A 72,089-nucleotide genomic window follows, 5' to 3' on the forward strand; every position below is an offset into this window, starting at 1 on the left:
TAATAAACGTAAATCAGATTAAAAAGGATGATTACTACAAAAAGCATATACAACGACGTCACCGTTACTACAGTCCTTCGAAGGATCGTGGTGATATCTCTAAATTCAGACGCCTATATATTTTTTTTAATTAAACATTGTTAACTTATTACTATGAGTTTTTAAAACAACTGTAGTCATATCAGTTGACGTTTCATGAGTTTGATTCTCAGCTACTGCTAATTCGTGATTTCTTCAGTATTTTAGCACCATCTTTCATTTTTATTTTTAAAAAAAGAAAGTTATATCACTACAGTTCTTTAAACTAACCATTGTGATATATTTTTTAAAATTTTAATTATTTAAAACCTCGCACTTTTTTTTTATAAAATACCATTAATGTAAATTTTATATCATTAGGTTCTTTAAACTAACCGTTGTGATATATTTTTTAATTTCTTTTTTAATTTTTAATTACTTAAAATCTGACGTATTTTTTATAAAATATCATTAATATAAATCTTATATTCCAGCGGTTAGTTAGGATTTGACCACAACCTTTTCATGAGATGAACAAACATTTGTACCTTTGAGACATAGCCTGTAATCTTTTCTTATTCTCCCCTATGCAATTTGACGACTTTAACCTTCTCACCTCCTTCGTAATACTTGACAAGAATATCTCATGCCTCATTCGTTGATTCAACATGAAAAATCTGAACGTCGCTTCTACCGCCGATTAAAAATAAAATAAAACATTGCAGTCTTTCATCTTGGCCTTTTTGTTCGTGATTCTCTAAGCATCAATTGTGTTCTCAGCAAGCTCAGAGACGTCATTAGTAACCACTTTTGTGGTTTCATGAAAACCAAACAGAGATTGCATTTGTTTTTTTCATCGGGTCCAATTCTTATCGTCAAGAATTTGAAGAGAACTCAGAATGTCGGTGTTACCATCTTTGTAGCAAACGTGATTAACAATCCACGATCCCGAAAACACGATCATCAACGTGTGATTCTTGAAAACACAACCAAGAAGCTAACTGAAGCTCTAGATACCAATTTGTTAGTGCGTTATGCACTTTTAGTGAGGAGCGAAAAATAGAGAGAATGAAGAATAAGGATTGTTATTATTGAATGTTATATAAAACGGAATTATAATTATATATATATATATATATATATATATATATATATATATTACTTGTATTCTAAGTAACTAATATAACAAACTCTAACCCTAATTAATTTGGATTTGGGCTACAACTTAGATTATATCACAACAATGATGTGTGTTTGATTATAGAACCCCAAAACTTATAGTTTGATGCATTCTCGAATTCTATGGTCCGTATAATATGAGCAACCTATATAAAACATGTGCAATATATCATATAATCAAGTAGATATGTTCTTACATGTTAAATAGTTGAATGCATGCTGATTTGAGCAAGATTTGGCTATAAAATGAATCAATGCAAAGATTTGAGATTTGGAGATTTAAAAATTTAGATATGAAAAGAGAAAATGCAAAAGTGAGATGGAGTGAGAGATGTTTCGTGGTTTATATGGGCCGTTTAGATTCTAGAATCCAAACACTTGAAAAAACGCTTAAGATTATAAAATTCAAATGGTATTAATTGGACTTTCGAGTGGCTTTTGATAGACAGAAGAAAGAAACAAAAAAGAAAAAGTCTTCAAATAATATTACCAGAATTATTTGCAAGCTTTAATGTGAAATAGATTTTAAAATAAATTTAGAGTTAAATATATTTTAATCCTCTGTGAGTGAATTTCAGTTTATCCTCTATAAAAATTATTTTTTGATTTCTCTTATAATGTTTAGATTTTATTTCTTTGTCTTCTTTGGTGACATGTCAACTAGGAAATCTTCATAGTTGTTGACTTGGCAGATCATGTGGCTATTTAAATTTTTTCATAGGTATAGTAGTTGTTAATTATTTTTTATGCGCATGAATGTCGTTATTTATTTATTTTAAATTTATATGTATTTGTATATTTTATTTTAAATTTATATTTTTAAATTAATTTTTATCATTTATTTTAAATTTATAATTTTAAATTAGTTTATACATTTTCTTAATCACCGTTTCTTTAGATAATTAGGATTATTTTAATCCTTTGACAAATTTTCTTTCAATATTGTGTATGCATTAACTAATATTTGTTGTCAACATCATTTATTTTTTTAATAACTTTATTTTAATCTTGTTATAAATTTTCTATCAATATTATATTTGCAGGTATTATTCAATGTATGGACATGTGGAGAGACTAGCGAAAGGTAGAAGTCCATATGGTTCAGGAACATATGTTGGTGGTGATGGATCAAGACAACCAACTAAGCTTGAGTTGGAGCAAGCATTTTACCAAAGGAATATATATTGCAACCATCACAAAGAAACTCAACGAAGTTGAATTTCAAAGTCACTAGTAACTTTTTAGTCCTAGTTTGTTGAGTTGTGCAATTTTATTTAATATGATTGTAAGTAACATATTCTGATATTTCAGAAATAATATTTTTTGTTTTGTATGGAGTGTTATTTTCCAATTGCAAGGAGCGTGATTATTCTTATGAAAAAAATGAAAACAAAAAAGGTATGAACAAATCTCAACCATTCATTATCGCTACCATTCTATGATTCATATTAAAAAGAAAATAAAATTTAAAATAAATTTAAATCATTTTCTAAAACATTGACAAGTGTGTATTCTTGTTTTTTTCGTTTTCAAAGCATTATTCTTTATTTTATATATGTATATTTTGTTTTAAATTATTTTTATGTTTTTCTCTTATATTAAAGAAATATAAAATATAAATAGTAAAAATTAATTTTAAAATATAAATTTTAAATAAAATATACAAATACACATAAATTTAAAATAAATAAATATCAACATTCATACACTTAAAAACAATCAACAATTACTATACTTTAAAAAAAAGTAAAAAAAAATAAAAAAAAATCACATGGATTTAAAAAAAAATCACATTATCTACCAAATAAACAATTATGAAGATTCTATAATTATTACGTCATCCAATAAATCAAAAAAAATATAATCTAAGAAAATAAAATAAATTTATTAACACATAAATTTATCAGTCAAATCAGATTTATAAAATAGCCTATAAAAAGAAGAAAAAAAACATAGGATAGACTTCAGGCAAGACTTAGACATTTTTTTAAGTCTTGTCTAAACTTATCGTTTATAATCTCTAATACTTTTTCCATTTCATAAAAACTATCTTATTTGAATTATGTGCGATTTTTAAAAAAATAATTCAATATCTTAATTTTAATAATAAATTTAGTATTATTTACTAAAATATCTTTATTAATAAAGTTGTTGAGCAAAATAAAAGTTAAAAATAAAGATATAGTAGAAGAAAAGAATAATAAATGTTATATTTATATTATAAAAGAATAATTATTTTAAATTTTTTTTTTACAAATAAGACACTTTTATAAGATGGAAAGGGAAATAAGTAATGAAAGGAAATGTAACTTATACCTTAATTTTAACTGATTCAAATAATAAAATTTTATACTATTTCATCCCATTTTATACCACTTCATTTCATCACTTCTATAGACCCAAATCTTAAAAAAGGAAAATGGATGACGTGCCTAATGTGTTAGATGAATGTCTTAGAGTGTAATCTTGCATTTCTCAACAAAGTAATTTTAAACAGGGACCATGATAAAAGAATTTAATATAATAAGCTCTAGGGGACAAGAGAAGATAAAATAATAAGTTATAAGATTACATAGCTATATGCTTTAGCTCCCAATTTTCAGTTCAAAATTTCACAAGTTACTGTGAATAAATATGCTTAGCTTATTGCTCCAAAACTAATCTATGATCATCAAAGACAACTAGACTTTGTCAAATACTAACTGGTTTTATTTAAATATAGCCTCTCCAGTTTAATATAAGAACACATTTAATTTAATACATTACTCTCTAGCACATAAAACATTCATAGTTCAGAAAACTGATCAATTCAATCACTATCTTCTTCTTTTGGCCTCAAGAGAAGGTGGAACAAGCCTTCTGTCAAAGCTTCTTTAGAAGAAACCAAAGAAGCTCCCAACAGGTTCAATGCCTAGCATCATAACAGATAATTAAAATCATTCTTCATGATATAATCATTATTTGCACTATTTGCATGATAAGATGAAATCATTATTTTAAATTGCGGTTCAAAATCGCAATTGCAAACACAACATCGCTGATGCAGTAGTCTCTATAATTGCATCATACCACAATTGCGGTATTATTTAAAAACATGCATTCTTCGATACTAGAAACTGCATCAGATAAATTTGTCTAATTTTTTAAAAATATTTTCGTAAAAAAATTCAAATTTTAAAACTCAAAACTCAATTTATTTATGAAAAATATACGTTTGTGTTCTATTAGTCTTGTTTTACGTTGTATTTCAAATCTTAATCAAAATTCACGCTGCAATGGAACAATGTTCATCACAGCAACCCTAATGACCTAATCGCAACACCTACGTCTACATCTATAAGCGCAATTTAAAACCATTGATAAAATAAAATAATAATGATTCTTACCTCGGTTTCTCCGATGCTCACTACATGCTCCTCCAAATCATCCAAAGAAACATTCATCTTATGCAAAAATGAAATACTTGAACTATTTGCCAATGGTGTAACTTGCAAATCATCCCACACAACAAAAAGTGATGGCCTCTTCACAAATCCCAAAGCAGATTCAGTTCTACCATAAGCTGATCTTGGATCAAAAAGCTTCATTGCTTCTGGATTTTTCACACCACTTTTTTTCTTTGAAATCACTCCATTCACATTAGAATAACATATATGATTTTTAACCACACCTTTACCATACCAATAACTTGGAGTTTTCTCTTCATAAATATTTATTAGTGGTTGCTTCTTACAACCAAATTGAGAAGCCACTTTTGGATTTGGTAATGGATTACCTAGTAGAGGCTTTATGAGCCATGATGGATTGAACTCTTTCACACTTTTGTGCAAATTTTCCATGCTTCGTAGAGAAAAATCTCCATCCAATTGTTCTAGAATAGATCCAATTGGTGTTGTGAGGAAACTCAAGAGAAAATCAACAAAATCTCCCTCAGCTTCAGCATAGAGTATCTTCTTCTTTGATTTTCTCACCATTAGTTTGAGTTTTATGTTAGTCCATTTTTCAACTTTTGGTCCTTGTTTTGGTGAGAATCTGTGCATCTTTTTACATTCTTTATTTGCCAAAAATATGTCAGTGAGAGGAGAGTTTGAGATTAATGATTGCTTTAGCAAGTCCAAAATCTGAAATGTTAAAAATAACATATAAGTATATTATCGATAACACAGACACAGACACAGTAGGTAGCAGACATGACACCAAAACTGATACATCGACATCAGTAACAATTTAAAAAATGAATAAATCGAATATAACCACATATATTAGTATCGGACACCAGACACGTTTTTGTTCAAAAGTGTCGAGGTTACTGAGTATGTTAATAATTCATCGAAGAAATATTACCTCTTTCAAGCCAACATTCAAGGAAATTTGTTTAAACTTGTTCAAATTCTTGTAACCAAGTTGGAGGAGTTGTTGAACCGAGTTACCAGGAGAGTTTTGCAACACTTTCAAATCATCAAAAATCAAATACAAACTTCCCTTCTTAACAAAAACACCATCACCCAACCCCTCTTCACCAAAATCTCCATGCAACTTCATTTCTTTGTCCATCAATTTCCCACAATAGCAACAACTAGCACCAACAAAAGTACTCAAAAACCAATCACTCCCTCTATTACACCTTCCACACATGAAGTACTTAGTGGATTCTGAATCATCTAAATTCAACTTCAACTTCTTGCAAAGAGCCTCGCAAGGGTTGCGCGGACGAAGCAACATTGTCTTGCAAATATTGTTCCAGAAAACACCATCACTAAAATTTTCAACACTCTTGTAAAGATTGTGGATGCAACCAAATGTATCTTGTGGTTGATCATTAATTTCATGTATATGATCGTGTTGATTATTGGACACAAGCCTAATGATAGTTCCTAATGGAAGTGTGAGAAAACTAAACAAAATGTCTACTAAGTCACTTTTTGATTCTGCTACAACTACACGGTTTTTTTCTTTGTCAACCAAAAGTCTCAAAGGGAATTTTGGTTCTTGAATGGAAGCCATAAAAAAAAAGTAAACAAGGTTAAGTGAGAATTTTGATTATCTCTTGTGGTGTTGTTTTTGTTTTTCACATGTCATTTAATTGATTCATAGCATGTTGTTGTTATTAATGATGTTGTGTTTGGAGTTAAATAGTGAAAATAAAATGAGAAATTTCCTTCAAGATTGGACAGTGTCATTGTTTTTGTTTTTTATGGGAGAAAAGACAAAGGGTTTATTTGTTTTTTTGCGTAAGTGTTGGAATAGTGAATTTCACACAATTTTCGGATTTGTTTTTGTCGAAAAGCACTTGGAAACTTACATGACATTTCCTATTTTAACATTTCTTTTATAAACTTATCATGAAATTTAACATTGTTGCATTTCCCTTTTCTATTGTAACACATGATTAAGTGTAGTTTTGTAAAATTACTTTTTATTAAAAATAAATTGAATGTTAAGAGATTTAAATATTTAAATATATTAATTTAGAATTTCGTTGAACAACAAATATGAGTTTATAAACAATTGTAAAGATAAAAACTCCATATATTAAGTTAGAGGAAATTCTTAATATGAAATTGATTTTAGTTGTGAATATTTAAACATATTGAATCAATTCTACACTTCTAAATTAAATTTTTACTTTTTTATAAAATAAATTTATGACAACATTGGAAACTATATCCTCTTTATTACAACTTTTTTTAAAATAACTTTTGATAATTTTTTTTTTTTAAAGTATTATGGCTTCAGGATAATAGACGATTACTATGACATTGTGATAAGAGGCAATTACTATAGTTTTATGATAGTAGACGATTTCACAAAATTTATTTGGACTATATTTTTAGCTCACAATGGAGAAACTTTTAAAAAAATTGTCCGATTTTCCAAGCTGGACCAAAACCAATCAAATTTTAAAATAATTTTTGTATGAAGTGATCATGGTGGTGAATTTGTTAATCACCACTTTAAATATTTTTGCTATGAAAAAGGTATAACCCGCAACTTCTCATGTTCTCACACTCCATAATAGAATGGTGTTGTAGAACGTAAAAATCGTAATTTAGAAGAATCAACACAAACTATGATAAGTCAGATGAGTTTATCTAAATACTTTTGGACAGCTGCGGTTAACACTACATGACACGTCTTAAACAGGGTGGTCATTAACCATATCATAAAGAAGACTCCATATAATGGTAAAGACAAGTATGGTAAGTTATATGTCAAATCTGATGAGAAAATATTCTTGGGTATTCTTCATCTAGTAAAGCATGTATGGCTTTCAATAATGGAAACTCTATTGCTGAAGAGTATGTGCATGTAACTTTTGATGAAACCAAATCCAAAGAGACAGGAAGAGGTATTTCTTCTATTTTTGATGTTTTAGGTAAAATCATGGAAGATTTAGTTAAAGATGTCATTTCAAAAGTGGATTCTCCTAAAAATGAGGACATTAAAGATGATAACGATGAAAGAAAACAAGAGGATGACAAACAAAACACCTCAATTAAATTTCCTCAAGATTGAGTTGTTGTGAAAGACCATTTGTTGGATAATATTCTAAGAGACATAAAAATGGGTGTAAGCATGTGTTCTCAAGTTAATAATTTATGAAATTATTAGGTTTTCATTTCATTGATTGAACCCAAAAAAATATCATTGATGCTTTGAGTGATGAATGTTGGTTCTTTGCTATGTAAGAAGAGTTCAATCAATTTAAAAGAGATGATGTATGTGATCCCATTCCACGTCCTTAAAATAAAACAATCTTAGGCACTAGATGAGTTTTTTTTAACAAGTTTGATGAGAGTGACATAATTACATGAAAAAAAGCATGAGTGATGGAAAAAGTATATAGTCAAGCTGAAGGGATGGCTATGAGGAAACATATGATCTTGTAGCTCGTCTAGAAGCGATTTGATTTCTTTTGGTATTTGCATGCTCCCTTGATTTTAAATTATATTAGATGGAAGTTAATTTCACATTTCTAAATGGTTTTATAAATGAAGATGTATATGTCTCTCAACCTCCCAAATATGAGGATCACGAAAATGTTGACCTAGTTTTTAAACTAAAAATGATTATTTATGGTCTCTAACAAACTCCTAAAGCTTGGTATGAGCACTTTAGTGACTTATTACTAAAGAAAGAATTAATGGAGGTAACTTAGACACTATTTTGTTTATAAAGTGTAAAAGATTGCATATTCTTTTAGTTCAGATTTTTAGACGATATTATTTTTGGTTATACTAATGAGTCTTTATGAAAAAAAATTGTGTCATGCAGGGAGAATTTGAGATAGAACTCAAATATTTCTAGGGCTTAAAAATCAAGCAAACAGAAAAAGGCATATTCATTAGCCAAACAAAGTATTGTTCGGGGATACTCAAAAAGTATGACATGAAAGATTCCAAATCCATATCTACACCAATGGCTTCGAATATTTGAATTGATAAAGATGAAAAAGTATTGGAGATCGAGATCACCCAATATAGAGGAATATAAGGATACCTTCTTTATTTATAGTCAAGCCTACCTAATATTATGTTTAATGTGTGTATATGTGCTAGATTTCAAGCTTCCCCACAGGAATCCCACTTTAAGAACGTTAAAAGTATTTTAAGGTTTCTAAATGGAACCTCAAACCATGTTTTATTGTTTCCCAAAGGAAGTGAACATAACTTAATAGGCTTATCTGATTTTGATTTTGCGAGGTGCAAATCAGATAGGAAAAGTATTATAGTACTTGTCACCTATTTGGAAAAAAAATTCTTTCTTGGCACAGCAAGAAGCAACAATATAATGTTGAGGCTGAATATGTAGCTGTTGGCAACTGTTGTGCACAAGTCCCTATGATTTCAAACTTGGTTGTGTTTCAATTAAGTGCAATAACACTAGTATGATTAGTCTTACTACGAATCCAGCTTTACACTCCCGCACAAAGCATATGTAGATTAGGCACAATTTTTTTAGGGATCAAGTTGAAAAGGGTGATGTAATTTTTGAATATGTGGACACCTGTCGCGTCGCAAAAAATACAGAGTCGCCACTAGATTTTATTTATTCCAAAGGAAAGGGAAAATAGCGATAAAACCCCAAAAGAATAATCTTCGTAACCAAGAGAGGATTCAGAAGTCGGTTATGCAAGGGCAAGATATTAGCACCCCTCACATCAGTTATACTCAACAGGAACCACTATGATTGTTCTTCATGCGTATGGATGTTGTTATCTTAAGGTTACTTGCTATCAATTAATGCAGAGAAATATAAGTTTTATATTAGTGTGAAAAAGAAAATAATTATTAATGTGTTCGCCAATGATTCAATCTCTTGTACCTCTGTATCCTCATTCGTGCAATAAGGAATAAGAAAGTCAGATCTTCGTAGTTCCGATCATAAAATGAAGCATTTGTTATTTGTTTTTATTGGACAATGTTAATGTTAACGTTCACGTTCTAGCGGTCAACTTTGCTTGTATGCTCACGCATGAGAGGCTTAAGTGTTTGTTTGTTTATGGTAGAATGGATGCGCTTGGATCATATTCTAGCAGTTAAAAATTACTTGTTCGTACCACGGTTAATGGAGGCTAAAACTTTGTTTGTACCACGGTAGAATGGAAGTAACATATTCTTTCTGAAAAGGTTTTGAAATTCCTAAAGCGGAAAATTGGATTTGATTGGTAGTTGTTGATTTTAGTACGGAGACAAGTATTATACCACAAGCTAAGTACGATCGACAATCTGAATACTTTGGAGCTGAGAGGAGAGTTCCATCCTAACCCCATTTTTTCATCCAAAAGAGTTTTGATTATGAAATGGTTTGGAGAGTTTAATCATTAGTACTTAGAGGGAGACGAGTATCTAATCATTGGCTAAGTACGACCAATAATTAGAGTACTCGAGAGTTGAGGGGACAGTGGCATCTTAACTACTATGTTTCTCTCTCAGAACATCATATTGAACTTATTTTACTATCAAGTGATTTGAGGAGGAGGTCAAGTAATCGGGCCACAGGCTAGGTACGGTCGACAATCCAAGTACTTGAGTTGTGCACAAGTACATACACCTCACTTTTACCTTCCAGTTTATTGAGAAAATATTTTGAAAAGACATTTGACATTGGATCAAACGTTTGGATTTTTTAATCAAAAAGTGTGTGAAGAAATAGATAAAGATGGGTGTAGAAGTAGAAAAGAATGGAAGAATGGAATGGATAATTATGGTGAGATACTTGACGTTGGATCAAGAATTCGCGTTGCTTTGAAGTGAGTTTGATTTGGAAAAAACACTTGACATTGGATCAAGTGTATTTTTTGTCTTTTGAAAAAGATATTTTTATCATTTTATTTTATCTTTTTTAATTAGCATGTAATGGGAAGCATTAAAGGAAAATAAACCTAAGCTATTATACTTTCATGGGAGTATGGGGCATATGACCCACAATGGGGGAACGATACCAAACAATACAAGGAATGGGAAATGGAATCATACAAGTTTACAAATCAATACCATGCCTAAAACCAAAATCAAGGCCAAAAGTTATTTACCAAAATTATTCTACATTTACCATTCATTCTACCTTTAGACAAGGTAAATTGGAAAAGAAAGTGATTTGAAATATTTGGTTTGGATCAACAAGTACATGTCATAGTTATTTGTTATAGTAAAAATAAAAAGGAAAACACATTGCAAAAAAATTGATACTGTAGTAAAAAGAGATACAGATCAAACATAATGCAATAGAAAAGGAAAGAATTCAAATTCACTACCAAACAAGATGCATAATGGAGCAGTGCAGTATTTCACCAAATTGCAAAAACACAATAGACACAAATTTGATTCCACAACATTTTTTCATTTGTATCAACACAACTCATATCCCTTGACCTAATCCTAACAAACCTTACACCATTCCCACTATAAATATATGCTCATATTAGAAGAGAAGAGGCAAAGAGAAACCCTAACAGCCACTAACTGGGAATACACCAAGCAACTTACTGTAAATTAAGAACAGAGAAAATCCACAGTGAGATCATAAAGAAACTCTAACCGCCAACTCTACACACTACCTAATACAAAAAAAAAGTTTTAAACAATAGAGAAACTTGTGGAGGAATCCGCACAACATATCAGGAAAAACAGCATCAGGAACATATAGTTTTCACACGAAAAGAAACATCCATGATTCATCACAAATCTTGACAAAAAAAGTGGATTTTGCAATGTCGTCCCCGTCGATTAGAGGTAGTTACCTCCGTTTCCATTTCTTTTTGTTTCACTTTGACATCATAGATTTGCATCCCCTTGCTTGTTTCTCTATGTTTGCTTGCTGATTGATGAACGATTAAATATGAGTAGGCCATTGTGTAGGAGTATAGTTGTTTTTGTGATGTCTTCCGATCGGTTTTCTCTGGCTGATGGGTTTGGATGTCACGTTTGAGATGAGAGAGATGAAGGGAGCGTCTCACTCAATCTCATTTTGCTCTTTCACGTGTTAACCTTTTTCAGATTTGTTTTTTTAATAAAAAAGAATAATATCGTGATGGTAATAGTGTGTGACAAGCCTGCCACTTGTCTTGGCCTGATTTGGCAGTTTTTGAGCCTGTGTTACTCAAGGAGGCATCCACCCATTTTCTCTTCCTTTGCAATCTAGGGTTTCCTCTTAGGCTTAGTTAGGCCTTCACCCAAGTCCAACAGTAACCCACTGTTTTTTTAACACCACCGTCTGTTTGTTTTTTGTCTTTTATTACTACTATTTCTTTGCTTTTCTAAATAAATAGGATATGTCATCTTTAATTAAAAATCCAGTTTTAAAAAAGAGAGATGTTTATTTGTTTATTTTTTATTTTTTAGGTTTAGATATGTATACTTAATTTTTTATAATATTCAAAAAAAAAAAGTTTCTAATGTCTAAAATCATTAATAATAATTTTACCCTGGATATATTAACAAATATTTAAAAAAAATTGTCTTTTATTTTGTGATTTATTTTATTTTATTTTGTTCATATTTATTCATGTTGATTGTTTAACTTTTATATTTATTATTATTTATTTATTTGCATTATTTTCCATTGACGAAATGTACCCCCCCCCCCCCCATCCCTTTGATTGTAATTTGTATTTATTTATTTTTATCTTCTTGCCATTAGTTAGACCAATTAACCATCTAAACAAAATAAAATGAAATCAACATTTCAAAAACGATAAAAAATACTTGATCAACATCAACTTCACCATTCTACTCAAAACATTTTCAAACCCTAAAACCAATTCAAACCATTTTCATAACTAAATTGGAAGGAAAAGACTACATGGGTGAAAGGTTCAATCGTAGTCCTGAATGTTAGGCCCAAGTTTTAAGAGCTTGCAAGCCATAAGTGTTCGCATTCTCTTCAAGATAATTGTAAATATTCAAACCCCTTTCTTAACAAAATTGAAAGAAAAAGACTACCTAGGTGAAAGGTCCAGTCGTAGTCTGGAATACTAGGCCAAAGTTGTAAGAGCTTGCAAGCCCTAAGTGTTCGTCTTTCAAACCAAAAAACATCAAACACATTTAAACCTTTTTTGACAAAATATTCAAAACCTTTTCACAAACGAAAGATATTTCATCTCGAGATGATGCAAAATAATGTTTCGTCCACAACTGTTGAGTTGAGATAAGTGACGTTTTACCGTGAATGTTGATAAGTAGAAATCCATTCAATGTGATGGAAACGCCCGCTCCTCACCTGTTTTTCGTAAAATAATATTTTCCATCGGCTAATACAAGATAGCTTTCGCTAAAATCGACCAACAAACAAACGTTTTCTACCCCAAACTACGTAAGTCTTGAGTTCTCTATTGCACTCGGAGATACGTAAGAGCGAGATTCAGAATCTCTTCAGGAACCCTAATAAAAAAATATACTTTTTTATCCTATTCCTTTCCTTTTAATAACTCGAGAAGCATAACATCTCAAAAGCTAACACTAACGTGCATAACTAACTAAACAGTTCCCGTTGAGTACAACGGACGTGTGGGGTGCTAATATCTTCCCCTTGCATAATCGACTCCCGAACCTTGATTTGGTTACGACGACTATAATCGTTATCGTTCTTTTAGGGATTTTATCGAAATTTTCCCTTTCTCTCTTTAGGAACAAATAAAATCTAGTGGTGACTCTGTTAACTCCATCCCGTGAGCATGCGATTATGTTTTGTGAGTGTCATGTTCTTATTTTTTGAGGTAAGATATTGTTTACATCAAATGAGGATATCCATTGAAAGGATGTGTCCAAGAGAAGCTTTGACATTTAAAGAGGATGTTCAACTGCTGAAGGAAGTCATTGTGAAATACAATTAAAATCTTGAGAGATCTCCATGTTTGTTGATGACATGTCAAACAATATGGTGGAGTATGTTGTTCATCGCATACAGTCTGATTTTGAGTTGAGCATGGCATAAGGTGTTACCTACCTGTCTTATTTCATGTAAAGCAAATGAAGGATCATACTTTTGATTCCCAAGGTTTCATACTAGAAGTTGCACTCGACTATTTTAGAGTAACCAAATTCTCAATAAGGCTGCCAAAGATGGTAGTGGGGATGTCAACGAGGACATGACTGACAACATGGATGACATTGGTGACTGAGTTTCTAACTCAATGGAAGGATGAGCAGGTTGGATGATCACTGCATTTTGATGCACCTTCTTCTACTATTGTTCTTTTTTTTGGATTTTTTTGAGAATATAAAAATAGAAAATAAATAAAATAAAATAGAAAAATAAGGAATTTGCGATTTTGAGGGTCAAAATCCCTTAGAAATATCTTCAAAGGGAGTACTATTTCTTGAATTTTTTCTGATTTTATAGAGAGAAAAAATTGAAGCAATTAAGAATAGTAGCTTACAGAGTCACCTGATAGGCTGTTGGGATAGTTACACCATTATACTGACCCCCTAAAAATCAACAAACAAACAAACAAAAAACAAAACAAAACAATATGCTAACAAGACTCTAATCTAGGATTCTAAAATTAGTTAATATTATCAAAGAGTCTCTGGCAACGGCGTCAATTTGATCCACTGTCGCACACGGGTCAAAAACGAGTTTAAAAGTTTAGTAAAACGGAAGCGACACTCGAATGTCGTATCACAAGGACTCTTGATTGTTGTAACCAAATGAATGAAAAGGGGGGGGGGGGTTAAGGTTCAAAACTTAAATCGAAGATGATTAAAGCAAAATTGATAAATAAGTTAATCTACTTTATCGATTTTTGACTTATCATCGATTCTTATAATTTCAATTCCCTAGCGGATTCGATCCCATTCGATTACAATATCCACAGATAAGCGCAATTGACATTATATGATGTATGTTCCTAATTTCTGAATTAAGTAAACAATTTAAGCAGACGCGAATTAAGCAAACATGACTTAATCAAACACGATAACGAAAAAGCTACACTATCGTGATTATAGTTAAGGATCATACAAACAATCAAATTTAATCAACTTTATCCTATAAGAAACAATCGAATTAAGTAAACGGAAGTAATCGAATTAAGTAAACGAGTTTATAGGAAGAATTGAAAAGAAATCAAAATTAAACTGAAATTAATAAAAACCTCAAAGTGGAATTCGAATACAACAGATAAACTCTTTGGGAATTAGCTCTCCATGATATTCATATGCCTTATTCTCTATTTCATGAATGTTGGATCTCTCAATCCTAAAACTACTAAGTTGTTTAAATAGAGTAGGGGAATTCGAGTCTAATAGCAACCGACCCGAAAAAATACAAAATTGGCCCAAAAACTAAGTATTTTCTTAAGTCTGAAACTAAAACAAATTATTCGACCCTTCTTAACTCCGATTTAGCTTCTGACTTCAACATGAAACGTTTAGCTTAACCTCTCATCTTTTCAACACCTATTAGAACGCATTAATTTGATTCTCGTAGCTCAAGTTATGATCTTCATAGTGATAAGGTATCAAATAACTATTTATGCTAAAAATAAAGTACGAAAATAAAATAAAGCCAAAAATAAACTTAAATATAAAAACACACTAAAATAGTAAAAATAATAGAATAAAGTATAGATTTGCCTAATTACAATAATAGACGAAGATGCATCAAAATACATTTATCAAATTCCCCCACACTTGAACTTTTGCACTCCGAGCAAAATTATAAATTCAAAACTCAAAATAGAAAAAATAAGAACAAACAAAATATACAATTCCAAAGGTTATCAAGATACAAGGTGCAGACAAAATTCTAAGTCTATGCTTCAAGAAAATGACATTAGTAAGTAACTTTTTTGTGACATTCAAAGCAAATATGAAAAACAGATTACCAAAGAGTACATCAAAAACAGCAAGATCCTCACAAGATAAAATTCACTCAACTCTCAAGTGTTTAGGTAGACTATTTACACTCAAAGCACATCATAAAATAAAGTACTATCATAAGCTTGAAAAAACTCTAACATCCATAATTGAATTACATGCACATAAAGATCAAAAGAACTTTTATTCGGTTGTAATTTGGCCAGGGTATGGGTGAGATAAATCCTAAGGGGTACTAGGCTAAGATTCAAAGGGAGAAAAGAGACATGAAAGAACTTGCGGGAGTTGAACTATATTCATCCACTTTCAAACAACAATTTTTCCACTATTTTTCTTCTCTTTTATCTTTTTATTCTCTTTTTTTCCAAAAGGAAAATGTAATGACATCCTTTTTTTCTTTTTCCACCTTTTTTTAAATATTTTTCTTCTTCTTTTTCTACTATTTTTTTTTCTTGTTCTGCCAATTTTTGAATGAAATATCACAACTATAGTTATTCAACCTCACACAACTCCTACAAGACTCTTTCAACCCTATGAATGGGTGATAACATTGTTTTTCACTTTCAGGCTTGTAATGAGTTTAAACAAAGAATGAGATGATATGCTCAATGGGATTTTCAAACAAGGGATGATATTATTCAAGGTTGAATTTTTGGCTACTGGCTAAAAAATAAACAAAACAAAAACAAATTGCATTTATCATATCAATATGCATACGCACACAAAAAGTTTCAACAAGAGTCAATTCAAGTTCTAGATACTAACAAATGTGAGTGAAACACACAAGAAAGAAAGAGATAGATTTTTGAATATTATCCACTAAAATGCTCAGAATCTCACAAGGTTAATTGATCAACCATAAATGATGTACAATTTAGAGTTTAGTCATACATATCATACTAAGAATGCACAAAAAGAATCAATCACATCACACCATAATTCTTTAATCAAGAGAACAAAGAAAATACTCACAATTGTAACTCAAAAATCACAGGAAAAAAACATGCATTTTTAAAATAAAATAAAACAAGTAAGTAACTGAAAAAAAAAGAAAACACACAAGTAAATGATTCTCTCCCCTACACTTAAGGCACACATTGTCCTCAATGAAAGAACATAAGTATAAAATAAGAGAGAATAGAGATAGGAAAGAACACACCCGATAAGTCAAGGTGGACAGATGACCGTATAAATAGCTTTTCTCAAAGAGAGCTCTTTTATAGTATCTTCTTTCAAAGTGGGACTCTCATGGAGTAGCTTAAGGCGATGTCCATTGACTTTGAAATTTTTATCAGTGTTTTCATTTTTTATTCTTGGGTCAAAAAACATTCTTCTTTAGGTGAAAGTATCGAATGGAAAAATGAAAGTAGTCTTCTTTTTATCCTCTGGTACAATATATATCTCATTTTTTACAACATCCAAGATCAAGGGGTTAAACCTCCTTTGGGGACGCCTCACTACTTTTGTTCCATCTTCAAGTAAGACCTAATTCATACACATTGATGACCTATACCAGAAATGTCAACCAAGGTCCATTCAATTGCCTTCTTATGTTCCCTCAATACTTGTAATAACTTTTGTTCCTGTTCAGATTCAAACTTAAATGAAATTATTATAGGAAAATTTCCATTAAATTCTAAAAATACGGAGAGTGATTTTAGCTCTAAAATAGATGGTTGCTCAATGGATGATAAAATTTTGGCAGCAGGAACTACATTTAGATCTACAACATCAACTTTGTCGGTAGAAATCTCATAATAAATATCAAAAGAAATATCAACATGTAAAGCAGCTTCAATTTCAACACAAACTGAACATAAGTGAGTATCACTACAAATATCACAAGTATAAGTGTCATCAAAATTAGACAAAGAAGGGAAATCGGCAAAAAGTGAATCAGTTGTAGCAAGTTCTCTTAAAATTCTATTTTGATCAATCATTATATGATTATTAAATTCAAAATTAGAATCAATAAAATCATGATCAAATATGACATAAAATCAATAAAAAAATCAAAATTATAGTAAAATCAACACATAATCAAATCACTATCAAATCAAACTAATAAAATCTAATGAAAAAAATGATTAAAATAAAATCTAAAAATTATGAAAATTTGACTAAAAATCAAATCAAATCAAATAATAAATTACAAATTTTCTTGAGAATATAAAAACAAAAAATAAATAAAATAGAATAGAAAAATAAGGAATTTGCGATTTTGAGGGTCAATATCCCTTAGAAGTGTCTTCAAAGGGAGTACTATTTCTTGAATTTTTTCTGATTTTATAGAAAAAAATTGTAGCAATTCAGAATAGTAGCTTACAAAGTCACCTAATAGGCTGTTGGGATAGTTACACCATTATACTCACCCCCTGAAAATCAACAAACAAACAAAAAACAAAACAAAACAAAACAAAATGTTAACAAGACTCTAATATAGGATTCTAAAATTAGTTAATATTATCAAAGAGTCCCCGGCAACGACGTCAATTTAATTCATTGTCGTACACAGGTAAAAAACGAATTTAAAAGTATAGTAAAACGGAAGCGACACTGACCTTGTTACTTTTGAAGTGAATGATAAGCTTTTTCAAATAAGTGTATCTGAGATAGGTGATGTAACAAATTTCCAAGACATTGTGTCCACCTTAAGGAGAAAGGTTGGAGGGAAGATAATTCACATGAATTTCTCCTTTGCTCACATGGACAATGTGTCTTTTCATCCTGAAAAAAGTGTTCAGAAGTGGAAGTATGTTCTTGAAATAAGGATTACATGTGAGAGAGCTAGGTGAAGAAGCTCTTGATTGTAAATAAATAAAGTTGTCAGGCAAATGGAGATTGTTATTGAAGATGGTCCTAGCTATGAAAAGTTGGTCAAGGAGCTTAGAAAAGTGTATGATTGAGGAAAGTGTGTGAAGCTTTCACCTTCAACTTTTAATTGATTGGGCAAAATTAATATCCCTCTATTTATAAGATTATGACCTAGGAAAAAGGAGTTGAGGAAGAAGAAGAAAGTGCAAATAAGGATGCAAAAGAACTTTTGTTAAAACACTGGTGTATAATGGAATTACGGAGCTTTATATTGATGAACAATTGATAAAGACAATGATGAATACTTAAGGATGTTATCCTAGGCTGGTGAAGAAGGTTGAGGAGGATGGTATTCCTCATGAGTTGTTAATATCTGTTACAAGTTGGGGAAAATGTATCAGACATTGCACCCAACATCTGCATACCAATTAATAAATATGATATGGTGTTTATGGAGAAGTGTTGGAGTTGATTCACCTTAACCTGTTGTATCTTCCACTGCTTCTTTAGTGTATAGGATCATATGTTCTAACTATTTCCAATATTGTCTGTGTAGTTGAATGGTGTAACTACTGACTTGACTACTGAACTTGAGATATATGAGGATTTTCTGTTGACCTGATACATCCGGATGTACTTAGTACCGAATGGTATAATTAGTATTGATTATGGTGTGGAACTAATTTCTGCTGTTGACTCTGGTGTGAATGGTTCTTCCAGGTGTATTGGATACTAATTATTCTGATTTTATGTTTGCACACATGTTGAAGCATCGAGCTAGGCATCTGGACCTCAATTATGTGTGTTAATCTTTGTGTTAGTAGTTTCTGCTATTGATTCTGACTCAACTACTAATTGTGTATTAATGCATGAATGACATTGAGAGTACATCATTAGCTGCTTTGGAGCATTATCTATTGTGTGTAGCAACTTGTGTCTTTTGACTTTATGCTACTGTTTTATGCTACTTCTATTTTGAATGTTGATCTGGGTTGGTCGTTGTTCTAAAATTTGAAGCTTGATGTTCTTTCCATGCCTTTACCAAATTATGGAAAAAAGGGGGAGTAATAATGGATTTGATAACTTAATATGTAGAAATCACCTGACTTATGTGGTGCTTGTGTTGTTGATGTTTGCTTTATTGATTATATTGGGTGATATGATGTGTTACTTGTGCTACTTCACGAAGAACACGTCTTGTAGTTGTTTTAGCCACACAAAAATCCAAATGGGGAGATTGTTGTTCCTTTTGGATTGGATGCATTAGCTAAAACAACATATGAACAAGATGTATTTTAGGAAACATCTAGAACAAGATGTGCCAACATGTGTTCCAGCATCTGAGTTTGTTGCCAAAAAGAGTTGTTCAGCTAAAGTATTTGACAAATAGTTAAGAAATGGGCTTAAGGTTTGGGTTCTTACTATCTCCAGATGTCCTTCAGAAGTGTTGAGGTGTTGACTTCTTCAAAATTCATAGTTTTTCTTTTGGAAAGAAGTATGTTTGGTTAATCCAAAATGAAGTTGAAAGATGTTGGATTTGATTCAGTCAAAGAAGATTTGATTGGATGTACCTTTAAGGAATTTTTTTCCCAAGAATGACTCTACAAAGAAGACATGAAGAGGAGTTAATTTGGATGTACTTTTGTAACATATGGAACACGATGTTCTAACATGTATGCTACAACAACTGGTCTCTATCAATAGACATATGTTAGTGCAGTTCTAATGAAGAAGGGTATGTTGCAACATCTGGTCTTTATCAGCAGATATATGTTATTATCATTGGAGTGAAGAAGGGATACATGTGGAACTCGATATTCCAACATATGTGTAACATTTGGAACTGGTTCAGCAGGCCAATGTTGTTACGTTTTTTGAGTGAAAATCTGGTCAAGATTCGATCAGATTTGTTATTGTATTTGTGCAATGTGTTTGTGTGATTTGTTTGATAGTCGTTGAAGATCAAATCAATTTTGTTGGAGAGTTTTATGGAGCAAATAAAATCCAACAATATCTATTATTATTCTAGACGAAATTAAATCCTAAATCCAAAGAGAAAAATCCATAACACATTGCTATTTAAGAAGACTCAAACCTCACTTTTTAGGTGTGCATGTTTTGAATATAGCTAGTGTTAGGGTTTATCTTTTGAGTCTTTGTTTGTGCACCACTCTAATGCCTCTTTTCATACCTTAAGGCATGGAGTTTGGTTTGTTAATTGATTTGTAAACCTTGTTCCAAGATGTTAAGTATAAGCTTTAGAACATAGTGTTTCTTGTATTCCATGCTAATGCCATAGCCGAATTAGGATTGAATTTTTGTGTATACCCCACAATGTTTCAGTAACTTGGCATAGTTGTTGGTTTGTTTTAGTTGAGTTGTAAATTCAATAATCATTGTGTTAATGGTTAAGTTGATCACTAGGGTTTAGTTATAGAAGAAAGTGAGAGGTATTCTCATATTTGTCATACCCCGATTTTGCTCCTGAATTTTTTATGTTTGTTTAGCGTGCTTGGCCTAACCTTACTTTGGTTTTTACATGAGGATTGGTCTTGGTCCAAAGTCATGGTGTTTGTTCATGTGCATTATCAGTCATGTTCTTTTCAAAGTCAAATATTCAAGTCATAAGGCAAAACAAGTTGGAAACCAACTTCAAACCATTTGTTAATCCATTTCAATCTATTTCATCCATGTTTAAACCAGTACATATGATTCCATACAAGAAAAATACAAAAATTGACACTTTTGACCAATTGTTGACTTTGGTCAACAGTTGACTTTTTGGTCAACTTTGACCAAAGTCGACCCAAATCCGAAAACCCTAAAATAAACCCATGTCCATATCCAAATTACACCAAAGGTACTGTTACATGTGGTAAAACAACACTGAAGAGCTTCTTCTCTCTCTCTCTCTCTCTAAACATACTCTCTTATTCACAAAATTCCATAACAAATCTCTCTGATTTTCTTTCATTCATTTTTCAGAAACCAATCACACATACCAAAAAAAAAACTGTAATAATATAACCATGACCCTTTAGCGTTGAAGAAAAAAATCTCTAATCATCTTCCTTTGCCATTGGTCAAAATTCAGTTTTTGGTTTTGACACAAATAAAAAGGTTTCATTTTTATTCTTACACTGATGGCACCAAATTCAGTTACAATTTCAACTGACAAAGCCAATGAATTTTATGATTCTTCTCAGATTAGTAGTACAAGGAATCCTTTTGCAACAGTTTCCGGTAAAGATGGTGATATACAACAATCTAATCCATTAATTGTTGACTTTGCTTCTCTTAATACATGTAACACGTGTAAAGAAAAGTGTCCCGAGTCTTCCTTGTCCAAGGCAGTCTTTTTTGCAAAAGGCACAATGGTGTCGAATGTTTTTGTGATAATGATGAAAGTGGTCCTAGAAATGAGGTTGGAGCTTCTTTGAATAACATTGAACTTGGGACTGATTCAGTCATTCAAATGAACGAGACAGTTGATGGAGATTGTATACTACATGATGATGGGAAAAGCAAACAAATAAATTCCTACAACCTGCAAAACAATAGCACCCACACACACAGAGGCAAGCCGCAACAGTAACTAACATGTTGGAGAATTCAGTACAGAGTTTATTTCATAACTTTGAGAAAGTTGCAAATTTTGTTCAACATTACGTATCTAATTTCATAGGCCATCATATCCAGTCATCAGGATCCTCTAGTATAGGTTCTGCCAATGCCTCCATCAAAGCTCCATCCGCGAACTGTAGTGCGTAACTGGTTGGGCTCCGGTGTCCGCCCGCAGGTTGTAGCAAAACGCATGAGGAGTTTCTTTTGGACCCTGCAGTAGACATTGGTTCAGAGCATCATTAAACAAAAAAAAATGAATGGAAGCCACAACAATTTTTGCAAAAAAACCTGCTGGATACCATTGCCCTGTTTGAGCCAACCAAGAACCGTAATGCAACCCATAACAAACCCTGCAGTGACCAAGTTATGAGCCTGTTACGTAACCAGCAGGAAATCATCTAACAATTCCATATCAGGGATTCACTTCAGGTCATACATTAGACCTGCCATGATGGTTTAGCAACAATATGTCAAATCCTGCAATGCAAAATATTGAGCAAGGAACCATCCTGCACAACAACATGATCTTACTGAAAAAAAAATTCATACAAGGATTGTGAGAAGATTGCAAAAGATCTGAATCTTACCTTTAGAGCAACAACAGGAATTAGCAGCAAACCATGACATTTATGGCATCCTAAGTCGGTCTTCCATGCTGGCTAGCCTTGTAAGTTTGTACACAGGGATTTAAACCCTTGATAAAGGCCAATGCGAACTCATTGCAATCATTTCTTCATATCACATAACAAAGATGCATGGCAGCATTTGGTTCTTTCAAACAATCATAACAGTGCAAAACAAGTTAACTTACCGCAGTACCAAAATCCCACAACACTGAGCCAATACAGGTTATTGACACATTTGCAGACAGTGTGATGTCTGTCTGTTTAACAAAAACTGAAATTATTGGAGGAAGTGTTGATGGAACTGTTCGGATATTTGGCATTCGTATTGGCAGAGAAATATCTTTTAGCTTTGGGCAATCTGTCAACTGTATATCATTGTCAAATGATGGCAACTGCATCCTAGCCGGTTGCCTAGACTCTACTGTGCGTCTTTTGGACAGAACCACAGGTGAACTGTTACAAGAATATAAGGGCCACACTAATAAGTCATACAAATTGGATTGCTGCCTTACCAATACGCGATGCTCATGTAACTGGGTGGCTCTGAGGATGGCTTCGTCTATTGCCGGGATCTTGTAGATGCATCTGTTGTATCAAAATTCAGGGCTCATGCCTCAGTGGTAACAAGTGCACAGACCAGTCTCAGCAAGAAGGTTAAACAACATGGAAGGGTCAATTTCAGGCAGAAACCTAACCGTTTTGTGATTAAAGCCGCCGCTAAAGATATCGCCTTTGACCAACATTCACGCTCCGCTATGCAAGCCGGAATTGATAAACTTGCCGATGCTGTTGGCCTCACTCTTGGACCCAGAGGGAGGAATGTTGTGTTGGATGAGTTTGGAAGTCCTAAGGTAGTTAATGATGGTGTGACAATTGCAAGAGCTATTGAGCTTCCTGATCCCATGGAAAATGCTGGTGCAGCTCTTATAAGGGAGGTTGCAAGTAAAACTAATGACTCTGCTGGTGATGGGACTACAACGGCTTCGATTCTGGCTAGGGAAATTATTAAGCTTGGACTTCTCAATGTAACATCGGGTGCTAATCCTGTGTCGATCAAGAAAGGAATTGATAAAACTGTGGCGGCTTTGGTGGAAGAGCTTGAGAAGTTGGCTAGGCCTGTTAAAGGTGGAGATGATATAAAAGCTGTTGCTACTATTTCTGCTGGAAATGATGAGTTGATTGGAAAAATGATTGCTGAAGCGATTGACAAGGTTGGACCCGATGGTGTTTTATCCATTGAGTCTTCTTCCTCGTTTGACACGACAGTTGAAGTTGAAGAAGGAATGGAGATTGATAGAGGATATATCTCCCCTCAGTTTGTAACAAATCCAGAGAAATCAATTGTTGAATTTGAGAACGCTAGAGTCTTGATTACCGACCAGAAGATTTCAGCAATCAAAGATATCATTCCTCTGCTGGAGAAAACCACTCAATTGAGAGCCCCCTTGCTTATCATTTCTGAAGATATCACTGGTGGAGCTTTGGCGACCCTTGTTGTCAATAAGCTGCGTGGTATCCTTAATGTCGCTGCCATCAAAGCTCCAGGATTTGGTGAAAGAAGAAAGGCCCTTCTTCAAGACATTGCTATATTGACAGGTGCTGAGTTCCAAGCCAGTGATCTGGGCCTTCTCGTTGAAAACACCACAATTGAACAACTTGGTTTGGCCCGGAAGGTGACCATCTCCAAGGATTCTACCACTATTATTGTCGATGCTGCATCAAAGGATGAGTTGCAATCCAGGGTTGCACAACTAAAGAAAGAGTTGTCTGAGACAGACTCAATTTATGATTCTGAGAAACTCGCCGAGAGAATTGCTAAGTTGTCTGGTGGAGTTGCTGTCATCAAGGTCGGTGCTGCCACAGAGACCGAACTGGAGGATCCATCTCCAGAGTTTCCTTCAGGTAGAACAGCTGCAGATCTCGCCTCTAGCAATGGGCACAAAGGACTCTCTGGTTTTTTTTTTTTTTTAGCAGAGTCTTCATTAACAAGCCACCTTGAAACCCTCACAGTGGATGATCAACAAAAAGGTGGTAAGCAAGAAGTTCCAGGAATGAAAACAGTACAGACAGTTTTGGAGCGAACTGCAACACCTGTGGTCTATAATGATATGCCTGATGCCCTCTGTCTTAAGGATTCTCCAACCGCTGTCCGCAATGCTACACAAGCTGCCGATCGCATACATCGAGTATTCAGAATGCAGTCCTTTCAGAGGAAGCAGTTAACTCAGTATGAGGATGATGAGTTTGGTTTGTTAGATCAGAGGGTTCTTTCCCTACTAACTTCTAAGTCGTGCAAATCAGGACAAGGAGATGGTTTATTCAATACTGCTGCAACAACAACACACAAAAATCAGTCCAATTCCAAAAAAAGGGAAAACATATATTCAAGTGAGTTACAGCGGTGAATTTGTTTCTTACCAACAGTGAAGTTTTCACATGGAGAAACAAGCTACTCTTGCAAGGTTGAGTGTTGTTAACAGAAGCCTCAAAGTTGCAAGAAAATTCACTGCAGTAAAATCACAACAACTCAATAAGATGGTAAAAATTCACAAGCAACAAAATGAAACATTTTCACAGAAGAAGTACAAGGTACATGTTACCTTTTTCAGAGCAAACACCAAAATGGGATAGACAACAGAGCAGCACAAAAAAAGAAAGCAATTCCAATTCCATGCTTTTTTGATCTCATCCAAACCCTAGCAATGGGATTATAAAAAGGGAGGAATCAGTAAGAAAAAAAACCCTAGAGAACATTAGCGGCCACTGTTCACAGAGAAACCTGGAAGCAAAAATCTCAAGCAAAGAAAACCCTAAAAATCCCAAGATTGATTACCTGGAGGCCAGCTTCGCATCCTTCACCACCACCGCAGTGACACTTTGTAAGGACCTCTCTTTCTCTCTCTTTGTCTTTCTCTTTACGCTTGTTGTCTGAAAATATTTGTGAGAGTTTTTGTTGAGCTGCCATTGAGCGATTTTGAGAGAGAGAGGGTTGGTTGCGTTTGAGAGACTTTGAGAGTAAAGGTTGAGGGATAGCGTTTGAGAGAGAGAGAGAGAAATTTTGAGGTTTGAGCGATGAGGAAGGAGAGTCGTAGCTCGTAAGGTGAGAGAGAGTGAGGGAGACGATAGCAGTAGGGAAGAGCTTCTGCTGTTTCCATTTTCTTTTTTTCCTTTTCTTAATTATTTCTTTTATTATTTTATTTATTTCATTTTTAACACAAAAATCAGAAAAATGTATATGCTTTTATTTTCTTTTATTATTATTATTTACTTTTTATTTATTTAGCTTATTTTGTTTTTTAACAGAGATGATAAAAAACCCATAAAAATGTTTTGTTGTTTTTTTTTTTTTTATTTTAAATCTGTTAGCCCAGTTCATATATTTATGGTAGTATCTCAATAGCAAATAGTATTGAGTGGCCTAGTGGAGAGAGTTTAGTTGCATAATATTAGGTGGAGAGGGTTTGATACTCATGTGTGACACTTTTTGCTTTTTATTTGATTTTATTTTCCTTTAGCATTTTTTATTCTTTTAGTATTTTGTTAATATCTCTTTTTATGCTTATTATAATTTCATGTGTTAATAATGCATAGTTATTGTATTTGAATTTAGTTCAAAAACCATTTTTCTCAAACTATAAAAATCATACTTTTCTCGATTTAATATCGAGCCCATTTTTTACACCCTTGTAAGTCGATTGCTTTTTAAGCATCGCCATCAACCTCACATAGCTTACTCTTGGGCTTTCTTACAATGAGCCGGTTTCCTTTGCACTTACACTCATACAATGTTTAATGCTTTATTATTTCATTCTTTGATTATTTGATTCGATTATATACTTGTTTATATCTTACTTGTTTGATTAACTGTGGCCTACTTGTATGGTGTTTGAGGCATATATTTATATTGCTTGATTGCCATGTCAATCCCCATTCATAACAAATGTATCCCTCTCCTATGAAATGTATAATATTTATTCTTTCATTCTTTATTCATCTGTTAATACAAGAATTAAAATGAACACCCGATAACCATTTCAAAACAAGATCAAAACCTCGATCCAACGTCGAGTAATCATTTTTCAAAACCTAACAGAACCAGCACGTATTCATCCACCCTTTTGTAAGTCGATTGCTTCTTGCATCGCCATCAACCTTGTAAGTCGATTGCTTCATGCATCGCCATCTACCCTTATCCCTAACACTTCTCCTTGCTCCATTCGTCGATTCTTGTTCCGATTAGGTAGCACCCATTAGATAGAACCCTTTGTATGATAACATAAGTAGGATTCCCATATCCTTTTGTATGATAACATAGGTAGAATTCCCATATTCTTTGCATGCTAACATTAGGTAGATATTCCCATTTGTAAATCCTAAACACTTAAGTACACATTGCATGACAACTTTAGGGCAGAGCTTCCCCATTTCTTTTAGACCTTTCCGAGCGTCTCCGATCTTGTGGCATGTAGTCCGTTCTATTGCAAAGAGGTAACTGCCTAAGACTCGATTCAGCGAGCTGCGACACCTACTGCTAGGATGTGAACACATTGCCCACTCTCTTGACACAACTGGTGTCCTCCTTTTCTAGGTCCATATTCAGATGGCAACCCCTATGTAGGGGAACTACATCGCCCTGATCCTTGTTCCAGACGAGGTATGTAGGCAGGTGGTCGTGCGAGACCACTCCGGGCACCTTTTTTTTTTTTTCTTTTGTGTGTGTGCTTGACAGTTATAGACTCGAGTTCCCGACTCCCTATTAACTTGTTTGGTTGTTTCGGTTCGGATGCTGATGTAAGTCCAGTGATTGGCAGTCGGGCTCCACGTTTGCCCTTTTGTGTGTGTGTTTCGGTTCGGATGCTGATGTAAGTCCAGTGATTGGCAGTCGGGCTCCACGTTTGCCCTTTGTGTGTGTTTTGGTTCGGATGCTGATGTAAGTCCAGTAATTGGCAGTCGGGGCTCCACGTTTGCCCTTTTGTGTGTGTTTTGGTTCAGATGTTGATGTAAGTCCAGTGATTGGCAGTCGGGTTCCATGTTTGCCTGTGTGTGTCTTGTTTTTTTGGCGTGCGTGTAGCCGAACTACGGCAACTCTGATTCTCATGTTCAGATGAGATACGTAGGCACAAGATGCGATGTCTTGCCGAGTTTGACTAACGACTAACAACTAATCCTTGTTTCCTTTCGCCCTCGTTGCGATCCTTTCTCTCGCCCTCGTTGCGATCGAGACCTTTCCCTTTCTCTTGCCCTAGTTGCAATCGAGACCCTTTGTTCCCGTAGTTAGTTTGAACTACGTTTTTGCTCTGATTCTCATTCCCGATGAGATACGTAGGCATAAGACACGATGTCTTATCGAGCACACTTATCCTTAACCCCTAGGTAGCCGAGCTACGAAGACTCTGATTCTCATATTCAGAAGAGATACGTATGCAGTGGATGCGACATCCGTGCGAGTCATTTTCTTTGACCCTTTCTTTTAGTAAATAGTACATTAGATAAACACACACCCTTCAGACAAGAAACAACAAGAGTGGATCCCGTAGAGTACTACGGATGCGTAGGGGTGCTAATACCTTCCCTTCGCATAATCGACTCCCGAACCCAAGATTTGGTTGCGAGACCTTGTCTTTTCCTTTCCTTTCTCCAGGTTTACTTCGAGCGTTTCCTTTCCCTCCTTTGGGATAAATAACGCACGGTGGCGACTCTTCTGTCATTTTCTTTCTTCGCCGGTTGTTTTTTCGCACCACCGTATTTTTCGGGTTGCGACAGCTGGCGACTCTGCTGGGGATCTAGTTTCCCTAAGCGAGTCCCTCCTAGCTTTTGTAGGTTTCTTGTTTATTGGGTGTTTATTCTTTTGTATAGTTATTTATTTTCAGCATTTACCTGCTTTACCTTATTGCATTCATGTACATATGTTTGCTGTATCTGCTGCCGTTTATCTGTTTGTTGGGGTGGGGTGTTCTATGAGAGGTAAGCCCATTACCCAGGCTTGAGTGTACACACAGATTTTAGAGTGGATGTTCATGAGGCTTGCGTGGCATGTTGCTACGTTAAGTCGTTCGTGAAGAACCACACCCAGACGAGGTTTCTCTTGGATATATTATGTCCTACGGATGTTCCGTAACGACATGATGTTCCTCTAGAAATTGTCGACTCTGGTGACCATTTTCCGAGGACTCAGTCGAGGCCTCTCCTCCGAGACGTGATTATGTTAGCTCTGGTGGGCGCATTCTCGCTGATCAATCCGAGGACCCCGAGACTGGGAACTTGCTTTAGGATATCCTGTTGAGGGGAGTCAGTAGAGGTCTTTTATCCCGTAATAATGCCAAACCTTCAGTGGTAAACGTATTATTCTCGACTGAAGGGCTGAAGCTGACAAACTTCTGTTCTTAGAACCTACCTGTGAGGGGAGGGTTTGATCTCTACAGATACGGTTTCTGCCAGTGGTGCTGTGATGGTGACTTTGGTTCAGCCAAATTTATGGACGTTTATTTCTGGGACGCCGGAGTTTTGTCCGTGGTTTATCAGCGGGTTCCGTTTATTTCGGATCCCTGGGCTGAATCTGTGGGTGCTCACTCAGATGGTGACTCAGTTCTCCAGACATGGGTTCAGATGCCAGTTGATCAGATTGACTTTGGGTTTCAGATGGTTGTGATCAGAGTTCAAGCCGAAGCTTCGGATCCTGTGTGCCGAGATGCACAGCCTCCCAGTCTTGGCTCCATCATTTGCATCATAGCATGTTTATTTTCCAAAAAATAATAATGTATGAAAAAAGTTAACTCGCATGTGCATATCCTTTTCAGGATCATTCATGATAAAATAGCATCCGCATCATATGCATATCATGCGTGTATCATCCTTGCATTGCAGACATGCTTGGGAGAGACTTCTCACTCTGGGTTTTGACTGAGACGGGATTGTTGATCATCGTCCGCACCGCAACCAGATTGAATCATCAGAGGAGTATGGATCAAGTCCAAGCTGAGTTGGCTGAGATGAGGGCAGAACATGGCCCAGTTCATGACCATGATGCAAGGAGTTGTTCAGGGGCAAGAGGAGCTGCGTGCCTTAGCCCAGAGACAGGAAGTTGTGATTCTGCCGCCCAGTCGTGCTTCACCAGAGAGGGTCCCTGTCAATTATCAAATTACTGCTGTCACTATTCCCGTCAACAACTATGCCGTGGGTGAAGATTTGAGGGGTATTATAATCAGTGGACAGCCCCTTGCTACAGAGACTGTTAATGTCAGAGCAACCCTTGCTCCGGTTCGCCATCCTGGCTCTTCAAATCCTTCAAGTTCTAAAAAGCCATCCTCTGGGGCACCCAGAAGGGGAGAGGGTGAAACAAATGTTGTGCACCGTCGGAGGAGCGTGAACAAAGGACAGCATCGGCAAGTTGCTGCTGTGACTATTCCAGCCACTCAAACTCAACAACAATAGAGAAGACCAACTCAGCAATATCAGCATCAACAACATCATCCTCAGCAGCAGACTTACCGGCCTCCCAATGGTAATCAAGCCAGTACGAGTAATGAGAGGAAGAAGATCATTTTTGATCCGATCCCTATGTCCTATGCAGAGTTGTATCCCTCTTTGATAGAGCGGAACTTGATTACTCCCAGAGACCCGCCGGCTATACCCGTCAACCCTCGGTGGTGGTATAGGCCTGAACAGCATTGTGTGTATCATTCGGGTGCTCCTGGTCATGATGTGGATAGTTGTTTCCAGCTGAAGATGAAGGTTCAAGACCTTGTGAGGTCAGGGATTCTGAGCTTTGAAGACTTAGGTCCCCGTGTTAATCAAGCTTGAAGACGGCAAGTCCCGGGTTGGCGATGGTTGTTCTTCTGAGGTCTTCAACAAAGAGGTTTGTTCAAAAGCAGAAGTTGCTGATGCAAAGGATACTGACAGTTGTTATCCCTGGTGGGATCTATCACAATTGGGTCACTGTGGGCTTTCCTACAGTTGTTCATAAGCCAGAGCAATAATCACTTTGTTTAAAAACCCTTCTCCCATGCCAAAAGGAGAAGTGATGACATTGTTGGCAACATTTTGTGCAATGATATTTTCATTCAAATAAATGCATGTTAAACATTTGTTTTTTCCAATTGTTTTCCTTTTTCACTTTTTACATGAAATTGGTGATCACAAAAAACCCTAAAAACAGGAATAAAAACAATCTTTTCATCTGCATAACGATTGTCTTGTTTGATTTCCAAAAAGCTTTTCATATCAAAATCATTATGCAGGTTGTTTCTTAAACCCATTGAACACAATGATCTGACGTCATCTCCCAATTGTGAATTCCCTGTATTCGAAGCGGAAGAAGATGATGTTGAAGGGATTCCTGACGAGATTTCCCGACTTCTTGAGCAAGAAAAGAAGATCACCACTGCATCTCGAGAATCAGCAGAACAGCCAACTGGGGCACATAAAAAAAAAAAAAGTGGAGGGTGCAAAATCAAAAGAAATCCAAATCAAAAGAAAGAAAAAGAAAGAAAGAAACAAAAGAGAAATAGCACCCTCAAAGTCCCAAGTTGACTGATGCTGAATGGATTCAGAGTCACTACGACCAAGTGAATCCGATCGAAAGGAAGAGATCAACTGCCATGTGTCATGGTCAGTCATATCAGCAGAGAGTGATGAAAGCATTCGACAAGAAGGTCAAGCCTCGTGTGTTCCGAGGGACCTTGTGCTCAAGAAAGTCTTGTCTTTCGTACCCGATTCCAGGGGCAAGTGAACCCTAAGCTATGAACGCCCATAGGTTGTCAAGAGAGTCTTTTCAGGCGGTGCTCTGAGACTTACAGCAATGGATGAAGAAGTTCACTCGTCCTGTGAATTCCCGATGCAGTCAAGAAATACTTCGCAAAAAAAAAAAGAACAAAAAGCTCGCTAAGTCGAACACCCCAAAGGGCGACTTAGGCAAAAAGGAGCGTCTCGGTGGATTGAAAACCCGAAAGGGCGATCCAGGCAAAAGTTAGAGACATTGAAAAAAAAATTCGCATCCCGCTAGATTGAGCACCTCACACTGGGGCAATCTAGGCAAAAATTAGGGATTTGGCAAGTAACTGCATCCTGACAAGACTGTGCCGTACATCTGTCATCCGTCAGGAATCCTCGATGCGTCGTCGACTGAAGCTCTGAATACATCGAAAATTCAGAATGGTAGAGGAAGGGTCATTATGTTCAATGTAGCCCTCTCCAATATATATCACCGATTTCAAACTTGTACAGATCTATGGAGTCTCGCCCTTTGCAGACTACCATTCCATCGCATCAATTTGAGCTTTTATCCAATTATTTGCACTCTTATTTGTTTCAACTCAACAAACATTTTGCATGTTTTAATTGATAAAGTATCATTGTTTTTCAAAATAAATAATTTTTTCAAAATTGTTCTCAAACTAAGTGAATATTCACAATGATGGAAGGATACTTAGGAGACCCACAGTGCTCTCCCAAGGGCGGTATGATTACCAACAGGTAAGACAATTGTTCGTATCTCGAGCATGACTGTATCTTTTCCCTGTAGAACCTCTCATGGTTTCTCCTCAGCGAGATTGCCCAGTGTAGTGTTGGTTGAAGTTGTTCATCTTCATGTCCCCGGCATTGCAGTTTTTTTCTTCCAAGTCCCTATTAGCACCTATAGTGGGGCATCCCCAGTAGAGTGCTGTTTGAGCCCTATTGTGGGGCATCCCTAGCAAGTTTGCTGTTTGGACGCTTTTTGTGGGGCAGTCCTAGGCAGAGCATTTATTGAAGACTTCAACTTTCCTCTCTCCAGCAGAGCAGTCTTCCTCCCTCCCCCAGCATGGGTGCTATTCTTGGAAGATTCAGTATTTGGTGGATTGACATCCAGTACTCCATCATGTCCTCAGATAGATCCCCAGCGGAGTTGTTAGCATGAGGAGCTTTATTAAGGCCTATCTATCCTTATCAGAGATCTGGTTGCTTCATGGTATCTCTGATCTCCAGCACGAGTGGTCATGGCGCGTCCGCCTGTATGCTGAGCTCTGTTTTCGGTTGTGACCGACGATCCCTCCAGAAGCCTCTGGTGGCCTTCCTCCCCTGCAGGATGGTGTTGCTCCCTGATATCCCAGTCTCCAGTGGATTTTCTCGTCTCTCTGGTGACTTTGGTTTTCCCTCCGGAAGAGTGGTACCGGATGGTTGATTCCTGGACCTGTGTGTTGAGCACGTCTATTTGTCAGCATTCATCATACATTTTTAGGTATCATGCATACATGCATAATCATAGCGTTCAGATACTCATGATGCAGCTGTTGTCGTGTATCTGTTGATGGTTGTCTCCTGCTATTTGTTGATACAGATCTCTCCAGTAGATCCTCCCTAACAGATTTGAGATCAGTGTCTCCTCAGCGAGCCTGAAGGTTACTGCCTTCCCAGTAGGGTTTGTGTTGATGTTTTTCCCTCAGTGAGATCCCCAAGCGGATCGGGTTCGGAGAAAATCATCCCCAGTAGAGATAAGAATGGGTTGCCTCCCCTAGTAGGGCAATCTCCAAGCAGTTCGGGTTCGATGGAGTGCATCCCCAGCAAGGTTTGTCTTTCCCCAGTAGGATGGAAGTTGGCATGGTTATAGGATCCTCAGCACAGTTCCTGGAGTTCCCCGGTGTTGTCTCTGGAGGAGACGTGTGTTTATGCATTCATCATTTAGATAAGCATAGCATATTGCATCATTAGTGCATAGCATTTCCAGGATCATGGGGCATTGTGTAAAACAAAAAAACTCGTGCATCAACATTGCAAACATATCCATTAGCCCTAGGCCGTGGCGACCAGCCGAGATTGGTTTGTTGGAAAGAGTTTAGCATCGCGCCATTGGATCGGCTTCAGAATTGGGTTCATCAGCATGGTTGAGAGGTTGGTGCTTTCCCAACAGGTGGCTCCTTAGTTGAGTGGGTATCCCCAGCAGTGTTACTCCCCGAAGTTGGCAGCATCTTGCAAAGCTTGGGTCCATTCCCTTAGCAGAATTGGGTGTGTCTGATCTCTCCATGTAGAGTCTACCCCTTAAGCAGAAAGTGTCTACCATTTCCTTCTGCGCTCCCCACTGAGTTATATCCTCGTGGATGACGGTTGTTTTTGTTCCCTCCCTAACGGGATGGGTTTTCCCTATTGAGTTCTTTCCTCATTAGGATGAGTCTTGATTCAGTTTGCCTTTTTGGATCGATCCTAAGTTGGCTTCTTGTTCGCTGTCTCTTGTACTTCTCTGGGGCATAAATGAATGGTTGCTCACTAACCGGCACTCATTCATCTCATCCTCAGCGGAATTTTTGGCTTCTACCTACAAACCGGTAGTTGTAAGTCCTATCTTTGTGGTTTTCTACCTACTAGCTGGTAGTTGTAAAATCCCACTTTCATCCCCTAGCAGAGTTAACCCTTTGTGCTCATCCTGGTCGATGACTGGTTACTTTTCCGTGGTTTTCTGCCTACTAACCGGTAGATGTAATCCCCTCTTTGCGGTTATCAGTACCCAGTTGGCGGTATTGATACTCTTTTCCCCTCTGGATACTTGCCCTGATCAAGCAGTATTGTCCCCAGTGGGTCTTCCCCTTTCTTTTGGGTATTTGCTCCGAGTTAGCAACTTTATCCTCTTTTGATTGGTCATCCTTTTGCATGCCTGGTCCTGGTACCCTAATGCCTTTCTTTTCGGTCGATTATCCATTTAACAACCTACAACCCGGTTATGGATAATCTTCCATGCGAGTGTATTATCTACATTTTGACGGCTACAGATAATATATCTAATGCACTCTTTGGTCAATCTTTCGATTGTTACCCCCAGCTTGGGTCTTTGGCATGCGTGCCGGCTCACGTATCACTGTTTTGTTATCTTCGCCGATGATGATAGACATGAAGAGTTTTCCCGGTATCCAGACCGAAGTGGCATTCAGGCCAGTTTTCCCGGTATCCAGACCGAAGTGGCATTCAGGCCAGTTTTCCCGGTATCCAGACCGAAGTGGCATTCAGGCCAGTTTTCCCGGTATCCAGACCGAAGTGGCATTCAGGCCAGTTCCCGATTTCCAGATCGAAGAAGTTCTCAACAGTCAGGACGAAGAACTTGTGGCATTCAGGCCAGTTTTCCCGGTATCCAGACCGAAGTGGCATTCAGGCCAGTTTTCCCGGTATCCAGACCGAAGTGGCATTCAGGCCAGTTTTCCCGGTATCCAGACCGAAGTGGCATTCAGGTCAGTTTTCCCAGTATCCAGACCGAAGTGGCATTCAGGCCAGTTTTCCCGGTATCCAGACCGAAGTGGCATTCAGGCCAGTTTTCCCGGTATCCAGACCGAAGTGGCATTCAGGCCAGTTTTCCCGGTATCTAGACCGAAGTGGCATTCAGGCCAGTTTTCCCGGTATCCAGATCGAAGTGGCATTCAGGCCAGTTTTCCCGGTATCCAGACCGAAGTGGCATTCAGGCCAGTTTTCCCGGTATCCAGACCGAAGTGGCATTCAGGCCAGTTCCCGATTTCCAGATCGAAGAAGTTCTCAACAGTCAGGACGAAGAACTTGTGGCATTCAGGCCAATTTTCCCGGTATCCAGACCGAAGTGGCATTCAGGCCAGTTTTCCCGGTATCCAGACCGATGTGGCGTTCAGGCCAGTTTCCGATTCCAGATCGAAGAAGTTCTCAACAGTCAGGACGAAGAACTTGTGGTGTTCAGACCAGTTTTTCGGTGTTCAGACCGAGGCGGTAGTCAGACCGATGTGGCGTTCAGGCCAATTTCCGGTATCCAGACCAAAGTGGTGTTCAGACCAGATTTCCGGTGATCAGACCAACATTGATACTCTCATATTCCGATGCTTAGTGCGGCGTTCAGGCCATGGGTATTCCTGTGTTACCATTTATTTTGGTATCCAGGTCAACTTTCTGTTTCGGTATTCAGGCCGATTTTCACCGTACCAGACGGATTCTTCTTTTGGGATTGCTCATTCGCCAATTCTGACAGGCATTGCTAATTATTTCATAGGGATTCAGGATCAAAATCCGGGTCTTCTTAGTACTTAACCATCTCCCACTATGATCATATGAAGAACATCCTGCTTCATATTCTCTAGTTGAAGACGCTTAAATAGGGGCAACTGTCATACCCCGATTTTGCTCCTGAATTTTTTATGTTTGTTTAGCGTGCTTGGCCTAACCTTACTTTGGTTTTTACATGAGGATTGGTCTTGGTCCAAAGTCATGGTGTTTGTTCATGTGCATTATCAGTCATGTTCTTTTCAAAGTCAAATATTCAAGTCATAAGGCAAAACAAGTTGGAAACCAACTTCAAACCATTTGTTAATCCATTTCAATCTATTTCATCCATGTTTAAACCAGTACATATGATTCCATACAAGAAAAATACAAAAATTGACACTTTTGACCAATTGTTGACTTTGGTCAACAGTTGACTTTTTGGTCAACTTTGACCAAAGTCGACCCAAATCCGAAAACCCTAAAATAAACCCATGTCCATATCCAAATTACACCAAAGGTACTGTTACATGTGGTAAAACAACACTGAAGAGCTTCTCTCTCTCTCTCTCTCTCTAAACATACTCTCTTATTCACAAAATTCCATAACAAATCTCTCTGATTTTCTTTCATTCATTTTTCAGAAACCAATCACACATACCAAAAAAAAAACTGTAATAATATAACCATGACCCTTTAGCGTTGAAGAAAAAAATCTCTAATCATCTTCCTTTGCCATTGGTCAAAATTCAGTTTTTGGTTTTGACACAAATAAAAAGGTTTCATTTTTATTCTTACACTGATGGCACCAAATTCAGTTACAATTTCAACTGACAAAGCCAATGAATTTTATGATTCTTCTCAGATTAGTAGTACAAGGAATCCTTTTGCAACAGTTTCCGGTAAAGATGGTGATATACAACAATCTAATCCATTAATTGTTGACTTTGCTTCTCTTAATACATGTAACACGTGTAAAGAAAAGTGTCCCGAGTCTTCCTTGTCCAAGGCAGTCTTTTTTGCAAAAGGCACAATGGTGTCGAATGTTTTTGTGATAATGATGAAAGTGGTCCTAGAAATGAGGTTGGAGCTTCTTTGAATAACATTGAACTTGGGACTGATTCAGTCATTCAAATGAACGAGACAGTTGATGGAGATTGTATACTACATGATGATGGGAAAAGCAAACAAATAAATTCCTACAACCTGCAAAACAATAGCACCCACACACACAGAGGCAAGCCGCAACAGTAACTAACATGTTGGAGAATTCAGTACAGAGTTTATTTCATAACTTTGAGAAAGTTGCAAATTTTGTTCAACATTACGTATCTAATTTCATAGGCCATCATATCCAGTCATCAGGATCCTCTAGTATAGGTTCTGCCAATGCCTCCATCAAAGCTCCATCCGCGAACTGTAGTGCGTAACTGGTTGGGCTCCGGTGTCCGCCCGCAGGTTGTAGCAAAACGCATGAGGAGTTTCTTTTGGACCCTGCAGTAGACATTGGTTCAGAGCATCATTAAACAAAAAAAATGAATGGAAGCCACAATAATTTTTGCAAAAAAACCTGCTGGATACCATTGCCCTGTTTGAGCCAACCAAGAACCGTAATGCAACCCATAACAAACCCTGCAGTGACCAAGTTATGAGCCTGTTACGTAACCAGCAGGAAATCATCTAACAATTCCATATCAGGGATTCACTTCAGGTCATACATTAGACCTGCCATGATGGTTTAGCAACAATATGTCAAATCCTGCAATGCAAAATATTGAGCAAGGAACCATCCTGCACAACAACATGATCTTACTGAAAAAAAAATTCATACAAGGATTGTGAGAAGATTGCAAAAGATCTGAATCTTACCTTTAGAGCAACAACAGGAATTAGCAGCAAACCATGACATTTATGGCATCCTAAGTCGGTCTTCCATGCTGGCTAGCCTTGTAAGTTTGTACACAGGGATTTAAACCCTTGATAAAGGCCAATGCGAACTCATTGCAATCATTTCTTCATATCACATAACAAAGATGCATGGCAGCATTTGGTTCTTTCAAACAATCATAACAGTGCAAAACAAGTTAACTTACCGCAGTACCAAAATCCCACAACACTGAGCCAATACAGGTTATTGACACATTTGCAGACAGTGTGATGTCTGTCTGTTTAACAAAAACTGAAATTATTGGAGGAAGTGTTGATGGAACTGTTCGGATATTTGGCATTCGTATTGGCAGAGAAATATCTTTTAGCTTTGGGCAATCTGTCAATTGTATATCATTGTCAAATGATGGCAACTGCATCCTAGCCGGTTGCCTAGACTCTACTGTGCGTCTTTTGGACAGAACCACAGGTGAACTGTTACAAGAATATAAGGGCCACACTAATAAGTCATACAAATTGGATTGCTGCCTTACCAATACGGATGCTCATGTAACTGGTGGCTCTGAGGATGGCTTCGTCTATTGCCGGGATCTTGTAGATGCATCTGTTGTATCAAAATTCAGGGCTCATGCCTCAGTGGTAACAAGTGCACAGACCAGTCTCAGCAAGAAGGTTAAACAACATGGAAGGGTCAATTTCAGGCAGAAACCTAACCGTTTTGTGGTTAAAGCCGCCGCTAAAGATATCGCCTTTGACCAACATTCACGCTCCGCTATGCAAGCCGGAATTGATAAACTTGCCGATGCTGTTGGCCTCACTCTTGGACCCAGAGGGAGGAATGTTGTGTTGGATGAGTTTGGAAGTCCTAAGGTAGTTAATGATGGTGTGACAATTGCAAGAGCTATTGAGCTTCCTGATCCCATGGAAAATGCTGGTGCAGCTCTTATAAGGGAGGTTGCAAGTAAAACTAATGACTCTGCTGGTGATGGGACTACAACGGCTTCGATTCTGGCTAGGGAAATTATTAAGCTTGGACTTCTCAATGTAACATCGGGTGTTAATCCTGTGTCGATCAAGAAAGGAATTGATAAAACTGTGGCGGCTTTGGTGGAAGAGCTTGAGAAGTTGGCTAGGCCTGTTAAAGGTGGAGATGATATAAAAGCTGTTGCTACTATTTCTGCTGGAAATGATGAGTTGATTGGAAAAATGATTGCTGAAGCGATTGACAAGGTTGGACCCGATGGTGTTTTATCCATTGAGTCTTCTTCCTCGTTTGACACGACAGTTGAAGTTGAAGAAGGAATGGAGATTGATAGAGGATATATCTCCCCTCAGTTTGTAACAAATCCAGAGAAATCAATTGTTGAATTTGAGAACGCTAGAGTCTTGATTACCGACCAGAAGATTTCAGCAATCAAAGATATCATTCCTCTGCTGGAGAAAACCACTCAATTGAGAGCCCCCTTGCTTATCATTTCTGAAGATATCACTGGTGGGGCTTTGGCGACCCTTGTTGTCAATAAGCTGCGTGGTATCCTTAATGTCGCTGCCATCAAAGCTCCAGGATTTGGTGAAAGAAGAAAGGCCCTTCTTCAAGACATTGCTATATTGACAGGTGCTGAGTTCCAAGCCAGTGATCTGGGCCTTCTCGTTGAAAACACCACAATTGAACAACTTGGTTTGGCCCGGAAGGTGACCATCTCCAAGGATTCTACCACTATTATTGTCGATGCTGCATCAAAGGATGAGTTGCAATCCAGGGTTGCACAACTAAAGAAAGAGTTGTCTGAGACAGACTCAATTTATGATTCTGAGAAACTCGCCGAGAGAATTGCTAAGTTGTCTGGTGGAGTTGCTGTCATCAAGGTCGGTGCTGCCACAGAGACCGAACTGGAGGATCCATCTCCAGAGTTTCCTTCAGGTAGAACAGCTGCAGATCTCGCCTCTAGCAATGGGCACAAAGGACTCTCTGGTTTTTTTTTTTTTTAGCAGAGTCTTCATTAACAAGCCACCTTGAAACCCTCACAGTGGATGATCAACAAAAAGGTGGTAAGCAAGAAGTTCCAGGAATGAAAACAGTACAGACAGTTTTGGAGCGAACTGCAACACCTGTGGTCTATAATGATATGCCTGATGCCCTCTGTCTTAAGGATTCTCCAACCGCTGTCCGCAATGCTACACAAGCTGCCGATCGCATACATCGAGTATTCAGAATGCAGTCCTTTCAGAGGAAGCAGTTAACTCAGTATGAGGATGATGAGTTTGGTTTGTTAGATCAGAGGGTTCTTTCCCTACTAACTTCTAAGTCGTGCAAATCAGGACAAGGAGATGGTTTATTCAATACTGCTGCAACAACAACACACAAAAATCAGTCCAATTCCAAAAAAAGGGAAAACATATATTCAAGTGAGTTACAACGGTGAATTTGTTTCTTACCAACAGTGAAGTTTTCACATGGAGAAACAAGCTACTCTTGCAAGGTTGAGTGTTGTTAACAGAAGCCTCAAAGTTGCAAGAAAATTCACTGCAGTAAAATCACAACAACTCAATAAGATGGTAAAAATTCACAAGCAACAAAATGAAACATTTTCACAGAAGAAGTACAAGGTACATGTTACCTTTTTCAGAGCAAACACCAAAATGGGATAGACAACAGAGCAGCACAAAAAAAGAAAGCAATTCCAATTCCATGCTTTTTTGATCTCATCCAAACCCTAGCAATGGGATTATAAAAAGGGAGGAATCAGTAAGAAAAAAAACCCTAGAGAACATTAGCGGCCACTGTTCACAGAGAAACCTGGAAGCAAAAATCTCAAGCAAAGAAAACCCTAAAAATCCCAAGATTGATTACCTGGAGGCCAGCTTCGCATCCTTCACCACCACCGCAGTGACACTTTGTAAGGACCTCTCTTTCTCTCTCTTTGTCTTTCTCTTTACGCTTGTTGTCTGAAAATATTTGTGAGAGTTTTTGTTGAGCTGCCATTGAGCGATTTTGAGAGAGAGAGGGTTGGTTGCGTTTGAGAGACTTTGAGAGTAAAGGTTGAGGGATAGCGTTTGAGAGAGAGAGAGAAATTTTGAGGTTTGAGCGATGAGGAAGGAGAGTCGTAGCTCGTAAGGTGAGAGAGAGTGAGGGAGACGATAGCAGTAGGGAAGAGCTTCTGCTGTTTCCATTTTCTTTTTTTCCTTTTCTTAATTATTTCTTTTATTATTTTATTTATTTCATTTTTAACACAAAAATCAGAAAAATGTATATGCTTTTATTTTCTTTTATTATTATTATTTACTTTTTATTTATTTAGCTTATTTTGTTTTTTAACAGAGATGATAAAAAACCCATAAAAATGTTTGTTTTGTTTTTTTTTTTTATTTTAAATCTGTTAGCCCAGTTCATATATTTATGGTAGTATCTCAATAGCAAATAGTATTGAGTGGCCTAGTGGAGAGAGTTTAGTTGCATAATATTAGGTGGAGAGGTTCGATACTCATGTGTGACACTTTTTGCTTTTTATTTGATTTTATTTTCCTTTAGCATTTTTTATTCTTTTAGTATTTTGTTAATATCTCTTTTTATGCTTATTATAATTTCATGTGTTAATAATGCATAGTTATTGTATTTGAATTTAGTTCAAAAACCATTTTTCTCAAACTATAAAAATCATACTTTTCTCGATTTAATATCGAGCCCATTTTTTACACCCTTGTAAGTCGATTGCTTTTTAAGCATCGCCATCAACCTCACATAGCTTACTCTTGGGCTTTCTTACAATGAGCCGGTTTCCTTTGCACTTACACTCATACAATGTTTAATGCTTTATTATTTCATTCTTTGATTATTTGATTCGATTATATACTTGTTTATATCTTACTTGTTTGATTAACTGTGGCCTACTTGTATGGTGTTTGAGGCATATATTTATATTGCTTGATTGCCATGTCAATCCCCATTCATAACAAATGTATCCCTCTCCTATGAAATGTATAATATTTATTCTTTCATTCTTTATTCATCTGTTAATACAAGAATTAAAATGAACACCCGATAACCATTTCAAAACAAGATCAAAACCTCGATCCAACGTCGAGTAATCATTTTTCAAAACCTAACAGAACCAGCACGTATTCATCCACCCTTTTGTAAGTCGATTGCTTCTTGCATCGCCATCAACCTTGTAAGTCGATTGCTTCATGCATCGCCATCTACCCTTATCCCTAACACTTCTCCTTGCTCCATTCGTCGATTCTTGTTCCGATTAGGTAGCACCCATTAGATAGAACCCTTTGTATGATAACATAAGTAGGATTCCCATATCCTTTTGTATGATAACATAGGTAGAATTCCCATATTCTTTGCATGCTAACATTAGGTAGATATTCCCATTTGTAAATCCTAAACACTTAAGTACACATTGCATGACAACTTTAGGGCAGAGCTTCCCCATTTCTTTTAGACCTTTCCGAGCGTCTCCGATCTTGTGGCATGTAGTCCGTTCTATTGCAAAGAGGTAACTGCCTAAGACTCGATTCAGCGAGCTGCGACACCTACTGCTAGGATGTGAACACATTGCCCACTCTCTTGACACAACTGGTGTCCTCCTTTTCTAGGTCCATATTCAGATGGCAACCCCTATGTAGGGGAACTACATCGCCCTGATCCTTGTTCCAGACGAGGTATGTAGGCAGGTGGTCGTGCGAGACCACTCCGGGCACCTTTTTTTCTTTCTTTTGTGTGTGTGCTTGACAGTTATAGACTCGAGTTCCCGACTCCCTATTAACTTGTTTGGTTGTTTCGGTTCGGATGCTGATGTAAGTCCAGTGATTGGCAGTCGGGCTCCACGTTTGCCCTTTTGTGTGTGTTTCGGTTCGGATGCTGATGTAAGTCCAGTGATTGGCAGTCGGGCTCCACGTTTGCCCTTTTGTGTGTGTTTTGGTTCGGATGCTGATGTAAGTCCAGTAATTGGCAGTCGGGCTCCACGTTTGCCCTTTTGTGTGTGTTTTGGTTCAGATGTTGATGTAAGTCCAGTGATTGGCAGTCGGGTTCCATGTTTGCCTGTGTGTGTCTTGTTTGTTTGGCGTGCGTGTAGCCGAACTACGGCAACTCTGATTCTCATGTTCAGATGAGATACGTAGGCACAAGATGCGATGTCTTGCCGAGTTTGACTAACGACTAACAACTAATCCTTGTTTCCTTTCGCCCTCGTTGCGATCCTTTCTCTCGCCCTCGTTGCGATCGAGACCTTTCCCTTTCTCTTGCCCTAGTTGCAATCGAGACCCTTTGTTCCCGTAGTTAGTTTGAACTACGTTTTTGCTCTGATTCTCATTCCCGATGAGATACGTAGGCATAAGACACGATGTCTTATCGAGCACACTTATCCTTAACCCCTAGGTAGCCGAGCTACGAAGACTCTGATTCTCATATTCAGATGAGATACGTATGCAGTGGATGCGACATCCGTGCGAGTCATTTTCTTTGACCCTTTCTTTTAGTAAATAGTACATTAGATAAACACACACCCTTCAGACAAGAAACAACAAGAGTGGATCCCGTAGAGTACTACGGATGCGTAGGGGTGCTAATACCTTCCCTTCGCATAATCGACTCCCGAACCCAAGATTTGGTTGCGAGACCTTGTCTTTTCCTTTCCTTTCTCCAGGTTTACTTCGAGCGTTTCCTTTCCCTCCTTTGGGATAAATAACGCACGGTGGCGACTCTTCTGTCATTTTCTTTCTTCGCCGGTTGTTTTTTCGCACCACCGTATTTTTCGGGTTGCGACAATATTTAGGTGGAGACCTAAATATAAAGCCACTATGATTAGGGAGACGCGTAGAACTTCATATGGTTCGAAGGTTCTTATGAGACTAATTATTCTAATTCGAAGTAGTGAATTTCCTTTCTTGGGTAGAGTGGCCTCAGACGTAGGCGTGCTTTCACAGAACTAGGTTACCAATCTATTGTATTATTTACCGCTTTTCTATTTCATAATCTTGTATAAGTTAATTTATCATATCTTGCTGGAAAATTGGTTTTTTATTTCTATTTTATTGTGTCCCAGACATTGTGTCTGACATTTGTCCCAGAAGTTGCAATATTGTCATAAAACAATATTACTTGTTGTCCCAAACATGTGGTCCAACATTTGTCCCATAAGGAACAAAATTTCAGATATCACTTGGGAATTAAATTGAAAGTTTTAAGAGATTTTAATAGCTTAGAGTTTATTTTAAAGCACTTGAATGTGTTTTGCAGGAAACAATGTATAAATAGATATAAAACCAAGCTGATAAACCGCAACAAAATGGCCTATATGAATGCATGAATATCACCATTTTGGAGTTGGTAAGGTTTGTGTTATTGGGAGTTGAGTTACCCAAAAGTATATGGTGCGAAGTTTATTGATATAGCATCTTGTCTGATCAAAAGATGTTCATCCATATAATAGGCTTAAAGACACTGTTGGAAAGTATATTTCGTGTCGGGTTTTTGTTATCGTATCCACAGAGATTGTAAGATATCACTGCCGTTCAATGGTTGAATTAATCTTAACTTAATGTAACAATAGGGTTTTGGTTTTAATCAAGTTATCTTGCATACAAAGTAATTAATTGCGGAAAAAGTTATGTTTTGATTAATATGAGAAATATTGTCAAAGTTAGGTTTCAATGATTACATTGCTTTGCATGTATTTGCTCGGTCAACAATCTTATAAACTCCTTTAGATGATAAATTATTTCACAAGGTCCTCTCAATGCGTTTCTCTCGAACACCCATTGTGAGTTTTGCCATTTTGATCCATTGTTTCTCTCGAACACAATCTATCAAAATGACAACTTTTTGGTTCAACCTTATGGTGAACAAAATCATTCGTTACTATCTCTAGCTAACAAACAAGTTTGGATGAAAACCTAGGTCAAGAATCGGTAAACATCTCTCGATCAAATACCAACACAAAGGGTTTTAAATAGAAACAAAGTTTTCATCATATATTTACCGTTAAAGAGTTTACATATGAGGATCCTTACATTTACACACAAAGCTAGCAATCACCTACATCTAACCTTGACAAATGGAAGACTTAGCTACTCATTTTCATGGTAGCTTGGTCGGCAAGTAAGGAAAGAGGGTTGATCAACATCCAAGTCGAATAATCGAGGTTGGATGGGAATCCACCTTCTTTTTGTGGAAGATGGTTGCTAGATGAAGAGAAATGAAATTCGGGCATAAAAGCTCCCACAAAACAATGCTGTAAAATATCTAGAAGAAAGTACAAAAAATGGAAAAGTTGGTAAAAATGAGGTACAAATGAGGTATGGTGCCCAAAAGTGGCACCTGCTACTTATAGACAAGTGCAGAACTGTCATGTTCGCTAGGCGAGCAGAATGGCTCGCCTAGCGAAGGTCAAATATGAGCACAAAAGGCCCCTGCGCCCAGAGCAAACAGGGCCTGCTGAACTGTCATGTTCGCCTAGCGAACATACCTTCGCCTAGCGAAGGACACGCTTCAACCTTCGCCCCAGCGAGGTTGAGAGGTTTTGCTACTGGAATGCTCGCTGGGGACTCGCTAGAGCCTCGCCTAGCGAGTGAGTGTTGGCTGCACTTTTCACCAAAACAGAATGAATTCGCTGCAGACTTCGCCTTGAGCTCGCCTAGCGAATTAATTTGCTAATTTACTGGAGCTGTTCGCCAGGAACTCGCCTAGCGAACCAATTGCTTCGCCACAGACTCGCCTAGCGAGCAGGCAGATGAAATGCTTGTTTGCTTTGGTTCCTTTGCCAATTCTTTTGTGTCTTTATTATCAATTAATTCATGCCTTTCCTGCACAATAACACACACATCAAAGGCACCAAGCTTGTTTATCAATGTAACGCATTCCATGTAAAATAAATGTGATTTTGACAATTTTAGCAACGAAAAAGAGTGAAAGATGCCCACATATGATAGCTCAAATAAGCACTTTTGGGCATCTAACAACTCTCCCCAACTAGATTCTTGCTTGTCCTCAAGCAAAGTATGCCTCTTGAAAGACAAGAGGATTTGCAATAAGAAACGGTTTCTCCTAAGTTGGATAAACGGCTCAAACACAAGCGAAATCAGCAACTACAAGTTCCCAACGGTTCGAATAAAATAATACATAAGAACTTAAACTTAAATAGCAATGCAAAATATTTATCTATCTACAACAATACTATTCTGAATGAATCATCCTATCTCTCCTCTTCGAATAAGGAATGAAGATTTTGCGCGTTTGCAACCGCGGGACTAATCTCACTCTCTAACAAATAATGAAGAAATCAAACAGATTCATACAATGTCTAATCAATTAAAAATGCTACTGTGGAAGCAAAAAGATCACTAAGGGCTTTTCGGTTGAAGCTTGGTTAGGTTAACAAACAAGGGTCATTTCTAAGGCCATTGAAACGAAAGTGCCGATGCAAAAGAGACATTCACAGTATTATTCACACTACTCGACTTTGTTTCCTTTGTTTCTTATTTGTAACCTTCACAACACGTATTCCACAACTCCACTTTTATTTTTCACTATTTTTCTTCCAAGCAAGCATTTATTTTCATTTTTTTTCTATTTTTGTTCTTTTCTTTCACATCAAATATACAAAACAGATGTTTATTTCCTACATTTTCTATACATATATTTTTCTATGCTTGCTCAGTTTTTCTTTTCTTTTTCCAGAGTTGTGGTACTTACCAATTCTTTTTCGTTCTCCCCAACTTATTTCTTCCACACCCTAAGTGAATGCTCTTAACTTTTTACGGCAAAAGAACAATAATCAAGATTTCCGGGTTGTGAAAAAAAAAGATTTTTGAGATCTCGCTTTATTTCAAGCCGAGATTCAACTATTTAGGCTCAAAGGGGTTAACAAATACTCTCTCTGCTCACAGGTAAGTTGTTTTTGGATGTAGTTGTGCTCAAAAGAAAACAAGTGCCTTGATCATTTCTAATTGCTTCCACAATTTCACAATAATAAAAGACAAATAATGAATCATATGAATCAACAAAACTTATTAGAATCCAGCATTTAAGTGAACAATGGAGGTCTCCTCACAATTTGTGGTTTTAAGTTCTAGATGAAGCATTCATTCAATTATGTTGCAAAAAGACAATATTCAATTTACCAAAAAGAGTAAAGTTCCTAATGCATTCTAAAATTCTAGCCGACGGTAACCATGTACCTTAGCTTCATTCACTTGTTTATTCTTATCATTGCCATCCAAGCTCGGATGCACCTTCGTTGGGTACTTCTTGAGGAGCAACCAATCTAGAAGGGTTTGCCACTCATTCAACCAAAAATTTATTAAACACACAAAATTAAAAACATAATTAAATAACATTAACTGAAAAATAAAATTTTGTTCGTGGGGGACAAAACACCCCAAAAGTACAACACCATGGTCAAAATACAAATAGAAATAACATAAAAACTGAAAAAAAAAATACAAAAACTTAACCCACAAAGGGCTCAGGACTCCTCTTCGCTACCGGCCTCAGAACCGGTAGCCTCATCATCATCATTCTCAGCTTCAGCGTCCACCCCCTCACCATAGACTGGCCTGTCCACAGGCCAATTAGCGTTAAGCATAAACTGCTCACGCGCTAACAATGCTCGAGCACCGGAGGGGTCATTACCTTGCAGTTCCAACCTCTGCATACCGCTGTGCAAATCAATCATAGCTCGTTGGGATGCTGCCATCCACTCAAAACTGTAGTCACAAACAGCCCTCAGGTACGGATCAAGTCCGGGAGAAGAAGCACTAGGACCATCAGCAGCCCGAGTACTTCCTGAGGCTCCACTGCCACCGGTAGTCTTAGCTCTACAGTACTTAGCCACATATCGATCATCGATAGGTGACGGGATCCTTACTAGCCCACGAGACGGAAGTCTCACCCTAGCCTGAGCGCACAAGCTCATGATCAAACAAGGGAAAGCCAGGGGACAATTAACACGAGCCCCCGACTTAAGCCCGCTCTCGATCACGGACTTCAGCTCATTGGCGATTATCCTCGCCACATCTATCTCGACATTTATGAAGATGGAAATGAGAGAGTTTTAGAAGCCAAGCACAAAATCCTCAGCAGAGCCGTTCAGACAAATTTTTGAAGGTAAGGGCAAAATGGCCCTGCTGAGATTTAAATAGAAAACAGTACTGATGCGCTCGCTACTGCCTCGCCTAGCGAGCAGCCAGCGAGCGCGCTCGCTGCAGACTCGCCTAGCGAGATGCAAGCGAGCATGACAGCAAGTGCATTTGCAAATGCAGCACTTGCAAGTCATCCAGCCTTATTTAGCACACTGTAACAGAATTCAACATGATACATAAAACAATAAATACTTACAATGTTGGGGTGCCTCCCAACTAGCGCTTGTTTAACGTCGGCTAAGCTCGACGGTGCGATGCTCACAGAGGAGCATGGAGCGGCTGAGCACAACTCTCGCGATCCACATGACCGCCGAGATACACTTTCAATCGTTGGCCATTCACTGTCCAACTATCTTTCTTGTCCATGTCTTCAATGACAATGGCCCCGTACTCTTTCACGTCTTTCACCCGAAATGGCCCGGACCATTTTGATTTCAACTTCCCGGGAAACAACTTCAACCGGGAGTTGAACAATAAGACCAATTGTCCGGGCACGAATTCTTTGGTACGGATCTTCTTGTCGTGATATTTCTTTGCTTTCTCCTTGTACAACCAACTTGAGTGGTATGCGGCATTGCGCATCTCCTCCAACTCAAGAAGTTGTACTTTCCTTTTTTCACCGGCCGCCTCATTTTCAAAATTTAAAAACTTTATGGCCCACAAAGCCTTGTGCTCCAATTCAACCGGCAAATGGCAAGTTTTACCAAATACCAATTGAAACGGAGTTAGGCCAATTGGAGCTTTAAAGGCCGTACGGTAGGCCCATAATGCTTCGTCCAATTTTTGGGACCACTCTTTTTTAGAATTAGACACGGTTTTTTCTAGGATTCTCTTAATCTCTCGATTAGAGACCTCCGCTTGCCCGTTAGCCTGAGGGTGGTACGGAGTTGTCACCCTATGCGATACACCATAATGTTTTAGAATTGTTTCCAAAGGTGCATTGCAAAAGTGTGACCCTCCGTCACTTATCAACACTCGGGGGTTCCAAAACGGGAAAAGATGTTTTTCTTTAAAAATTTTATCACCGTTTTGGAATCCGCCCGAGGTGAGGCAATCGCCTCAACCCACTTGGAGACATAATCAACAGCTACAAGCATGTACTCATTCCCGTAAGAGGGTGGGAAAGGTCCTACGAAATCTATGCCCCAACAATCGAACACTTCCACTTCTTGGATATTTTGGAGAGGCATCTCATCTCTCTTTCCTATCCCACCGCTTCTTTGGCAGCTATCACAACTTTGCGCATGGATATGTGCGTCTTTGAAAATAGTTGGCCAATAAAATCCCGATTGAAGAATTTTAGTGGCCGTTCTAACCCCGTTATAATGTCCGCCATAAGGCGAGTTGTGACAATGCCAAAGGATGCTCTGGGCTTCATCACCAGTTACGCATCTCCTTAACAGGTTATCGCTACCCAACTTAAACAAGTATGGGTCATCCCAAACATAATACTTCGCATCCGAAAGGAACTTCCTCTTTTGGTTCGAAGTTAGGTCGGCAGGCACAAAACCACTAGCCTTGTGGTTTGCAAAGTCTGCAAACCACGGCCTAACTTGAACCTTAAACAATTTTTCATCAGGAAATTCTTCCCGGATTTCCTTTTCAGATGCGGTAACCTCGACATTCACTAAGCGGGATAAATGATCCGCTACCAAGTTTTCCGACCCCTTCTTGTCTTTGATTTTGACATCGAATTCTTGTAACAAGAGGATCCAACGGATGAGCCTTTGCTTCGAATCCGGCTTGGTTAGCAGATATTTAATCGCCGCGTGGTCGGTATACACAACGACTTTCGACCCTATAAGATAGGACCTAAACTTTTCTAGCGCATACACTATTGCGAGTAGTTCTTTTTCCGTTGTGGCATAATTTATTTGAGCCTCGTTAAGAACCTTACTCGCATAATGTATAGCATGAAAAGTTTTGTCCTTTCTTTGGCCAAGTACCGCTCCAACGGCATAGTCGCTCGCGTCACACATTAGTTCAAAATTTTCATTCCAATCGGGAGCGACTATTATTGGAGCGGTAACCAATTTTTCTTTTAAAACCTCGAAAGCTTGCAAACAATCTTCGGTGAAGAGAAATACCTGATCTTTGGCGAGCAAATTGCTCAAAGGCTTAGCCACCTTTGAGAAGTCCTTGATGAAGCGCCGGTAGAACCCCGCGTGCCCCAAAAAACTACGGATGCCCTTCACATTCACCGGAGGGGGTAATTTTTCAATTACATCAACCTTAGCTCTATCCACTTCAAGCCCCCTTTTTGAGACTTTGTGGCCTAGCACGATCCCCTCGGTCACCATGAAGTGACACTTTTCCCAATTTAGCACCAAATTAGTCTTCACACACCTTTCCAACACCGTCTTCAAATTTGCCAAGCATAGACTAAACGTCCCACCAAACACTGAGAAGTCATCCATGAAGACTTCCATTGTTTTCTCTATCAGATCGGCAAAAATAGCTTGGACACATCGTTGGAATGTCGTCGGCGCATTGCAAAGCCCAAAAGGCATTTTTCTGTATGCGAACACTCCAAACGGACACGTGAAAGCCGTCTTCTCATGATCAACCGGGTCAACCGCAATTTGGTTGTACCCGGAGTAGCCGTCTAAAAAACAGTAGTATTGTTGGCCCGATAGTCTTTCAAGCATTTGATCCATAAATGGGAGTGGAAAATGGTCCTTACGAGTCGCGGTATTCAACCGTCTATAATCTATACACATTCTCCACCCCGTTGCAACTTTAGTCGGGATCAATTCGTCTTTGTCATTACGGATTACGGTCATTCCACCCTTCTTCGGAACCACGTGCACGGGACTAACCCACGGACTATCCGAGATCGGGTAAATCATTCCCGCATCCAATAGCTTCACCACTTCCTTTCTTACAACCTCTTTCATGGTAGGATTTAAGCGGCGTTGTGGTTGAGCTACCGGCTTGAAATCCTCCTCCATCAAAATCTTGTGCATACAATAGGATGGACTAATTCCTTTTAGATCGGAAAGAGTCCAACCCATAGCTTCTTGATTGGTTTTTAGCACAATGATTAAACGGGCTTCTTCTTCTTTTGTCAAAAGGTTGCTTATGATGACCGGCTTTGCCTCGGTCTCATCTAGAAACACATATTTCAAAGTCGAAGGTAACTCTTTTAATTCAATTGGCGCTTTCTCGTCAATGACCTCCTTCTTCAAGTTTTCTTCCTCTACTTCCCACGGTTGTAGGTCTTCCAAACTATCAAGTTCCTTTAAGCATTCCTCAAGAGCTAGCTCCTCTTCAACAGTGAAAACCTCCAATGAGTCGTCAAGAGCTAACTCCATAGGAGATATCTCATGAATGTGCTTTGAAACCTCCATAATAGCGTCTTCAATCACATCGATGCGAAAGCTATCATTTCTATCCTTGGAATGCTTCATCGCCTCGAATAGATCAAATGTGACTTCCTCATTTTGAACACGCGCCTTCATTAAACCGTCATCAACATCTATCATCATTCTTGCGGTCTTCATGAAAGGTCGGCCCAATATGAGCGGAGCATCATCATCTTCCTCCATATCAATTACGATAAAATCCACCGGGAAAAAGAATTTGTCGACCTTCACCAACACATCTTGGGCTACGCCATGAGGATGGGTCGTCGACTTATCCGCCAATTGTAATGTCATTCGGATGGACTTAATCTCGATGTTGCCAAGCCTCTTGATAATTGACAAAGGTATAAGATTAATGCTCGACCCCAAGTCAATAAGTCCCTTCCCGACATAAACGTCACCAATTTTAACCGGCAATGTAACTCTTCCCGGATCACCTCTTTCTTAGGAAGAGTCCTTTGAATAATGGCACTACAGCTCGCATCAAGGACGATGGTCTCCGGTTCCGTATACCTCCGCTTTTTGGTTAGTATGTCCTTCATGAATTTGGCATACTTTGGCATTTGTTCCAAGGCTTCAGCAAACGGAATGTTGATCTGCAACTGTTTAAAAATATCCATGAACCGGGCGTAATGCCGTTCATTTTCCCTTTTGGAGGGAGCATGAGGGTAAGGAAGATTTTGGACCGGAGTAGCGCTCACTACCTCCTTTCCCTTTGCAATTCTAGCACTTTTCCATCTAGGCTTCTTCACTACCCCCTTATTACCTCATCACTTTTATTTTCCTCAATCTCCACACCTTTTTCTTTTTCAACTTCACCATTATTTTTATTCTTTTCAACTACTTCCTCATCACTCCACACTCCTACTTCACCATCAACATTTTCATCCACTATTTCCTCCTCAATCTCCTTCTCTTTCTCTCTTTTTTCACTCTCCACTCTTTTTTCATTTTCACTACCCAACTCCCTTCCACTTCTCGTCATAATCGCCTTACAATGCTCCTTAGGATTTGTTTGCGTATTAGCCGAAAAGAAGGACCGTTTGTTGTTCAGCGAGTTGTTTGGCAAGTTGCCCAACTTGAGTTTCAAGATTTTTTATGGCCGCGTCATTACTCTTTTGATTGGCCATTGACATTTGCATGAATTGCGTCAATGTCTCTTCCAATTTAGAATTGACGACCGGCGGTTGTTGAGATTGATAAGGATTTTGGGGAGGGTTTTGACGGCTAGAAGAACCACCTCCATAACCTTGGTTATGATAATAGTTGCTTCTAGGTTGGAACCCTTGGTTCCCTTGGAATTGTTGTTGTTGTTGTTGTTGAGGGTGCGGTTGATAAGGTTGTTGTTGTCTTGGTTGATAGTCCCGTTGATTGGCCATGTAATTTACTTCGTCAAAACCGGGAGGTGGACAAAATCCGGTGTCATGTTCACCTTTACAAAGTTCACAACAAGCTATTTGTTTAGCTTTTGACGGTTCTCTTAACTCTTTTATTTGCTGCGTTAAGAGTTCCACTTGTTGTGAGATGAGCTTGTTTTGGGCAAGTATGGCATCATTCGTCCCTAACTCAAGCACTCCCGCCTTCTTCAAAGAATTTCCACGACTTTGACTTTGAAGATCATTCAAAGCCATACGGTTGATAATGTTTGTGGCTTCTTCGGCACTTTTTGACATCAACGAGCCACCCGAGGTGGCATCCAACAACGTCTTACAGTTTGGTTGAAGTCCATTTCTGAAGATATGGATTTGAGTTAATTCATCAAATCCATGCCCTTTGCATTTCCTAAGCATGGACTTGAATCTCTCCCACGCTTCATTTAGAGATTCACTGGTTCCTTGAGAAAACACCGAGATGGCCGTCTTTGATTCCATGAATCGGTTATGGGAGAAAAATCTTTCAATGAATTTCTCTTCTAACACGTTCCAGTCCGTCATTACAGCTGGTGTTTGATCGAGATACCAATCTGTTGCTTTACCGAGCAAAGCGTGGGGAAATAAACGTCTGAACAACGGAAGCTCCTGAGCCTGATCCACTCCGGCAGCCAATGCTATCTCATAAAATTTTGTGAGAAAAGCAAATGGGTCTTCATGGTCCATTCCGGTGAATGGACTCCCATATAATAAATTCAGAGTTCCCGTCTTCATCTCAGCTTGCCTTCCTGTGTGGTTGGCAAACTGAGTGGTGTTCCTTGGACTATTGATACATGGAGTAGAAATAGGCGGTTGTGGTGGTGGCTCCATGTTTGGTATGAATGGGTGGTGATTTGTGGTCGAAGAACTTTCTCCTTGCTCTTGGCGTTGTCTAGCCTGTTGCCTCCTACGTCTCGTTTTGCTATTGAGCCTCCTTGCGGTTCTCTCAATCTCAGGATCAAAAAGAAGTTCACCCACAGGGATTTGCCCTCGCATAAAACGTAAGCTGCACACTAAACCAAACAAATTACAAGCACAAGTCAAAAATTCACAAGCTAAAACTTAAACAACCATTGCGATGCTCGCAATATCAATTTACAATCCCCGGCAACGGCGCCATTTTGTTGGAAAGTATATTTCGTGTCGGGTTTTTGTTATCGTATCCACAGAGATTGTAAGATATCACTGCCGTTCAATGGTTGAATTAATCTTAACTTAATGTAACAATAGGGTTTTGGTTTTAATCAAGTTATCTTGCATACAAAGTAATTAATTGCGGAAAAAGTTATGTTTTGATTAATATGAGAAATATTGTCAAAGTTAGGTTTCAATGACTACATTGCTTTGCATGTATTTGCTCGGTCAACAATCTTATAAACTCCTTTAGATGATAAATTATTTCACAAGGTCCTCTCAATGCGTTTCTCTCGAACACCCATTGTGAGTTTTGCCATTTTGATCCATTGTTTCTCTCGAACACAATCTATCAAAATGACAACTTTTTGGTTCAACCTTATGGTGAACAAAATCATTCGTTACTATCTCTAGCTAACAAACAAGTTTGGATGAAAACCTAGGTCAAGAATCGGTAAACATCTCTCGATCAAATACCAACACAAAGGGTTTTAAATAGAAACAAAGTTTTCATCATATATTTACCGTTAAAGAGTTTACATATGAGGATCCTTACATTTACACACAAAGCTAGCAATCACCTACATCTAACCTTGACAAATGGAAGACTTAGCTACTCATTTTCATGGTAGCTTGGTCGGCAAGTAAGGAAAGAGGGTTGATCAACATCCAAGTCGAATAATCGAGGTTGGATGGGAATCCACCTTCTTTTTGTGGAAGATGGTTGCTAGATGAAGAGAAATGAAATTCGGGCATAAAAGCTCCCACAAAACAATGCTGTAAAATATCTAGAAGAAAGTACAAAAAATGGAAAAGTTGGTAAAAATGAGGTACAAATGAGGTATGGTGCCCAAAAGTGGCACCTGCTACTTATAGACAAGTGCAGAACTGTCATGTTCGCTAGGCGAGCAGAATGGCTCGCCTAGCGAAGGTCAAATATGAGCACAAAAGGCCCCTGCGCCCAGAGCAAACAGGGCCTGCTGAACTGTCATGTTCGCCTAGCGAACATACCTTCGCCTAGCGAAGGACACGCTTCAACCTTCGCCCCAGCGAGGTTGAGAGGTTTTGCTACTGGAATGCTCGCTGGGGACTCGCTAGAGCCTCGCCTAGCGAGTGAGTGTTGGCTGCACTTTTCACCAAAACAGAATGAATTCGCTGCAGACTTCGCCTTGAGCTCGCCTAGCGAATTAATTTGCTAATTTACTGGAGCTGTTCGCCAGGAACTCGCCTAGCGAACCAATTGCTTCGCCACAGACTCGCCTAGCGAGCAGGCAGATGAAATGCTTGTTTGCTTTGGTTCCTTTGCCAATTCTTTTGTGTCTTTATTATCAATTAATTCATGCCTTTCCTGCACAATAACACACACATCAAAGGCACCAAGCTTGTTTATCAATGTAACGCATTCCATGTAAAATAAATGTGATTTTGACAATTTTAGCAACGAAAAAGAGTGAAAGATGCCCACATATGATAGCTCAAATAAGCACTTTTGGGCATCTAACAGACACCTATGGAGGTTTGGAGCGAGAAACCTATAGACTTATTAAATATGAAGATTTTGGGGGCTCCACATTTGTGCATATCAAGATAGGCAATCTTGTATTAAGGTTGTGATCTTCTTCATTGGTTATCCCAAAGGTGTGAAGGGATACAAATAGTGGGAGATGAAAATTGAAGAAGTAAAGTTTATCATAAGCATGAAGTTCAAAGAACTAGAAATGGAATACTGGAAGGCCATGTGGAAATTTGTTGTGTATGCTTTAAAATCTCTTTTGTAGCAAAAAAAATGGAGGGATGGGGGATAAGGTTCTGCCTCGTGCACCAGGCATATGGAAATTTGCTTTACGTGGCAGGTGGACTTATGTGTGAGGCGAATGGATGATGCACGAGGTGCGTGACTCATGCGTGGGGCATATAGTCTTGAAAGTTAAATTCAATTTAAAGCTTTTGTATGTCATTTTCGCAAAGAAAATAGCTTTGTTGAGAGAGAAATTTAGACAGATAAAAAAAGTTCTTCTTAAGAATTTTTAATTTTAAGAATTGAAATATCTCTGGAGGTTTAAGGGTGAAAGTACTCTAAAATACTTTGGAATTGTGTGATTCATATATTAAAATTGGAGAAATTGAGTTAAAAATTAAATATAATATATGAGATGTTCGTATAAATTTGAAGATATATTTTCTTATAATTTATTTGTAATTATAATAAAGAATTTTTATTGTTATTAAATTGAAAACAGGTTATTTCACCTAAAATATATATAATATTTGAATTATCGTGTGAATAAACAATCTTTTGTGTTGCGCTAATTCTCTACTTTCATACTGAAATATTTATTTCATGGATATAAATATTATTCTTGAGAATGTGACATTGTAGTTACCATATTTCTTTATTTGTTTCAAGTGTTAATAAATTATTCTAAGGTGTTTTTTATTTCTAAGAATATGATTTGTTTGTAAACTTTATATTTTTACTCTTATGTTAAAGGATGAGAATTTTATTTCATAAAAATATAAAATAATTAATCATAATTTCACACTTTCATATTATTTTAACATTTTAATTTTTTTATTTTTAAAATTTAATTAAAGTAAAATCTAAAAATATTCTTAAAAACTTAATTCATTTATCAAACACATTAATAGAAATAAAATTCATGATTATGATAATTTAAAAAATAATATTCTCAATATTATAATTTTAATCCATCAACAAACACACCTTATGTATTATGTATTTTTTTTAACTTGTGACTTTGCATTATTTAAGTTTGTAGATTAACATTGTTGAGATTTTTTAATATAAACATCTTTATTCTTTGTCTCACATGTTTTCCTTGTGATTAAATTCTTCATTCCACACGATTTGATTTCTAAATTGCGTATGATGTTCCCTTAACTTCTTTGACTTCCAATAAAATGAATTTCATGTCTAAGTATTTTTAAAGCAAGTTAAATACTCATTTCGATAAATGATATATTTGAAATAAAAAAGTGTTTTAAAATAAATAATTTATTTTAATTTTTAATATATTTTTTAAAAATTTATTTTTTGATTAATATTATTTTTATCATTTATAATATTTATAAAAAAAATACTATAATAAAACTTTTACTTTTGTTCTCTTATACTAAACGACTCTTTGAGGGGTGGGGGAGTTTATATCGTTTCAACAACTGTCATAAAAGTTGAAAAAAGTGCCCAAAAAATAGTTGACAAGATTGCAACGTCCATAATATAATATAATATCCGATAGCAAAACATGCAAATACTAATGACCAATTCTAGTCTTTTGCATGTTGAAGAAAATGAAAACATTGTCAAAATTTTCGTTCAAACAATAAAAAATGTCAACATTTGCCTAACGAGATATAATATTAATTCAGGTATAATTAGTCACTAAGCTTTTTAATTTAATTTAATTTAATATTTTGTTTTAATTTTTTAATTAAAAAATATTATAAATTAATCTGAAACATGGATATAATTGGTGAAAAATCTATAGTTCAATTAATAAACTCTAATATTATACTAAGTTTAACATATTCTTATAAAATTGATTTAAATGATACGAGTATAACTTTATATAAAATCTTTTAAAGTTTCAACACATCCCTCCTTCTGAAAATATATAAGCAGCTTCATGGAAGGTGCAGCCTTCATATTTTTTTTATAGATATTGAAAGCATTAATGAAAGCATTAGTCAATTCTTGTAAACAGGTTATGTTAGTTAATGTAGAAACAATATGCTAAATTAGGTCCTTGCGCTTTTCTAATAACGATTTTGTGTAAAAGTGTTATTAAAAAATAATCTTTTAAGGGGCAGTTGATATTTAAATAAAAATAATCTTTTTACATTAAAAATTTTACATCCTTTTATACGAAGTTATAAATATTTTAAAAATATAAAAACATGTTGTGGATTGACATGTGGTATACTTACAAAGTCATATGAACCAAAATCAAAGTGTTTTTTTTAATATTAAAATTGTTGGATTTTTTCATAAAGTTCTTGATTTATTTGAAACTTTTACATATTCGTACTCAAAATTCATTGTAGTGACTGTGAACACAAATCAGAGTCAATTGAACACACAACATACCATCACCATCTTCTTCATTTCTCCATCTTTATCATTTTAAATACCGTCAATTTTTTCATTTCTCCATCTTGTTCTTTTCGTAACTTTTACTCTCTCTCTCTCTCTCTCTCTCTCTCTCTCTCTCTCTCTCTCTCTCTCTCTCTCTCTCTCTCTCTCTCTCTCTCTCTCTCTCTCTCTCTCTCTCTCTCTCTGACTTTTCAAACCTATTTCGTTTGGACATCCTTCTATGTTCACTTCTTCTCTTAAGACTCTCAAGCCTTCATCATTATCTTCAATATTCAAATCTTTCAATTTTGAAAATTCTTTGGATCTCACAGTTGTCAGGACTTTATTCAAAGTAATAGTACATTCCTTATCATAAAGAAGTGCATCCTTAAAATGTTCAAAAGGAAGAAGTGGGCGTATAAAGATGTCCAAACGAAAGAGGTTTCACAAGTCAAAGTTAAAATGCTTTATTTTTCAAAAAAAACCTGGTCACTTTGAGAAGGATTGTCCTAAGAAAGGAGAGAATGAAGATTCTATTCAGATAACAACTACTACAGTTGAGGATATTAATTAGAGTGTCAGTACACTAGTGGTGTTGAGTTAGGAGACTATAAAGAGTTAGGTCATGACCTCGTGATGATCTTATCACATATGCCCAAGAAAATAATGCTTTGCGACTTTAAGTTGAAAGTTAGTGGAGTCGTTGAACTCAGTTAAAATAAGACTTGCAAGGTTCATGAGGTTGGTAAATTCATACTTAAAATGTTTGACAATCTTGAGTTCCTTATATGCAATTTAAGGCATGTTCCTGGCCTCGGGAAAAGTTTGTTTTTTATAAGTATGTTTGATGATCTAGACTACTACGTTAGAGTTAAACATGTGGTATTGATGATTTCTCAAGGGGGAGTAACCATGGCTAAAGGGTCTAAAATATCAGGGTTATATATTTTAGACGGTTTCAATGTTATTGGTCATTCACCATTAGTTAGTGAAGAATTTTATGACAAGAACAAATTATGGGATTTGAGGTTAAGGCGGGGTAGATGTGTTAAGGTTATGCTAGATCACTTAAATGAAATTTACAAGACATTAAATGAAAATGCATTTGGACGCTTCTATCATAATGCTGAGAGTTGAGTAGCCATAAAGTTTTTAGGGCAAGGTTGGTGTCAAGGCAGCTCACCTAATCAGTAAATACCAATTCACAATAATAGATTGCTAGAGATACTAGTTATAGTGAGGGAAATATTAAAGTAGCCTTTGATTATCACTCTACTTGTGATAAGATAAGAATGGAGATTGTACCATCTCTAGAATATAATTATGGTAACCTTGGTAGTTATGCTTTATATGTGGTTGAAGCGATGCAAAATTCTAAAATAATTACCTCCAAGGAGGCATTTGAAAGTAAATAAAGACAAACATGATTGAATTATCATATTTGTGGGTTTGCTAGACTATCTATGGAAGAAAGGTGGTTGGGTAGAAATGGATGTAAGTGGCAAGATCAAATTTGTTAAAAAAATAATTTTAACATTAGAGATGGAAGCAAGGTAGTTAATGGATAAATTAGCATCACCATCGGTATTAGTAAAGGTGGAGACTCATAGAAGTATATCTTAAAATCACAAATGAAGAGAAAAATAAAACAAATTTTTTTGGACTGGCAAAAAGTCGACAAATGCAGTCACCGATTGGAGCATAGCTGTGTGGCGATAGATTCCAATTCCTTAGACTTGTGGTAAAAAAATCAACTTAAAAATAAATAATTAGCTTCAGAGAAGGAAAAATAAACAAACAAGTTAAAAAACTAAAAATATCTTATCTGTACCCAAATGAATAATTGAACTCCACTACAATAACACAACACTCGTTGTTCCATAGAATGCAATACATGTCGAAAGAAATGAAGAAGAGGAAACATACATGTTAGGGTTTGGATATGAAGTTCAAAATAAGAATCCTTCCACATGCAATCGAGAGAGATCCTTAAACAATAAAAAACAATATTGAATTTTGTGCAATTAAGTGTTATGATAAAGAGAGATCCTTCAATAAAATTATGTAATATTTTTTTACATATGCATCAAATTAAATAAATATATGTAATATAAGTTGTGAAAAAAAAGGAGATAATAACTTTTTGTCACAACATTAGTGTCAATGCCCATCCTTTTATTCTCCACCAAATTTTCGAATAAAATATAAGTTTATCAAAAAATATGAGACGAAAATACAAATTATGTCTCAATTTTCTGATAAAAATGTTAATTTGTCTTAAATTGAAGATAAAATTTAAATTTTGTCCTAAAAAAATAAATACATTTTTAATGAATATTTGCGACAGAAAATTATTTTTGTCTCAATTACAAATTTTATCACAAAATATGTGACGCAAATGTCAAATTGTGTTAAATTGAAGGTGTAATATAAAATTTATATCAAATAAGGTTATTAATGCCATTAGATGTCATTCAAAAGAAGGTTATTAGATGTTAGTCAAAAGAAGGTTATTAATGGTGAAGAGAGAAAGAAAGTCTCCCTTCTCTCTAGTTCTCAGTAGCAGTTTTTTCTCATTCTCAACCAGAGCAAAATGAACCATTCTTCCACGGATTAGAGATAGGTCAGACGGTGTAAATGGAATCCTAGGTAGCGAACAACTCAATGGGACAATGATGGTAGGTGCAACCATGATGCAGGTTCTAGCTGAACAAGATCCTCTTTCTTTTTCTCATCATTTCTGGAGGAATATGGAGTAAAGAATATGTACGAAACTTTCAAGAGCTATAGAGATATTGATGAGGATGTCATCCCTTCTAATCGAAAAATTAGAGGAAGAAGATATGGTTTTGTCATATTTTTCGAGGTTAGAGATGAAGACATGTTGACAACCATGCTCGATAACATTTTTATCGGCACCGAAAAGTTTTTTGTCAACATCCCTAGATTTTAAAGAAGGCAGAAAGTAAGTGAATGTTATAAACCTATGGGTAGAGGTTTGAACCTTGAGAAATATAAAAGAGAAAGTGAAAGAGAACATTCCATTATCCAAGGCCAGAGTCAACTCCTATGTTGAGGTTTTATCCAAAAAAAACCTCAAGCAAGATGAAGTTATTAGGCGAAGAGTGCATTTCCAAGTCAATGACAGTGAGTTGATTTGTTTCAAAAAGAAGTGTTTGTTGGCTTTGTAAATATTCCTGAAACATCAATGTGTTGACGATAATACATAATTGTATGTTAAAATGGATGTTGTAAGAATCCTAGTAAAAAAAGACAGACAAAGGTTATTTTTTATGAAGCCGATGCGGTGATCAATGGCATGTCCTTTAAGGTGAAGTTATTTGAAGATTCTTAAGGCCCCTCGTGAAACCTTACAAATGAAGATAATGACTGGGAAAACTCTTTATTAGAGGAATCTGAAGATGTAATTTGTGAATGGTTTAAGGAAGAAGATATTAACATGGAGGTGAGAGGTGAAATCATTCCCCCTGAACCCGACAGAATTAAAGAAGTAAGGTTGGATAAAGTGGCAGCTGAAAACCTTTTTTCAGTTTGTCAAAAAGGTAAAATGTGTCCTAGGAAAGACAAATGTCAAAAAGTGGGAGCAGAGGGGGCTCTTGAGAATTACTTTCACATCGAGATAAGGGCTACAACGAGCCTCGGAGTAGACCATGCGAATGTGGAGGAATTGAATGTTTATGTGGTAAAGTCCATTGATTCTAAGGGGTCCAGCAAAAAAAAACACATTAGTCCAACCCAATTGAGCTCGTTACTTGGACTTCAAATTAGTGGCCCACTAAACTCCCATATCCTTGTAACGCGACCAAATAGAAAATGCATGAAATTGTCTGAAATAGACGATTTTTGAGAAATTCCTAGAAATACATATCCCTCTCAAATTAAAACCCACATCTATCGTCAAACCTTCGTATTTCTCCTCGCTACTCCATTGGAAATCAATGAAATCGCCTGATCAGTCTAAATCACTCCCTTCTTCTTCTTCTTCATCGAAGGAAATTTTATCTGGGAGATCCGCTTTATATTATGAGTCAACCTCTAATCAATATATTGTGCAAGGCAATTTAAGATACTGGAGTCAGGAGGAAAAACGGATAGCTTCAACCATCTTGAAGAAAGCATCTGATCTGGATATTAGAAGTGGTGGTGACAAAGCACGCTATATTACAAAAATTAAACGTCTTAAATTGAGGGATAAAGGAAGAAGTTCTTTGAAGTAAAATATCAATTTATGTTCCAAATGAATGTTATTTCATATAACATAAGAGGAGGAGGAAATTTAGAAAAGCATCAAGTTGTAAGGAGCTTAATCAATGAAGGGAAGTGAATATTTGCCTTCTACAAGAAACGAAAATTATGAAAATGGATGAGTCAACAGTTAAGTCGTTTTGAGGCACCCAAGAGGTTAAATGGAGTGCCAAGAATTAAAAAGGTAAATCTTGATGTATGATTATCATGTGGGATCCTAACTTACTTGAATCTCTTTTTAGTTTTGAGGGCGAAGGGTTTTTAGGCGTCCAATTTTTGTGGAATGGTTTTATCATCTATGTCATCAATGTGTACTCATCGTGCCATATTCAGTATAAGAGAAAGTTAAGGGTTGAGCTTATCATGTTTAAAGCATCCATTCTCAGTGGAGAATGATGCATTGTAGGTGACTTCAATTCTATTAAGGGGGTTATTAAAAGAAAATGAAGTTGTAGGAAACACAAGAAATGGTGGTTTGAATTGGGTTTCTAGTTTGATAACTTTTCGCTTCCCAAAACAAACACAAGTAATAGCAAGAATAATAAGAAAAATGATAAAGGACACAAGTATTTTATCCCGGTTCACCGTTAAAAAGGCTACCTCCAGTCCACCCATCAGGTTATTTGCCTTAGACAAAGACTTAATTCAATAATCAAATCATGATTACAAAGCAATGGCAACCTGTTGTTGATTACCTCAAGACTTTGACCTACCCGGTCGCTTAAGAAACCCCAACGGTCATTGACTCCTTAAAACCTGACTTACCTGTTAGCTTAAGAATATTTCTCTACAATACCAGACACATCATAATAGTTGTCGAAACATCATTGCAAAATTCAAGAACATTGTCGGTCTTCAACCTCTTGACCTTCCTGCCAGTTTGGTTTTCGAACATGGTCTTCTAACTTTTGAAACTTTCAAAAGTTTCATCCTTAGCTTTCTGAATGAATACCCACAACTTTTGTGAGTAATCATCAACTATGGATAGAAAATATCATGCACCTGAGTGTGAAGGATTTCTTGCATGCCGCCAAAGATCAACATGAATGTACTCAAGGGATCCATGTGTTCTTTGTTTACTTTTTTTGACTTCACCCTACAGGATTTACCAAATACGCAGGGTTCATAAAACTCCAATTTTTTTACCTTGTCACCACATAGAAGATTTTGTTTCGACAATTCGACCAGACCTCTTTCATTGACATGAACAAGTCTCTTGTGCCATAGCTCAGTCTTCAACACAGGTTTTAAGGATTCCACATCTGTTGAACCATTTACGACCTCAACCTCAAGGGTATATAGGCCTTGCCTCTTGACGCCTCTCAAGACTTCCTTCTACCCCTTCATTATCCTTAGGATATTTTTCTTTACTTTGAAAACATATCATTTCTTGTCGAATTCACCAAGAGAAATCAAATTCCTCTTAAGATCAGGTACATATCTGACATCAGTCAATAACTTTATTGACTCATCGTGGAGCTTGAATCTTATAGATCAAATACCTGTAATTTTGTAGGCTTTGTTGTTTCTCAGCAACACAGATCCAGTATCTTAATGACATAGTTCCTCAAACACATCTTTGTTTAGAGTCATATGCCAAGTGCAACCTGAATCCATAATCCATTCCTTACTAGAGTCGATGCTTAAGACCACCAGGACATTAGATGATTCATAATCATCTTGCATAATGGTTGCATTACCATTATCATTTCCACCATGATTATTCAGTCGATCAGGGCACACCTTTCTTGTGTGATCCTCCTTCTTACAGTGGTAACACCTAATAGCGGGAGTATTACCATCATAAGAATTTTGTAGAACCTTACCCTTCTTCCTCTCATACTAGCCATCTTTCTTTGAGGACTTTTCTTTGATGGGAAACCCTTTACCAACAAAAGATGGTTTATACTCCTTTCTTTCATTTATGTCCTTTGAATACAAGTTTGATTGAACTCCTTCAAATGCCAGGGACTCTCTTTCATACAAAAGGGTTCTTTGAAGTGAGCATGAGACTTAGGTAAAGCATACAATAGCAATAATGCTTGATCTTCATCATCAATCTTGACCTCGATATTTTCAAGATAAGAACCAATTTGTTAAACATATCCAACTACTCATCCAAGACTTTGTCTTCACCCATCTTGAATGAATACAAATCTTGCCTCGAGTAAAGGTGATTGATCAAAGATTTGGTCATATACAAACCCTAGAGTTTACTCCACACACCTGCTTCCATTTTCTCCTTTGAAACCTGCCTTAAAACCTTATCACCAAGGCTATGTATTATAGGCTTTCTCGATCATCATCGTCTTCTCCTTCTCTATTAGGGAAACATCCATCTTCTCTGATCCTTTCAACACTTCTAACAAACCATGTTGAACCAGTAGGGTTTGCATCTTCAAGCGCCACATATCGAAATCATTCACAATAGTGAATTTTTCAATCTCATACTTTGTTGATGATATCTTCTCCTCCATGCTCATTGCACCAATTTGTTGCAAAATTGAGGCACAGAAAACAAAGTATAATCAGTTCCTTGATTAACAAGAAAACCACTAAGTAAAAGAAAAGAGAGAAGAGAAGAGAAAGACAATTCAAAGTGGTATAAAACTGGATTCTTAATTCAATTACACATTAAGTAATAATGTTTACAATTGAATCTTAATCACACCACTTTCTCCCTCTGATTAGAATTATCAGGGATTGATGATGAAGAGTGATGACTAGCATGCTATTTATAAAAAAACTAAACTCTAGCTTTCAACTAACATATTAAACAATTGGTCCAACAATCTGACCCAATTCGATGTGTTAACGTAAACAACAAGTTAACATATTTCGACATCTACATGCAAGAACAGACTTCAACTAAGACATGCACATCTTTGACTACGGTCGAACTATGAAATTATCCCTATCGAAACTAGAATTCGGTCCAAATATCACAACCCTCGTACTCATGTTTAATACATCAATTGCTTTTTTTTAAAAGGTTATTACAAAGTTCACCTCCTTTGTATTATTTTTATAAACAAATTTAGATGGAGATGTTAACTTAATTGAATTACCGAATGGTGTCAATTGTTGGTTAGTTGTCTTATTTCATTTTTATAGTTTAATCTATAGTTGGTTTAAAAGAACATGCGTCAAATTAAAATTTCAAAATATTTTTTAAAATTCAATTATTATTTATTATTCTAAGAGGCTGTCAAAATTTCACCATTTATTTATCATTCTATAAAACAAGTATTAATCATAGTGTAGAGTCTATCCAAAGGCAGCTAACAAGACTAATTGACAATGTAATACTAGTAGTAATCATTTACATGTACATATAAAACATGTTAGGTCATACTAGTAATTAATAACATGGTTTTTTCCTTTGAAATAATTAAAACATGTTAGTAGTATTATACAATTATTATTATAACATTCAAATGACTTTGTTCATTGAATAATCACGGAAAGTATAAAACAATTGGCTTGACAATGATATGTGAAACATTGAAATATTCATACCTCACTGTAAATTTAGCAGACACAGGAAGTTTCTTGTGAATTACTACATTTCAACTTTGCTCAATTTTAATTTTGACCTTAAAATTGTGCGACTTTGACCTTCTATCTTCTTTATTTATTTATTTATTTTTAGCGATTTTGTCCTTATATTTCTTCATTATGCGAATTGATAGTCTCTCAACATCTTGTAGCCTCAAACTCTAAGTTTTTTTAATCTTTCTTTAGCTTTTTTAAATAAATATGTTTTCAAAACACCAAACAAACTTTTAAATTCTAAGTTTATTTTAGTCTTTCCTTAACCTTTTTAAAAGTCACTACGAAAATTTAATGTCATCTTAATATGATGTATATAAACTTAAATTCTGGAAAATTTTAGAGGATTAATAGTGACTAACAAATCACAAAGAATAGAGATGAAAATATCATTGTAGTTATCTCCAATTCGAGAATAATTTACATTTAATACTACCGTTTACTTATTATAGAGTTTATAGTTTTTCACAATGAGAAATTACACTATATTGAATTTCAAATAAAAAAATTACAAAAAGGAAAATGAATGTTGAAATTAATTTAATAATTAATTATAAAAGAAATACTCGATAACAAAAATAAAATTGTAATGTAAAGGAAAATAAATAAATGGTTATTTATATAGATTAGGATATAGATTCAACCTACAACATATTTATTTATTAAAGATAATATAAATAAGAATAAGAATATATGGATTCATGACTAAAGTATGTTATCAACAATGATTATCAAAATAAAAAGTGATGCAAGTAACGAGTACTCAATGATTTGTAATTCCTCCTGAATCCGAATTTTATCTTAGACACTCTACAAATGAAAAAAAAAAAAAAATATATATATATATATATATATATATATATATATATTATATATATATATATATATATATATATATATATATTATATATATATATGATGGACAATTCAGATTTTCACAATTTTTTTAACTAGTTATTGTAACATTCTTTCATCGATTCTATCTCATGTAATCAAACTATTTAATTAAAAATGTATAATTTTATTACTTAATTTAATTACTAATTAATTAAGAATCTTAACATATATAATAAATAATATATAGAATTAAAAGCTAAACAAACAACTCGTTATTCTTTGTTGGATATGACAAAATTAATCTTTTTAAAAATAACAATTATTTTTTTTAGGAGATACAACATTGTTATTCACGAGTCTTTAGACTCTCCGTAAATGACTCACTGCTTCTGTTACTAGAAAGTCAATAGTGTCAAAGACAAATGATATGAAAGTATGTTGATTATTGAAACACGTCTTCTCATGTTTGATCACTTTACTTGAAGCGGTTTTGAGGGTTGCATGTCCTACGATAAAACCTTCAATTCTCAGTCCCGTCAGTGGGGAGATCTTAATCAAGTCTACACAAGCATGATTCCATACTACCCACTCGTCCATCTATTGGCATAAGTGTCGATCTTTCCTCCTGTGTGTCAGTCAAGAAATTCACATGCACCTTTCTATTTACAGATGTTTCTGACCGTTGAAATATATCAAATAAAACATCACTAACAAAGTCATGTCCATATTTGAAGCTTGAAAGCTCCCTACAATGAATCCTGTGTTCCCCAAATGTATCCAAGTACGTAGGTTTTACAATAAACAGGGTGAAAATCATAAATAGGAAATAAGGGAATCATAGGGAGATATTTAAGGATAGTACGGTGTATCATAGACATATGTTGGCATAGTCCATCAATAAGAATAGCAAGGAGAAAATGTTGTGGATGTGGTGCTTGTAAACAACCAAAAATGGCTTTCTATCTTGTGGTCATGTGAAACTTTACATGCATGTCTTAAACACTTTTACTAAAAACGGTATTCTTCAAAAGATATTGTACTTTAGGAGGGACGATGTCCTTGCTAGTAAAACTACTAATGTCCAAATCTGGAATCATAAAAAACCAACGAAAGCTTTGTTGAAATCAAAATGCATACCATATATCTCATTGTCTCTCAATATATAAGCTTATAATACGCAATATTTCATCCTAGAAGCCATAAAAGCATAAGAAGAAGCCTCTATTGTCGAGTACAAACCTAATCCCCTAACTATAATAGGTAAATAATCAATCCTCCATTGAAGGTCCTCGAAGAAAGAACCTCCACCAACCATAATGTCTTCAACCGCCCTTCATAACTCTTTATCAAACCAAATAATTTCTTTCTCCATATGACTAGGTTGACACGTTCTTAAGCCAAAAAATGTTTGGCATGTCCATGCAGGATCAAAGTGGAAGAAACACACTCTGAGAATTCCTTAACTCCTCACAAAGTTTACTATCATCACATGAAGGCCAAAATATCATACTTTTACAAATACTCAATTTAAGACATTACTCTAGACTCATCTTCTGGATGATGTTAAGAGCTTTAGCCACCTTCTCTGAATTCCCTATGATGGTCGCATCATCAAGATACCTAGTATGAAGAAGAAGCTTATAATTATTTATGATATGATGAATAAATGAGTTTAATACAAGAGCAAAAAGGAGTGACCCTAACATGTCAAACTAATGCACTATAGTGGCTGACATAATATGTCCATATTTAAGGTATAACCTTGTTGCCTAACCATAAATAAAATCAACCCACAAGGAAATAAATGGTCATCTCACTCCCACCTCTTGTAGTAGGGATGGTCAATCTATCAGGTTGAAAGAATTTCTGAAATCTACTATGACCATAGCCAAACAACCATCTTTGTGTTGCTTGCTTAACACCCTATTATTATTGTGCAAAATGGCCTCAGCAACACCTGATACTCCAACCTCAAACTGTAAGTCATTGAGATATCTTGCCACATCTTTACTTACATATTTCATTACAACCTTGGATACCAAGTGGCTCTAAATAGAACCCACAACAATTGGCCGTATTCCACCATCAGGTTTCAATAACAACGTCAAGGGTGCAGAGGAAAAAAACTCTGCGAAACTCAAAACATCTCCCTCTCAACCATAAGTTAACAACTAGAGTGATGGACATAATAGATCTCTAGACACAGCAGAATCTTCTCCATACAGTACCTCTGATATATGTTGTGCTTGCAAACCATCTCTACCACATGAAATCCTTTAGGGGAATAATTTAATGTAGTTGGAGATAGTATCAACTTCAGCCACTACATGGAGGGGGTGGTTTGTACAGGTGTTTAGCCTCCAAAACCTTCATTGTATGTGCATTATTAGGGACACTTTGTGTAACCAATGTGAAGTGGCCATCTATAACCATATGAATGCATTGCTTGACGTTATAGCTCATATTTGCATCTTTCTCTTCAATATAAAATCCCCATGATCCAAATTATCTTGCTTAGAGATGTCTAACACACTATCAACTAATCTAGCAAGACCATTTACGTCTCTCCAAATAGCTAAGCAGCCCAAATATAATGTTGTTGTAAGGATTTTTTATTCTCAAACCTATGGTCCCACCTATTTTGAGGCTTGACCACTATAAACTGCAACGAGAAAGAAGTAACAACTTAACCGATGAACCTACATATCTTAGGTCAACTACCATCTTATAAAGAGCATCTTTCAATGCTGGAGAGAAAGTAAGACGACATCTAAGAGATATATTATTCACAATGGAGATATGTGTTGTAAAGACTCCCTTCTAACTCATAAATAAATAAAAATATATACTCACACAATATTATTAAAATATAATAAATCAACAACTTTTTTAAAAAATAACATAATAATTAAATTAATTATTTAACAAAATATTCCAACAATCCCAAAACCCTAATAGAATATCAAAATCGCAAAATCGCAATATTTAGATCTTAAAAGTGCAATTAAGTTTTTAATTTATAATATAGTATTTTGACTTTCATAACAAAGACATATTATTATCTTTTTGACAAAAAAATCTCAATTAGCTATTATTAACCCCACTCAAACACGTCATCACATAGTAGTATATACAATGTACACAACCAAATACCAACTTGTTTATTTCTAATGACTAATCAAACTTTTAACTACTACGACAATAGTAAATGTTGACAAATCTTATAACAACCAATTAAAATGCAACATCATGTTAATTTTTGCCTAACAAAAAATATATGACATGGGTCAATTTTTCTAGGCCATATAGTCAAAACTAATAACCAATTTGTATTCAAAATTTCCGATTTTGGTTAAAATTACAAGCAACGGACAAATTTCCACATTTTATTCTTCATTGTGAACATTTTTTACATTCAAATTGATATGTGATAACGAAATTTGCATCCTCCTCTTAATCCAACGAAAATTCAAAGTTTTTATTTTATTATAGCACACAACACAAACCTAATACACGTAATGAAGAAAATGTCAAATATGAGGGTTATACTTTTTCTGTATATATATATAACTTGGACTATCATCAAGATAACATAGACAAAAAATTTATATTACTTCATTTCATTAAACTTTACAAATATGAGACGTTTTGTGTTTTCTCTAGCATGGTCTTTTGGTCTTCTTCTATTAGCTTCTTCATTAGCTTCTGCTGCAATTGTGGAACAAACTTTCAATGTAAATAATGAGTTTCTTTCTTCTCTGTTTTGTTCCTTAATTTTAAATATAAATTTACTAGTAACACTCTATGCATGAAAAATATGATATAGAATATCTATATTCAGGTGTAATTTTTATATTATATATTACTTATCTTTTAAGATTGTTGGTTTATGATATGATATATGTGCAAAATATTTAATTTTTTCTCAATATTTTTTTTTTTAAATATCTGCGCAAAATATTAAAATTATAAATTATTTTTTAAGTATTTCTTGAATTAAAATATTTAAAAACATACTAGGTTTTTATATTTAATAGTTAAATACTTTTTTGAAAAAACATTTTTTTGTTGTTACTTATAAATACTAGATTATTTTCTTGGTTACATTTTATTTTATTTTTTTTATTTTTCATATTTTTGTATAAAAAGTATTGAAATTTTTTTTCTTTTGTTTCTGAATTTTGTTTACAAATGTCTGTAAACATGAAGAGAAAAAGACAATATTTAAGTTTTGTTTTCATTATTATCTTAAGTTTGAACTTTTTAAAATATCTATTTAATCACATGTTAAACTATATAATATTAAATTGTACCATGATATTAACTGAGATTATTTATATTTGATTTGATGCAGGTTGAGGACATTACTGTTCAACGATTGTGCCGTCCACAGGTGATAACTGCCGTAAATGGAACCTTGCCAGGTCCAACACTTTATGCTCGAGAGGGTGACACTGTTATCATTCATCTAGTCAACAAATCACCATACAATATGACTATTCATTGGTAACCTATTTTTCTTCTTACCCTTAATAAAAATATTAGAGATAATAAGCACACATATGATTTTAATGCAAGAATTAATTATCATTGTTGACTAATTCTTTACATGTTTCATATTTTTTTTCACATTCATACATATATATATATATATATATATATATATATATATATATATATATATATATATATATATATATATTATATATATATATATATATATATATATATATATATATATTATTGACTTTTCTTAGGACTCATATACAATTTATATAATTTAATAAATAGGTATTGGAATTTATCAACAAAAAAATTATAGTTTATTAAGTAATACTCCCTCCGTTTTTTATTATAATAAGTCGTTTTTTACTTTTCATACGTATTAAGAAATTTAACAATTATGATATTAAAAAGATAAATTATAAAGAATTTTATAAAATTATCTTTCACTAATATTATTTAAAGACAAATTGACATAATTGAAATGAGAGAGAATAATATATATTTAACGGTATAATAATAAGAAAAATAACATTAATGATTCATTTGTACTATAAAACGACTTATATTGTGATACAAAATATTTTTCAAAAGTTATATATAATAAAAAACGGAGATAGTAATATTTTTCTCTTATGATATGGGATGAATTTTTTATTTATAAATAATTATAAATTTGGTTACATTTTACCATATGCAGGCATGGAATCATTCAATTTTTAACTCCTTGGTCAGATGGTCCAGAGTATATAACTCAATGTCCAATTCCATCAGGTGGAAATTATACATACAAATTCAAAGTAACAGGACAAGAAGGAACACTTTGGTGGCATGCTCACACTTCTTACCTACGTGCTACTGTCCATGGTGCCATCATCATTAAGCCAAGACTAGGACACTCTTACCCCTTCCCTAGGGTTTATCAAGAAGTCCCCATATTGCTTAGTATATATTCTCATCCTCATTTCTTTTCATCTATAGACACTTTGATTTTAATCTCGATATTCAGAAATAATCTTATGTTTAATTGCAGGTGAGTGGTGGAGCGCTAATGTCGTAGAAGTTGAGAGAAATGCCACTGATACCGGTAACGCCCCGCAAAGATCAAATGCAACCTCAATTAATGGCTTTCTTGGTGATTTGTATAATTGTTCTCAAGATCGTAAGTTTTATATTCATCAATATCAATCTACGTTCAAATTTGTTTCCACTTTGATTATCTCATTTTTATCTATATTTCAGAAACTTACAAGCTCAAAGTGAAACAAGGGAAAACCTACTTACTCCGTATTATCAACGCTGCACTCGATGAACAACATTTCTTTAAGATAGCGAACCATAGTTTCACAGTTGTGGCA

The 72,089-nt window shown here is 36.0% G+C and overlaps 4 protein-coding genes across 4 annotated transcripts in view; 3 read left to right on the forward strand and 1 right to left on the reverse strand.

Annotated features, from left to right (window-relative positions):
• Window positions 1–3,745: 3,745 nt before the first annotated feature.
• Window positions 3,746–6,284, reverse strand: LOC127100334 (uncharacterized). The gene is made up of 3 exons (XM_051037464.1): window positions 5,542–6,284; window positions 4,584–5,318; window positions 3,746–4,108 (listed from the first exon to the last, which is right to left on the reverse strand). Exons 1-3 carry the CDS (start codon window positions 6,199–6,201, stop codon window positions 4,007–4,009), a joined length of 1,497 nt encoding a protein of 498 aa, XP_050893421.1. The 5' UTR covers window positions 6,202–6,284; the 3' UTR covers window positions 3,746–4,006.
• Window positions 6,285–21,475: 15,191 nt separating this feature from the next.
• Window positions 21,476–24,987, forward strand: LOC127104801 (ruBisCO large subunit-binding protein subunit alpha, chloroplastic). The gene is made up of 4 exons (XM_051041955.1): window positions 21,476–21,638; window positions 22,824–23,030; window positions 23,162–24,484; window positions 24,593–24,987. The coding sequence occupies exons 1-4, from the start codon at window positions 21,476–21,478 to the stop codon at window positions 24,985–24,987; spliced, it is 2,088 nt and encodes a 695-aa protein (XP_050897912.1).
• Window positions 24,988–36,341: 11,354 nt separating this feature from the next.
• On the forward strand, window positions 36,342–39,849 carry LOC127104802 (ruBisCO large subunit-binding protein subunit alpha, chloroplastic). Its single transcript, XM_051041956.1, has 3 exons — window positions 36,342–36,504; window positions 37,689–39,347; window positions 39,455–39,849. The coding sequence occupies exons 1-3, from the start codon at window positions 36,342–36,344 to the stop codon at window positions 39,847–39,849; spliced, it is 2,217 nt and encodes a 738-aa protein (XP_050897913.1).
• Window positions 39,850–69,793: 29,944 nt separating this feature from the next.
• LOC127106115 (laccase-7) overlaps window positions 69,794–72,089 on the forward strand; it is a 3,702-nt gene continuing 1,406 nt past the window's right edge. Inside the window, exons 1-5 of the mRNA XM_051043407.1 lie at window positions 69,794–69,962; window positions 70,583–70,734; window positions 71,432–71,676; window positions 71,765–71,893; window positions 71,974–72,089. The exon at window positions 71,974–72,089 is cut by the window's right edge and continues 274 nt beyond it. Coding sequence (XP_050899364.1) covers window positions 69,867–69,962; window positions 70,583–70,734; window positions 71,432–71,676; window positions 71,765–71,893; window positions 71,974–72,089 — 738 coding nt within the window. The 5' untranslated portion in view covers window positions 69,794–69,866. The remainder of the gene's footprint in view (window positions 69,963–70,582; window positions 70,735–71,431; window positions 71,677–71,764; window positions 71,894–71,973) is intronic.

Source organism: Lathyrus oleraceus, chromosome 7 (genome assembly GCF_024323335.1).
Source record: "Lathyrus oleraceus cultivar Zhongwan6 chromosome 7, CAAS_Psat_ZW6_1.0, whole genome shotgun sequence".
Classification (NCBI taxonomy): Eukaryota; Viridiplantae; Streptophyta; class Magnoliopsida; order Fabales; family Fabaceae; genus Lathyrus; species Lathyrus oleraceus.

Excerpts from the sequence above, each read along its gene's own strand:
- LOC127104802 (XM_051041956.1), top strand. The coding sequence starts at position 36,342 with ATGGCACCAAATTCAGTTACAATTTCAACTGACAAAGCCAATGAATTT. Across the intron at positions 36,505-37,688 it reads CTTTGCTTCTCTTAATACAT|ACAGTGTGATGTCTGTCTGT; the intron begins GTAACACGTGTA and ends ACACATTTGCAG. Across the intron at positions 39,348-39,454 it reads ATCTCCAGAGTTTCCTTCAG|TGGATGATCAACAAAAAGGT; the intron begins GTAGAACAGCTG and ends AAACCCTCACAG.
- LOC127104801 (XM_051041955.1), top strand. The coding sequence starts at position 21,476 with ATGGCACCAAATTCAGTTACAATTTCAACTGACAAAGCCAATGAATTT. Across the intron at positions 23,031-23,161 it reads TCTTTTGGACAGAACCACAG|ATGCATCTGTTGTATCAAAA; the intron begins GTGAACTGTTAC and ends GGGATCTTGTAG. Across the intron at positions 24,485-24,592 it reads ATCTCCAGAGTTTCCTTCAG|TGGATGATCAACAAAAAGGT; the intron begins GTAGAACAGCTG and ends AAACCCTCACAG.
- LOC127100334 (XM_051037464.1), bottom strand. The coding sequence starts at position 6,201 with ATGGCTTCCATTCAAGAACCAAAATTCCCTTTGAGACTTTTGGTTGAC. Across the intron at positions 5,319-5,541 it reads TGAATGTTGGCTTGAAAGAG|ATTTTGGACTTGCTAAAGCA; the intron begins GTAATATTTCTT and ends TTAACATTTCAG. Across the intron at positions 4,109-4,583 it reads TGAGCATCGGAGAAACCGAG|GCATTGAACCTGTTGGGAGC; the intron begins GTAAGAATCATT and ends TTATGATGCTAG.